This window comes from Oncorhynchus keta, chromosome 9 (genome assembly GCF_023373465.1).
Source record: "Oncorhynchus keta strain PuntledgeMale-10-30-2019 chromosome 9, Oket_V2, whole genome shotgun sequence".
Lineage (NCBI taxonomy): Eukaryota > Metazoa > Chordata > Actinopteri > Salmoniformes > Salmonidae > Oncorhynchus > Oncorhynchus keta.
The window spans coordinates 39,191,220-39,263,308 of NC_068429.1; the positions used below are offsets into that span (position 1 = coordinate 39,191,220).

At 43.6% G+C, this 72,089-nt stretch overlaps 1 protein-coding gene across 1 annotated transcript; it reads left to right on the plus strand.

The window, feature by feature from the left end:
- Positions 1 to 26,871: 26,871 nt before the first annotated feature.
- fgf10a (fibroblast growth factor 10a) lies at positions 26,872 to 46,868 on the plus strand. The gene is made up of 3 exons (XM_035776427.2): positions 26,872 to 28,259; positions 44,568 to 44,671; positions 45,883 to 46,868. The coding sequence occupies exons 1-3, from the start codon at positions 27,935 to 27,937 to the stop codon at positions 46,072 to 46,074; spliced, it is 621 nt and encodes a 206-aa protein (XP_035632320.1). The 5' UTR covers positions 26,872 to 27,934; the 3' UTR covers positions 46,075 to 46,868.
- Positions 46,869 to 72,089: the final 25,221 nt, after the last annotated feature.

The window sequence follows — 72,089 nt, forward strand, 5'->3', positions numbered from 1 at the left end:
CAATATGCTGAATAACTTGCTTTATTCCACAGTAATATTGAAGACTTGTTTGTGAATGTGTCATCTGTATCTGTAATGAAGTTTTAGTTAGTGTGTGTTAAAGGTTAAAGTGCAAGACATTATGTTCATTTATACTCATTGTGAGGACAGACGCTGGGAGACGAGAAGCAAGTACAGAGAGTGAATATTCAATAAATAACGGACATGAAACAAAACAAGGACAGCGTCTCGACAGGGGGAACAGAACAACATTAATGCTGACACGGGGAAGAAACTGAGGAAGTGACAGATATAGGGAAGGCAATCAATAAAGTAATAGAGTCCAGGTGAGTCCGATGAAGCGCTGCTGCGCGTAACGAGGGTGACAGGTGTGCGTAAAGATGGGCCGCCTGGCGCCCTCGAGCGCCAGAGAGGGGGAGTGGAAGCTGGCGTGACACTCGTACGTCTCCAGACTTGGTTGGTCAGATCCTGTGTCTCATACAGGATATGGCCTGGTCACAGGAGGCCTGGGGGAACGTACATGAGTATTGTATGAGTGTAAAGGGCAGCTGAAACCCAACACCTCATTTCTAATATAATAGTTGTTTAATCTCTTTTATACACATAGTCATGGCTTTTCTCAGTCTCTCCAAGGCTTTTTTTGTTCATGTGAATTGAGTTGAACCTGTGGCAGTTTGACAGACACAGCCCAGCTGCTGTTTTTGTTCATGTGAATTGAGTTGAACCTGTGGCAGTTTGACAGACACAGCCCAGCTGCTGTTTTTGTTCATGTGAATTGAGTTGAACCTGTGGCAGTTTGACAGACACAGACACAGCCCAGCTGCTGTTTTTGTTCATGTGAATTGAGTTGAACCTGTGGCAGTTTGACAGACACAGCCCAGCTGCTGTTTTTGTTCATGTGAATTGAGTTGAACCTGTGGCAGTTTGACAGACACAGCCCAGCTGCTGTTTTTGTTCATGTGAATTGAGTTGAACCTGTGGCAGTTTGACAGACACAGCCCAGCTGCTGTTTTTGTTCATGTGAATTGAGTTGAACCTGTGGCAGTTTGACAGACAAAGCCCAGCTGCTGTTTTTGTTCATGTGAATTGAGTTGAACCTGTGGCAGTTTGACAGACAAAGCCCAGCTGCTGTTTTTGTTCATGTGAATTGAGTTGAACCTGTGGCAGTTTGACAGACACAGCCCAGCTGCTTTTTTTGATATCGTTTAACCGTCGTTTCTGACACCTGAACCAGAAATAGTATCAAAAGCAACTTTCAAAAGCATTGATAATTATCACGGTCAGAAATCCCTCTCGACTGATATAAAAGCTTGCATTTTGTCTGGGGAAATAATCCCTCAATACTTACAGCTACATAATTACAAGTCTACTACAATGGAGATAAAACTGCAGGTGCATGGAAGGTGCCAGCATGGAAGGTGCCAGCATGGAAGGTGCCAGCATGGAAGGTGCCAGCATGGAAGGGGCCAGCATGGAAGGGGCCAGCATGCAAAAAGCTGAGCAAATCTCCCAATGTTCATGTTGCCAAGAAATGCTGGTGTTAGTCCAGACTAACAGATTACCAGCAGCCTGTAAATAAGCCTGTTTTTCAAAGTACTCTCCCTCCTCTGTCTTCTCTCAGCAGAAAAGTCGTAAACCCTGTTTCTCTGTGTACTCGCTTCCCTCTTTGTGTACCTCTCAGCAGCAGAGCTGGGCTGGGCTACTCCATTAACCTCGAATAGGATTACACGCAGAAAGAAGGAGTGACAACAGAAACTTTAGTAGGTCTACCATGTTAGATTTACTGTTTTTTTTTGGTTCAGTGGGGAGAATAAGTAAAGAACTAAGTGACTCCATGATACTGTGTTATATTCACAATATATCTAATTTCTCTAATGATTTGAATTCATGAGTTAAAAGTAAACAGTTTATGAAATTGTAAAAAAAAAATGTGTAGGTCTTTCTCATCTGAGAAAATCATTCTTCCATACACTTAGCTCTGTGGTGTGAGTGGAGGCCAAGGAGTGAAATATTCTCCCCATGTCCTTAATAATCTCTGTACATAATAAAACCATGAGATACTTTTAGAGCTGGCCACACACTCCTGGCAAATGCCTGTGTGTCCATTCCAATACAAATGCACGATTATCGCTTTGTCACATCTGAACACTATTACTCTGCTGGCTGTTTCCTTGCGACCCACTCACAGCCCGTTTTATGTATGCTTTTATTGTCACTCTAATTCCTCAGCTGAGTGTCTTTCTCCTTTAATGTTATTAATGTTTGGCCTTTGAGCCTTTTGAAATGGCTTCTTCAAAACAATCTGAAATGAGTTAAAGAGTGATTCATTTAGTTTTGTGGGAAGTGACTATTTTCCTCTTTCTGTCTGCTTCTGGAGACCGAGGCTTTACTTGAGATCTTAATTACAAACAAAAACAAATACATTAAGTACATGTGTTGTGTTTGTACAGCAATGACAGCAAGCAATCAACATGGGGAAATTCTTTCATCATAACAAAGAGAAATACTGAGAACAAACAAAGACATATTTCTTCTCTCTTGCCATATTGATGTCATGTTCTGGACTGTTATAGTAATCATCATTAAGCTGCAGGTAATGTCATTCTATACAAGTTACATGCTTTGATTCATTTTGGCTGCAGAGGCAATGCATCAACATGGTAGTTACTGAGAAGGACGGTTCTGGGCTCTTTTGGTCAACAGTGCAACTGTCTCCAAATTCATCATGCCATCTGCCATTCGCACCACATGTTTTTAATGACTTGGAAAGAGTTATAGTCTATCTGGCCAACATGCATTTCTCTCACAAAACACCTGCAACTTGCTATTCCGCAACTTTGTGTGCAGTGCTGTGTTACTGTATCCCAATACTGAATCTTTATTTTATCTCAGAACACCAGCATGAATGTGTTTGATTATAAACCAAACTTGGTTGTGAGAGAGAAGTAAATCTAATATAGAATTGTAACATCATAGGACCATTACATAATTCAGCTGTTAGTTGGGGTTTTCCACAGAGTTCTGCATAATTATTGTACTGCTATGCCAGTAAAGCAAAGGTAAGAGAATACATGCTGAAGAATGGGGAACACATGGTAAGAAATACTCATTCTGTTCTGGAAAACCATATATTTGCGTATTGGACACTTTTGGACACAAATGAAACCTTCTAGTGGGGCGCGACCCGGATTAAAGTAGTTCCACAGAAACACAAGGAGAGGGGTAAACAGGTGAATGTAACCTCAAAGAGACCTTTGGAGGTGTGTTGAAGATAAACAACACATGAAAGACGTGGATGGCTATCCTGACAACAGGATATTTCCCTTACGACATGCAGAAAGGCAAATCTCCCCATGTATCCTCATGCATCCGCATCCTCATGATCCTCAAGTTGGGCCTGAGAGTGCACCATACTCAACTTCATTTTCCCACTAACCTTCTTGCGGACTATCTTCCAATTCCTTACAACCCTCCCAAACCATGCTAAAGAACCTTTCAATACTAACAAAAATATAAACGCAACATGTAAAGCGTTGGTCCCATACTTCATGAGCTGAAATAAAAGATCCCAGAAATGTCCCATATGCACAAAAAGCTTATTTCTCAAAAATTTGGTGCACACATTTGTTTACATCCATGTTAGTGAACATTTCTCCTTTGCCAAGATAATCAGTCCACCTGACAGGTGTGGCATATCAAGAAGCTGATTAAACAGAATGATCATTACACAGCTGCACCTTCTGCTGGGTACAATGAAAGGCCACTCTAAAATGTGCAGTTTTGTCACACAACACAATGCCACAGACGTCTCATGTTTTGAAGGAGCGTGCGATTGGCATGCTGACTGCAGGAATGTCCATTGAATGTTCATTCCTCTACCATAAGCTGCCTCCAACATTGCTTTAGAGAATATGACAGTACGTCCAACCGGCCTCACAACTGTAGACCATGTATTACCACCCGAGCCCAGGACCTCCACATCCAGCTTCTTCATCTGCAGGACCGACTGAAACCAGCCACCCAGACAGCTGATGAAACTGAGGAGTACTTCGGTCTGTAATAAAGCCCGTTTCTGGTGATAAACTCATTCTGACTGGTTTTGCCTGGCTCCACAGTGGGTGAACCTGACTCCAAAGTGAGTGGGCCTATGCCCTCCCGGGCCCACCCATGTCTGAGCCCCTGCCCAGTCATGTGGAATCCATAAATTAAGGCCTAATTTATTTATTTTGATTGACTGATTTCCTTATGTGAACTGTAACTCAGTAAAATGGTTGAAAGTGTTGCCTGTTGATAAAGTAATAACTCTCTTCAGAACGACATGTCACTTTCTGAAGTAATTATGCCTTAAAAACATTGTATTAGGTACTTGCCAAGCAAAAGCTAAAGAATAAGCCAGTGGCAGACAAGGAGAATTCCTGGTGCCCTTTGAGGTGGTGGAATGAAGGTGTACTCCAGACATCATGAGAAAATATGCTACGCAGTCTTTGGATGCTTCCTTAAACCGAGACCAATTTGCTTAAGAAAAGTCAGACCAAGTTAGTCAATGATAAATCAGCTTAGCATTTGGCTAAAACCATCTGCAGTGAATTCCTGGAAACTCTGCTCCATTTACAAAGCTGGATGTTTACATGGTCCATACTGGGGTAACACTGCATTTCTACATACAACTGTGATTCATCGCAATACCCATACAATCAAAAAAATGTCATACTCCTTAGACCTGACATTCTAATATATTCCTATTACACAATGGCATCTTCTCAACTCAGCAAAAAAAGAAACGTCCTCTCACTGTCAACATTTATTTTCAACAAAGTTTACATGTGTAAATATTTGTATGAACATAACATGATTCAACAACTGAGAGTGAATAATAGGTTCCACAGACATTTGACTAACAGAAATGGAATAATGTGTCCCTGAACAAAGGGGTGTCAAAATCAAAAGTAACAGTCAGTATCTGGTGTGGCCACCAGCTGCATTAAGTACTGCAGTGCTCATGGACTGCACCAGATTTGCCAGGTCTTGCTGTGAGATGTTACCCCAATCTTCCACCAAGGCACCTGCAAGTTCACAGATATTTCTGGGGGGAATGGCTCTAGCCCTCACTTTCCGATCCATCAGGTCCCAGGCGTGCTCAATGGGATTGACATGCGGGCTCTTCGCTGGCCATGGCAGAACACTGACATTCTTGTCTTGCAGGAAATAATGAACAGAACGAGCAGGATGGCTGGTGGCATTGTCATGCTGGAGGGTCATGTCAGGATGAGCCTGCAGGAAGGATACCACATGAGGGAGGAGGATGTCTTCCCTGTGACACACAGCATTGAGATTACCTGCAATGACAACAAGCTCAGTCCGATGATGCTGTGACCCACCGCGCCAGACCATGACGGACCCTCCACCTCCAAATCGATCCCTCTCCAGAGTACAGGCCTCGGTGTAACGCTCATTCCTTCAACGAAAAATGTGAATCTGACCATCACCCCTGGTAAGACTAAACTGCGACTCATCAGTGAAGAGTATCTTTTGCCAATCCTGTCTGGTCCAGCGACGGTGGGTTTGTGCACATAGGCGAAGTTGTTGCCGGTGATGTCTGGCCTACAAGCCTTCAGTCTAGCCTCTCTCAGCCTCTTGCGGACAGTCTGAGCACTGAAGGAGGGATTGTGCGTTCCTGGTGTAACTTAGGCAGTTGTTGTTGCCATCCTGTACCTGTCCTGCAGGTGTGATGTTCGGATGTAACGATCCTGTGCAGGTGTTGTTACATGTGGTCTGCCACTGTGAGGACGATCAGCTGTCCATCCTGTCTCCCTGTAGTGCTGTCTTAGGCATCTCACAGTATAGTCATGGCAATTTATTGCCCTGGCCACATCTGCAGTCCTCATGCCTCGTTGCAGCATGCCTAAGGCATGAACAGGGACCCTGGTCATCTTTCTTTTGGAATCAGTAGAAAGGCCTTTTTAGTGTCCTGTGTTTTCATAACTGTGACCTTAATTGCCTACAGTCTGTAAGCTGTTAGTGTCTTAACGACCGTTCCACAGGTGCATGTTCACTAATTGTTTATGGTTCATTGAACAAGCATGGGGAAAAGTGTTCTAACGCTTTACAATAAAGATATGTGAAGTTATTTGGATTTTTACTAATTATTTTTGAAAGACAGGACTCTAAAAAACGGGACGTTTCTTTTGCTGAGCTGAGTTGTTCTCCATCTCAACGCACTAAGAATAAAATATTATATTTCTTTATTGTCATTATGGACTAGCTAATATGCTTAGTTTAATGTGACATTGTTCTTTTTCATTGGCAAAAAAATGGAAGCGTTGAAAACAAGAGTGCCCTTTATATATTCACTCACTTGACTCTTCTCCTCTAAGTAAGGATTTACCTGGCTGGACACATGCTGCACTCCCCTGCTCTCTACTCTCTACTCCATCACCCAAAGAACTGATCTCCATGAACATGTCTCACACCCTCTTCTACCACTCAACATCCCAAAGGCTCCTTGTGATTTCATGGTTGTGACTGAACACATGGACGTATATAATTCCATGACATATTGACTGTTTTATTGCTTAAGGAGTTATTGACATGGGCCTAGGAGTCAGGGTCATGTGATGTTCAAACACTCAAATAAGCCAACACGCTGTGTCCCGGTCCATAAAGTGTGGGCACGCTAAGATCCGGGCTTAAATAAGTATCTTTCTTTGGCCATGTGAATTGGGCTAATCTGGCAGAAGACTGACCTGAGAGCTTCAAAGCTGACTTTAGACCACTCTCTCCATACGGACATGGCCAATATATGTTATGACTATAAGTTGTTGCGGTGGAGAACAGAGATAATGCCATGAGAAGAGAAAGGTGGACAGATAAAGAGACACTATCTCACCAGTGTCCACTAAATGTCTTCTTCAGAGGTCCGGACACAGTGTGACACTAAAATATTCAGCTACAGCCTCATGACAAAGGAAGGAAATGTAGCAAAATAACTTCAAAGTGCACATAGACTGAACAATACAAAACAATATGCCATTATCTTGACTTGGTCCAACGTTGCCTCAATAATCAGAGAGAAATTGCATTGCGTAATAAATAATTGAATTTTGGCCATAGTTGAGGAGCTATTAGTCGACTACTAATAAGAACGATCAGTTACGAATCAGCTACTGTAGCTTATATGAGCAAGAAGTTAAGTCAAACAGATGTAGCAATTTATTGCTCCCTTTTTGACCTTTCTGTTAATCCAATGCATTTCTCTGGAATGATTCTGTTCCTGATTGCAGTTCTGTGATGACTGTGCAAAAAAATCACCCGTTTCTGAACTGTCACTGTAGCTCATTTGCAGGCTTGAGACCTGGTCATTGGTTCTGACATGTTTGGAGTTAACATAGTTTTGTCCTCGCTGACAATACTTTCGGCACTGAGAGAAACTCAAACTGCGTGGCTGTGAAATACCAAACGCTCCAGCTGGATGTCTTTCCAACCTGAGAGTTTGCCACATGGCCTGTTCATGTTGTTTCTCGAGCCCGGAGCAGGTCAGCCGGAGAAGTTATGAGACGGAATGACTACAATCTTATCCCTGTCTATGGGCCTGTACACAGTGACCACCATCCCTGAGCCTCCAACATTACCTAGTTATTCACCTACGTCGTTCTCCGTGGGATCGGAAATCTACTCAATCCCATTATACTGTGGGGTCTTCAGGTAGGGATTAAAATCCTAATGAGACTTGATATGATAAGGCTTTTAATTGATAGCCCACAGAGATATGACCATAATCCAGCTCTGTTGGTTTCAGTCAAAGGTTGAAGGGGTCATCGGAACGGCATTGCTTGTTTTAGCCACAGCGGGTGAGAGATGATTGGGGGCTACAGTCTCGCGTGCAAACGCTGATTTCATTAAATCAGCTGTTATGCCAAACATACTTCTGATGTATTACTATATTTCACCATGAAACTGTTTTCATTTGTCTTCCATCAGGAGGAGAAATTCTAGTCTTTACTATAGCTCAGTGTAACTACAGAGGAGACTCCTTTGTACATATGTCACAAACAAAACATAAAAAATGTTAGCCGGCATAGTTTAGGTATAAACCTTATGCCCATTAAGTGACATGATCTTAGACAATGAATTCTCCATCATGTCTTGGTTAAGAAGCCAAATGTGTGTGATGTGTTAGTGTGTGGTCTCTTCTGACGGACGTGTGTGATTTATTTGTAAGACGGGCTCGGGTCATGGGCCCCATAAACCGTGAACATTGTAAAGTGGCAGAGCAAACTGGGGCAGGGGAAGGCAATGAAGAGTACAGACAGAGACATGTGCAGTCGGGGCTGGGGGGCTGCTGAGTGGGAGTTGAGAGAGGGTCTTTGTGGTTGTGGGGAGCTGGATGGATGAGACAGGGAGAAAAAGGGATGGATGTGGAGGAGTTGGCAAGGAGATATGGTCAGGGCCTCTCTGACAGTACCAGGCAGAGGGTGTCAGCACGGGGCAGCCGTGGAGCTGAAGGAGGGAGGGTCCCTGGAGTAATGTGCTCTGTGGTAGAGGAGGCTAGTGCCTGTCAGGATGAGCAACAGTCCTGTCATTATGAAACTAGCCAGCTCCCCCATTATCACCAGACGGGGTTCTCTTTCCCTAATCAACCTAGAGCACAGCGCTAGAGCCGATGGATCGCTCAGACAACAAAAAGGGGTCCCATGGGAGGCTCTGAGGATCAGGTTATGTTGACATCATGAGAAGTGGGGGGGGAGGGGGGGGGGCGGACGATGGTGATGGCTTGACTTGAGCTCTTCATTCTGCATGAAGGGTTATTTCTCTGGGGAGAAGACCTAGTTGTCTCAATGCAAACTGGCTGCTAAATCATTATGTTAGTAATCTGTGACTGATCATGTCAGGGTGGTATGCCAACAAACAAGTCGAATGGATATCTCCTTTGACTTACGGCGGGGGCCCCATTCTCTCTGGGATGATAGGTCTGCATATGGCTCATAGAGAATGTGTGAGCCATTTTACAAGCCTTTCAGTGGTGTCGAGATAGGCCCGGTAGAGTATGTTGGAGGATCTAGACTTGTTTATAAGTGCAGCTTGTGTAGCCCACCCGGAAGCCATGTGTTGGGTTAACTATATGACCCTCACTGACGGGACACTTTCCACTAGTATTGGCCCTAATGGATCTTTCAAATGGTGTCTATAATGCAGAAATCTTTGATTTTACATAGCAAAATGAATATAAACTCTAAATCTGCATAAAATATCTGCAAATTAATAATAAACAGTCCATAAGCTACGTATGAATCCTTCATAAAGGCTAATTTAAAGTGGTAATGACAGTACTGTGACTTAAGATCTGATTCATGATCAGTGCTGCGTCCTCCTCTGATGCCTTTAGCTTTGAAAGCAACCAGGCTTTGGCTTGTGACTCATAAAGGTTTACAACAGTTTTTATGTTTTGTGCTTCACAGTCATTTACAGTTCAAATTCTATTAGGAACATGATACAACTAATTAACCAAAGAGTTACACAATCATTGGATGAGGCAGCACTGCTGTGAAATCCACTCACAACATTAGCCCTGAGTCATTACGGAGGGAACAGCCGTTAGTACTGCAGCACCAGTCACGTTGGGGAAGGTGGAGAACATCGAAACACACAGAACTGAAACTGAGACCAGGATGAGAAGGGTCAGTGTCTCTGTTGTGTAGAGTCTTTGATTGATCACCAGATGAAACTCACAGACTCATAGTCTTTCCCTCTCCTCTTCCATTGCTAGTCATTAAGGTATAAAGGTTGATAGCTGTGCTCTTCTGCTTGCTTTCAAAGAGTCCGATTCTCTTGATGAGGGTTTTCGTCTTTGTCTTGTTCCATTGGGTTTGATCTTCAAGTCACTGAAGCTTACATCACTGCTAGGTGCTGATGCAAGGATCAATGTCAGAGCGAGCGAGAATTCAATTATAGGTCATGGAGCACGGCTTCCGTACACACGCATAACCCAAGTCTCTTTCAATTGGTTGGTGAGAAAACCTTTTCCATTGGCTACTACTGCTGAGTGCCTAGTTTGACCCAATACACTTGCTCTCTAGCTAGTGGCTTCTGTTTAGCCTGAGCCAGCGCCCACATCACAGACAAACAGACAAACAACAAAACACTTTTGCTTGTACAAACGTGCATGTAACATATGTTTGAAGTCACGCCTGTATTATGAAGTCCCATATTTATTTATTGCAGTTATTTGCTATCCATCATTTCTGCCATGCGGTCTGCGTACTGTATGAACATCAAAGCGAAATGTGTTTGCCTCCATATGGGGAATTTGGCCACTGTCGATACATTCTTGATAAAGGACATCAGAGTTGCATACAAAACGTCCCCACATGACCCGTCTTTGAAATTCACACAAATATGCGAGTGGAGGATTTCCCCCCTTTAATTAATACATGGTGTTTCATCAGTACCATTTCAATTAAATATCAAAAGTCTGTCTGCCTGTCTTGGGGTGTGGGTGTGAGGAGATGAAGCTAGGGTGAGAGTAAGTGTTCGGGTTATGGCTAGGGTTGAGCCATGGCGTGGACATGAAGCTAGGTTAAGGGTTAGGGTCGGGTTAGGGTTCTGTCTCCCTGTCTCTCTAGCCCCGTTTATACATGGTTGTAACATGCGTCCGTTGCCCTGATATTGCCCACATTTTTAGGGGTTGTCTTTAGAGGTTTTAATTGAGTTGATGTTGACGATTTGATGGTGGTGGGATGGGATGAGGAGGCAGTCTAACAGACAGTGGCACCAAAGGCTCTACATACAATACAAGAGGGAAAGTGCAGTGAGTGAGAATGCATTTTATCACATAGCTACGGGCATAATAAAGACATAAACCATCCAACCACAGGCACATGTGCTAGGAGTAACAACATTGCATGGCCTGGCACCACACCATCATCAGCAAACTTTTTTGTTGGTGAACTAATTCTTTCATCTGAGCGTATCCGAATCTGGTGATTTATACTGTAGCTATGACTAAATAGACAATGTGTCCAAATGCTTTGTTTTGGGTTTGTTGTGGTCTTGGTTGCTTCCATGCGGAATGTTTGTGATCTGATAGTAGTGAAAACATTTGTTGTTAAATGGAGCAGGCAGAATTACTTTCTTGTACAGAGTGATATTACACAAACATGTTCTGTTCCTCTTGATCGTCTTCCTTGTTTGAATTCTTTCTGGACTTGTTCAGACAGACTAGACTACCGGGCTAGACTACAGCTGGGCTTTGAGTCCATGGGCCATTGTCTGTAGAGATGTTACAAACCACCCTCACAGGCCTCAGGCTCTTCTGTTCTTTTCAGTCATTCTAATTTCCAGACATACCTTTCAACTTCCCTGTCTCTTTTTTTATTTATTTTTTACCTGTATGATAAAGATAGTTATAAGAGAAAAGAGTGTAAGCAGGTTGGAGGTTAGCCCGATGAAAAGAGCCTCTGAGTTGTTTTCACATAGTTGTTTCTTAGTATCCAACCCCACCTGCGCAGGAAGAGACTGTGTCTGTGTGATTCCAGCTTACCACCAACATCAAAAGAGAGATGTACTGTACTGAATGATGTGCTTAAGAGGAGCACCGATCTGAAACTGAGTCGTATAGTGGAGAGTCTCAGAGCCTAGGATAACAAAGGCTTATTTCTAGCCCCTGCCCTGTGTTCTAGAGGATTTGACATTGGTGAATGAATGGAAACAGGACACGTCCCCTGCTACCGGCTCGCGTCGGTATGCAGCACAGCATCGGGGCAGAAGTTGCAATCTATAGTGTGTGTAATGGGATCCTCTCTAGACCTGGGGGTTTGAGGGTTTGTCATGAAGTCCCACACTAACTCAAATGGCTCCTCTTCAATGGCCCTTCCCTATTCACAAGGCTGCTGGTAGCTGAGAGAACAAAAAGGAAGATTGTAGACAAAGTGCAGTGCTGACGTAAGTGAAAAGGTCAGCTTATGCGTTGTTTTTTTGGTTCCAGGTAGAACCTTTTTTAAAGAGTGTGCATGTTAATGTTTGTGATGGACTTGTGGTCCTTCTGTAGCTCAGTTGGTAGAGCATGGCGCTTGTAACGCCAGGGTAGTGGGTTCGATTCCCGGGACCACCCATATGTAGAATGTATGCACACATGACTGTAAGTCGCTTTGGATAAAAGCGTCTGCTAAATGGCATATATATATATAATTCCATAGGGCATGTTTTCGAGGACTTCTGGCAAAAATGTCAGGGACAGCTGATTTTATGTTGGTAATCACACATTGTAACATAGAGAGTAGATACAACCCAGCAATGGGGAATAATTCTTCAGAAGAATATGGGAATAAATCCTCCCAGCGGGCATCATGAATAATCCCTTATTAGGCTACATCATCCCCTTTATATTTAACCCATGTGCCAAAGTTTCCCTCAAAGAGATTGTAGGAACATGGTCCCTTGTAAAGTCGCAAGTGTGATACTTGATACTGCTGTACATCAATTTTATACCAACGTTGTACTGATTTGTACACATTTCTGTTCATAATTCTGTTTCCCCCCCCCCCGTTTTTTAAATTCACTTTTACTTTGGGGTCCTGCCTGATTTCTTTTGTTCCGTTTTTTTACACAATATGTCTTCTTTTATAACAGGTTGTTGTCTTCTTTTATAACAGGTGACATCATAGTGTTTAGCTGCAACATTTTAGACACTGCTGTTTACAAGGGAGATGTTCTATTCTAATTTGATTCAATTGCCGCTTTCTTACAATAAAAGGTCTGTATACAGTATTTCATTTGTTCTATCAATAGTGTGTTCACTTCACACTGCAATATTGATTTCAATGAAAACAGGTGAGGATTAACTTCATGCATGTATTCAACTTTTCTGAGAATCAGAATCAGACTATTCATAAAAGTACTGTAGTAGTTGGTCTTTAAAGCGGCAATCAGCAGTTGAAACACCGCCCCTGTTTCATTAAAGACAGAGCTATGGATGTAAGTACTGACCATCCATGATATCATATAAAATTATGTCTAAATTTACTTTGTTTACAAACATTGGAGTTAAAGAATCTTATATTTTGTGTTCAACAACAGTTGAACTAAGCCCAAGAGAAATGTAGAAGTAACATTCTTCAAGAATGAATGTGTACATGTCATTAATTCATTAAGTCCGAAAATGGATGTAGCAATGTATGTTGTCAGTACAACCCCAGTGAACCCACAAATGTATTCAAGAAAAACAAATGTATTCAGTCGTTGGTATTAAATCTAAATGAACATGAACATTCAGGTAACTACCAAAATAAAGGAAACACCAACACAAAGTGTCTTGGAACTCTACTGGAGGGATGCGACACCATTCTTCCACAAGAATTTCCATCACTTGGTATTTTGTTGATGGTGGTGGAAAACGCTGTCTCAGGCGCCGCTCCAGAATCTCCTTCAGTGACCACTCGTACCCTGTGGATGGGGGCATTGTCATCCTATGGGGGCATAGCCATGGTAGCCAAAATAATGGCCTGCCCAGCGTTTTTATACATGACCCTAAGCATGATGGGATGTTCATTGCTTAATTAACTCAGGAACAACACTTGTGTGAAAGCACCTGCTTTCAATATACTTTGTATCCCTCATTTCCTCAAGTGTTTCTGGTATTATGTCAGATACATGCACAGTGCATTCGGAAAGTATTCAGACCCCTTGACTTTTTCCACATTTTGTTATGTTACAGCCTAATTCTAAATTATTATTTTTTTAAAATCCTCATCAATCTACACACAATACATAATGACGAATAAAAAACCTTAATAACGTATTTACATAAGTATTCAGACCCTTTGCTATGATACTCGAAATTGAGCTGCAGGAGGGACTGGTGCACTTCACAAAATAGATGGCATCATGAGGGAAGAAAATTATGTGGACATATTAAAGCAACATCTCAAGACATCAGTCAGGAAGATAAAGCTTGGTCGCAAATGGGTCTTCCAAATGGACAATAACCCCAAGCAAGCTTCCAAAGTTGTGGCAAAATGGCTTAAGGACAACAAAGTCAAGGTATTGGAGTGGCCATCACAAAGCCCTGACCTCAATCCCATAGACAATTTGTGGGTAGAACTGAAAAGCGTGTGCAAGCAAGGAGGCCTACAAACCTGACTCTGTTACACTAGCTCTGTCAGGAGGAGTGGGCCAGAATTCACCCAACTTAATCCAAAACTAAAGATTCACGTAATTGGTCAGCTGCTCAATTAAGTTCTGGGTCCATACCTAAGAGAAGAGATCAAGAAATTCTAGAACGGTGAGTGGAATCGTAATGAGGAGCTCCACCTTCACTCTTTGCAAGTTTCGAGCCGAATGTCCCCTTACACTCAGAATCTTTCCACAGGAGATTAGAGCAGTATCAACAACTACAAATGAATGAGCAGATAAAATAGTTACATTTAGCTGTTTTGATATTAACTCAAGACTGCTATCAAAATATTTTAGCAACTTGCAATACATAACAATAATATTGTGATAGTTAAAGAGTCTACATGTTTGAAATGGGACCCAGAGAGGTTAAGAGTTGATTGTACTGCAGTTGAACCCTTCAACCTTTGATGGAATGAATAATTGGAGTGTGGACACAGCAGCCATGTGCGTCAGTAACCCTAGGCGTGCACTGATAGAGCTTCCTGTGTGTCCCCCTCCCGCCCCCTCCTCCTCCCTGGCCCGCGGCCCTCAGCAGGGCCACCAACAACAGGGTGACACAGAGCCAAGACCTCCAGCCCAGGGAGGGCTCAAGGAGAACAAGGGTCGCCCCCTCCACCGAGACAGTGATTCCATTACCACAGAAGGTCTCAGCTTTCCATTGACTCAGGTGGCTTTGTTCTGACTGAGATAACCCACAGTTCATTGTGTAATGTTCTCCAAAAGGATCGGCTGCTGGAGGGAATGTAAGTTTATTAGCATGTTGAATAGTAGATATCTGGGCCTGATATATCATCTCGTGTTGAGTCTGACCTACAGGAGGTCCCCTTATTCCGGAGGGTCTGGGAGTGTTTTGGCCTAATTGCCCCAAGCCTCTTCCCACCTACATACACCTGGCACTCATTTCAGAGCTTCCGTTCCTAACAGTCTATATCTGCCATAGAACAGCTGGACATCAGATAAAACCAGGCTTCACACATGACAGCTGACGCAACGATTAATCACAGAACCTAGAGTTCGATGGGAGTGCCATTGTGTGTCTCCCTCAGTTTAAGCACTCCACCACCTCACACAATTGAAGTAAATTATCTTGACCTTTACACAACCTCTGGACCAAGGTTGAAGGGATAGAGTCCTCAGAATACACTTACCTTTACTGTCATTTTGGGGGATACTATTTTACCGCACTAAATAGTCATTTTTATTGAGTCAGCATTGCTGTAGAGTCCTGATCATTCTGAAAATATGTCTAAAACACCTTACAAACACGTCAATTAAACTGTTTTCATAGGTATGTAGACTTTAAAGGTAAACTTCAGACAGGAAGCAGAATTTCAAACAGAAAGTCACTTCTCTGTGGCAACTGCCTTTTAGGGGATGAGGGGATGCAAGTGTGCAATGACATCTCTAAAGGTGTACGTACAGTTCTTTATCATCCTATCAGCATCACTTCAGACATTCCCCTTCACTCTGACGGCAACCACCATTCAGGCTTTTATGACTCACGTGAAATTGCCTGCTTATTTTAAACCTCTCAGACAACAAGACGGTTTGGCACTCTGTTCACGTTTTAATGATAGGACCGTTGATTGGTTACAGACCTTCGCTTTTAACTTTCCGCTTAGTGAAATAAATAATAGGACTATAAGAAACATTTAAAAAAAAGAAAAAAAAAGAATTTACAACTCCTTGCCTTTGTGACTGTAGTTCTGCCAGTGTCAATTCAAATGTAGTTTATTATGGTCCTGAAAATTGTATCTGCTGGTTGGTTAAATGTGACAGCCACAAAGTCTGTCCATCGCCTCTGTCCATCACCTTTCCCCATCCCCTCGAGTCGAGGAATGGCTCTGTACGATGATTAATTCATTTGCTCACTCGATTTCCCTGAAAACAGAACTAATCTTGCCAATACATGATTCACCAATAACCAACCCTTTGACCGTGAATATTTCACCACTATGCTGGCCAGTGGTGAGATGGAGATAGCAGTGCAACGTTGAATGTTCAGATGGTCTGTAGCGTAATATTAGTCAAAGGAAGTAAAAAAGTGCCCAATCATCCTTATATCCATTTCAGGGCAGTTTACATGCATGTAATTTGATTTCAAACATAGGTGGCTGGTGGAAAGAGCTTCATGAGGACAGGTTCATTGTGATGGCTGGAATGGAATACATGGAACGGTCTCAAACACATCAAACATATGGAAACCACATGTTTGACTCCGTTCCACTAATTCCATTCTAGCCATTACAATGAGCCCGCCCTCCTAGAGCTCCTCCCATTAGCCTCCACTGATTTCAGATCAACAGCGGTGTCTTAGAGTTTGATTTATACCTGATGTATTTACTTCCTCTTTCTCTCATGTGTTTATGTTTTTAAGCTTACTATTGTTTGACTGTATGCATTAGTGTAATTAGTATATGGGTGGTTGTAAGACGGATGTCAGTAATCATGTCTGTGTAACAGATGCCTTTGCATCTAAAACGTAGTAAGGCAACATTTTCCTTTCACATGTATAATTAGAAGCATTATGTCCTCATTAGAAGCATTATGTCTTCAGAAAATACAGTAACTTCTATGATTTACTCACTTCTCAGGAACATATCTTTCTGTCATCAATAAACCCCCCCGAAGCACTAAGTAGCCTTGTTGATAATGGAATAAGGTACAGTAGGAGACTTCTTCTGCCATTCTTGTGGTTGAGTTACACCAGTCTAGGTCTCCTGGACCGGTCATAACTAACAGTTATCTGTTTTGAGCTGGTGCAGGACAACAGTACATGCTTTGTCTGTCCATGAAGGGAAATCAATTAACCCAGATGAATTGTCAGCAGATAAGACCACATAGTTACGTGAACACATACTGTAGTTGGTTGACTTCAGTTTACTGCTCACTGGCCCCAGCACATAAGGAGACGATCAGAAAACATTTAGCAGCATTAAGCGTTTCACGATCAGATGATGGGAGAGTCTCTGAAGACCGAAAGCAGTAAGTCACCATTCACAGATCCCCAGGAGAGGAGAGAGAGAGCGGGAGGGAGGGAACATAGGCGGGAGAGAGAGAGAGAGAGATGGAGAGACAGACTAATGATAGAAGACCGAGGGGCATGGAGGAGAACTGTTGTTTGCAATTAAACCCCTCCATCTGCAGTGCGATCAGTGAAAATGACCAAAACAGCCAATGTTATGTAGTCTACCTCAAAGGAAAGCAACTCAAGTGATTGTGTTTTATTTTGTTTGATTTGTGTTTTAATATCTTTGTTTATCTCATTCGGAGCGCATTGTTATTGTGAAGACCACATCCTGGAACACCTTCTGTGTTTACTATGTTTCCAATTCAGGCACAGAAATCAAATTAATTTTGTGGAATGTGGGTAGATGTTTGATGGATTTCCAAGTGGGGTGCCTGGTTTGTCTGAATTTTTGAGGAACCTGAATCTCAGGTTCTGCTCCAAGTTCTTGATTTCTAGAAAAATATGCAATATAGGTATATTGCTAGAATAAGGTTGGGGTTGACAAGGAAAACAAATGAAATCAACCAGATAAACTATGAGAGATATTTGCTCAGACGGACTTGAAAGGGAATTATAAACTGGGTGGTTCGAGGCCTGAATGCTGATTGGCTGTTATATGTACCCTGTATATATTACTGCTCTAATTATGTTGGTTATCAGTTTATAATATCAATAAGGCACCATGGGTGTTTGTGGTATATTGCCAACATCCCACGACTAAGGGCTGTCCTTCATAATGTCCCCTTGGTCAGGGACCCTTTCACAGAAACTTAACCTAAATCCCCATCATTGCCCCTTGTTACTGTAAAAAAAACTACAAACGCAACATTTACACTGTTGGTCCCATTTTTCATGAGCTAAAATAGAAGATCCCAGACATGTTAAATACGCACAAAAAGCTTATTTCTTTAAAATGTTGTGCACAAATTTGTTTACATCCCTGTTGGTGAGCATTTCTGTTTTGCCAAGATAATCCATCCACCTGACAGGTGTGGCATATCAAGAAGCAGATTAAACAGCATGTCGAGCTGCACCTCGTGCTGGGGACAGTAAAAGGCCACTCTAAAATGTGCAGTTTTGTCACACAACACAATGCCACAGATGTTTCAAGGTTTGAGGGAGTGTGCATTTGGCATGCTGACTGCAGGAATGTCCAACAGAGCTGTTGCCAGATAATTTAATTAGTTAGTTAGTTAGTTAATTAGTTAGTTAGTTAGTTTCTCTACCATAAGCCACCTCCATTGTCATTTTAGAGAATTTGGCAGTACATCCAACCGACCTCAGAACCACAGACCACCTATAACCACACCATCCCAGGACCTCCACAGGACTGACAGCTTCATTAAATAGTACCCGCAAAACACCAGTCTCAACGTCAACAGTGAAAAGGCAACTCCGGGATCCTGGCCTTCTGGTGTAACTCGGGCAGTTGTTGTTGCCATCCTGTACCTGTCCCACAGGTGTGATGTTCGGCTGTACCGATCCTGTGCAGGTGTTGTTTACACGTGGTCTGCCACTGCGAGGACGATCAGCTGTGTGTCCTGTCTCCCTGTAGCGCTGTCTTAGCCGTGTCACAGTACGTACATTGCAATTTATTGCCCTGGCCACATCTACAGTCCTCGTGCCTCTTTGCAGCATGCCTAAGGCATGTTCACGCAGATGAGCAGGGACCCTGGGCATCTTTCTTTTGGTGTTTGGTGTCAGTAGAAAGTCCTCTTTAGTGTCCTAAGTTTTCATAACTGTGACCGTAATTGCCTACTGTATGTAAGCTGTTAGTGTCTTAGGGACCATTCCACAGGAGCATGTTTATTAATTGTTTGTTTCATTGAACAAGCATGGGAAACAGTGTTTAAACCCTTTACAACGAAGATCTGTGAAGTTATTTGGATTTTTATGAATTATCTTTGAAAGTCAGGGCCCTGAAAATGGGACGTTATATATTTTTAATTGAATTTTTTAATTAAAAAAAATAATACATTCTCGCCTGAGTTGCCTTGTCCCGCAAGGGACAAACCATCTAGTGTTCAACGAAATAACAACACAATGCCAAATACAGGTAGCCTAGTCAAATAATTAACATCCAATAACATTAACAGTTACTCTCTTGTGTGAATTCCACTAACTGTCTGTAAGTAGCCAAATGTAGCTGCTGCTCATGTTGGTATCTGTACTGATGGCGCAAAAGCCATGACAGAGAGACATAGTGGAGTAGTAACGTGCATGCAAGCAGTTGCTCCCGACGCCACTTGGGTACACTGCAGCATCCACCGAGAGGCTCTTGCTGCCAAGGGAAATGCCTGACATTTTGAAAGACATTTTGGACACTACAGTGAAAATGGTTAACTTTGTTATGGCAAGGCCCCTGAACTTTTGTGTATTTTCTGCACTATGCAATGATATGGGCAGTGACCATGGAATGCTTTTACAACATACAGAAGTGCGCTGGTTATCAAGGGGCAAAGTATTGACATGTTTTTAAAAAATTACATCATCACTGCCGATTCACCTGGGTTACATCATCACTGCAGGGAGCGTACAGATGGATCCCGGGAAGGTGAGAGTAGTGGTGGATTGGCCCCAGCCTACGTCCAGAGTACAGCTGCAGCGGTTCCTGGGTTTCGGCAACTTCTTTCTCCACCTTATCCGGGGCTACAGCACCCTGGCTCTCCCAAGGTTCCATTCACGTGGTCCCCAGCTGCTGACCAGCCGTTCCCGGGATCTCAAACACAGCTCCCATCTTGGTTCATCCTGACCAGTCCCACCAGATCGTGGTAGAGGCCGAGGCTTCGGATGTCGTAGTGGGGGCTGTCCTGTTCCAGCGGTCTGACCTGGACCTCAAGTTGCATCCCTGCGCCTTAATCTCCCACCGCCTCAATGCCACGAAGAGGAACTACAAATCGTGAGCTTCTCGCAGTGAAGATGCCGTTGGAGGAGTGGAGGCACTATGTGGACCGACCACAAGAACCTGGAATACTCCACACTGCCAAGGTCCTCAATTCCCGGTGGGCCCTACTGTTCACCTGGTTCAACTTCTCCTTCTCCTACCGGCCGGGATCCAACAATGTCAAGCCGGATGCGCTGTCACGCCGCTATAACCCCACGACTACTACACCGGAACCTGAGACCATCCTTTCCACCTTGTGCCTGGCGACGGTACTCAGCTGGCAAATAGGGAAGCAGGTTCAGGACGCACTGTGATCCCAGCCAAAAGCCGGGGGGGGGGTCCAGATAACCGGATGTTCGTGCCTGACGCGGGCCGCTCCTCGGTCCTGGAGTGGGCACACTCCTTTTGGTGGCCTACCATGGTTCCTGACGTCTCCGCATTTGTTGCCGCTTGCAAGGTCTGTGCACAGAACAAGACTCCTCGGCAAGTTCCGGCTGGTCTCCTTCAACCTCTGTCTTTTCCTCACTGTCCCTGGTTTCACATCTCCCGGGACTTTATCATGGGTCTCCCCCCATCTGATGGCAACATTGCCATCCTGACCATTGTGGATCAGTTTTCTAAAGCTGCCCACTTCGTTCCTCTCCCCAAGCTACCCTCTGCCAAGGAGACGGCCCAGGTCATTGTGCAGCGCGTCTTCCGGATCCCATGGACTGTCAGTTGACATGGCATCCGACCGGGGTCCTCAGTTCTTGTCCCGGTTCTGGAAGGCGTTCTGCACCCTCATTGGGTCATTGGCCAGCCTGTCCTCTGGGTTCCACACCCAGTCCAATGGCCAGTCGGAACAAGCCAACCAGGACCTTGAGACTACTCTCAATTTCACTACTCTCCACCAACCCCACCACCTGGAACCAGCAGCTTGTGTGGGTCGAATACGCCCGCAACACCCTCCCCTGCTCTGCCACGGGCCTATCACTTTTTGAGTGTTCCCTGGTGTATCAGAAGAGGTCAGCATACCTTCTGCCCAGATGTTTGTCTTCCGCAGTCGTCGTACCTGGAGGAGAGCCTGGTCGGCCCTCCTCAAGACCACCTCCAGGTATCGACGACAAGTGGATTGCCACCAGACCCCGGCTCCTCGGTATCGTCTTGGGAAGAAGGTATGGCTGTCCACCTGGGATCTGCCCCTCCGGGTGGAATCCTGCAAACTCTCCCCCCGGTTTGTCAACCTTTTTCCCATCTCCAAAGTCATTAGCCCCTCTGCTGTTCGTCATCTGTTGCCCCGTACCCTTCGTATACATCCCACCTTTCATGTTTCCAGTGTCAAACCCATGTCTCACAGCCCTTTGTCTCCTTTTTCCAGGCCCACTCCTCTCCCCGTCTCATCGACGGCCAACCGGCGTACACGGTGAGGCGTCTCCTGAAGTTTTGACCTTGGGGTAGGGGTTCCAGTACCTGGTTGACTGGGAGGGTTATGGCCCAGAGGAGAGGTGCTGGGTCCCCGCCAGTGACATCATGGACCCAGGCCTCATCGAGAATTTCCAATGCCAACACCCCGGTCAACCAGGTATGCGCCCAGGTAGGACGCCAGGTGGCACCCCTAGAGGTGGGGGCACTGTCACACCCTGATCTGTTTCACCTGTCTTTGTGCTTGTCTCCACCCCCCTCCAGGTGTTGCCCATTTTCCCCATTATCCCCGGTGTATTTATACCTGTGTTTTCTGTTTGTCTGTTGCCAGTTCGTTTTGTTCGTGAAACCTACCAGCGTTTGTTCCCCTGCTCCTGCCTGTTTCTTGCTCCTGTTTTCTAGTCCTTCCCGGTTTTGACCGTTCTGCCTGCCCTGACCCTGAGCCTGCCTGCCGTTCTATACCTTGCTCCACATCACTGGATTATTGACCCCTGCCTGCCCTGACCCTGAGACTGCCTGCCATTCTGGACCCTTTGCACCCTCTCTGGATTATTGACCCCTTTCTGCCTTTGACCTGCCTGCCCCTGTATTAGAAATACACTTTTGCTTCTTTGACACTGTCTGCATCTGGCTCATACCTGAAACGTCATAATTAATGCCCATGATTTTTGGAATGACATGTTCAACGTGTCCACATAGTGTATTTTTATCAGCTCTTTTAATAAGGTTTTAAACAGGGACAAAAATACATGACAAGAAGTAGTGGTCAGGTTTTATGAAGAGGCACTGCCTGAAACAGATTCTCTCTCTATAGCCAGAGTGGAACACCTGACAGAGGACCCACAGGAAGACCTGATCCAGGCTAGAAACCAGGTAGAATTTCACCCCCTCCTCTTTGAAGTAACAGAGACGGATTCAGACCCCTTATTATCCTGATACCATCTACACTCATACATGTAAGTTAGCGATTCAAATCTATGCGGACAGATTGGATTGCGTTTAGTAGTGCCGTTGTATAGTTCTCAGGCTCTCCTATCTCAAATCGGGGCAGCTAACCACAAAGAACAGTGCTGACATTTTTTCAAATCTAACCCCTTTTTGAGAGACGCAACCATGGGTAGAGTTCTTGTTGGGTTGATGCTGCCACAATTCCCTATGAAGTAGTGGGTCTCTACAATCAACTTAGCTGACATGATATGGACACCGGGTTCAAATTACACTCACATGGTGAGAGTATTTACATAGGTTTTGTTTTGAATGATGTGCTTCACACAAAACACTGGCCAAAGTCATAGAGGTAGACTAATATCAGAGGAGACCAATAATAGTGTTTTAACAGTGCTACCCCTTTATCTACCCCTGTGATTGTTTCCACGGTTTCCCTAAAGCAGCTTGGGGGGGGGGGGGACCGGATATCCAGTGCATCAAAACATCCAACAAATTGTTTTCTTGTGTGACAAAGTGTGTTTTTTTCTCATAGAGAACTCCTTCCCAACATCTGAGTTTAATTAGGATTGCTGCACAACAGAAGAGCATCAGAGAAGCAATGCAGATAAAATCCATGACATTCAAAGAACCTGAGCATCTGAGTTACTGATCTTCAAACCTGCAACACAATGCTTTCGATAAAAACCAAGGTTAGCTGTTGAATGCATGACAGGGTGTTTCATGCATCAGATGAGTTGACTTATACAGTAGGGAAAGGGGGGTACCTAGTCAGTTGTCCAACTGAAATGTGTCTTCCGCATTTAACCCAAATCCTCTGATTCAGAGAGGTGCAGAGGACTGCCTTAATCAACATCCACAGGGAACAGTGGGTTGACTGCCTTGCTCAGGAGCAGAACAACATCGTTTTACCTTGTCAGCTCGGGGATTTGATCCAGCAACCTTCCGGTTACTGGCCAAACACTCTAACCACTTGGCTACCTGCTGCACCTTGTTAAAAGAAGTGTTTTGTGGAAAAACAATATTCTGTTCTCCAGTAGGTCCGCCTTACTAGCTCTGACCTTGCCGATAGATACTTTATTGAGGACAAATGTACTTACTATTACTGAGATGAATGCACCAACTGTAAGTCGCTCTGAATGAGAGTTTCTGCTAAATGTCTAAAATGTAAAATGTCTCCCCTGATTCTGTTTGTCCCTCCCTGCATCAGGTTTACAGGAAGCAGAGTATAGTACAGGGGAAGTGAATGATAACATTAGGCTGTTTGTACAACACCAGATTAAGTGCTGAGCTATCATACTGGAAACTGGAAGGCATGGCCAGAAGGGATCAGACAGCAGACTACCAGAGAAGTAGTTGGAGCTCTAACAACCAGTGGGGAAAGAGGGGGAGGGACATCTTCTCTAGTGAGATGACAATCCGATTAGACAAACAACCGTGTAAGAAATGGGATTCAGAGTAGTTTTTGTTGAATAATGTTGTTTTGCTGTTCTTTAAACTTTTATCTCACTTGATGGACTCAGTGAAGTTCTGTGTTTGTTTTTAGCACGTTTTCCCTACATGTAGCTCAGTAATAATCCACAACATCTGAGAGGTTCTGGAAAGGCAGCCATAAAATATGATCGGAATTGAGCATATTATCTATCTTGTTATTAGCATATGTATATCTAGCTCAATGACTTCCAGAACCTATCCATGTGTGTATGACCAGAAGTGTTACTTCTATACCAAACAAGTGTGTAAATGTGCTTGTGAAAGTGACGTGTGTTACCATTGTATACCAATGAATTCAGCACAGTGTTGTACAGACCAGATGTACTCTCTCTCTCTGGAATCCCCACTCCAGTGCCCCTCGCTCCGTGCCCCTCGCTCCGTGCCCCTCGCTCCGTGCCCCTCGCTCTGTGCCCCTCGCTCCATCCCCCTCCCTAGAGTGCCTGCTTGTATCCCATGGTTTGTTTGGCCTCTCTCACTGCCTCGGATGGGTGGTAGGGATTCCAGTCGTCTCTGGGACGCTAGAGACAGTCTGAATGGTCTGTGATGCAGGTACTGAAGTCACGCAAGACCTGAGCCAGATTCCCCGTGGATGAATAAAGTCAAAAGGATGAAGTCCAAAACCACCACAAATAAAGTGTCACATTTATTGATGACAAAAGTTGGAGTCTTACAATAGAACTGTATCTTTAAAGTAAAGGTTTCACTCCTTACTGAGCAGTGTCGTGATCTTGAGAGGCATGCATGACACTTCTCTGGCTGTGGTGGAAATGGCTTTAGCATGACCACCATAACACAAGATGTTTGATAGGTCGGTAAAGAGGAGGGAGAGGACCGGAGATATGGCTTTTGTCTGACAATGTGAAAAGGAAATTAAACAATGAACAAACCAGACATGAGACCTAGATTCTTTGAAGGGTGAAATTGACTGACACACGGAAGGTCTACTTTGGGTTTTAAAAGCCTAGTAAATCACTTGCGTTGCAACTGAATGTATAGCGTGTTGTCTGTTTGTCCACATCTTTGCCTGACTTGGTTAGACCTTAGTTTTGTGGTAATTTGTCAGGATGGTCCATTAATTCTAGTCATGGTCAATTTCGAAATATTGTAGCAATACTGCATCAAATGTTGTTTCTTTGATCTGCAATATGGTCAGGTCCATAATTATTGGCACCCTTGATAAAGATGAGCAAAAAAGACTGAATAAAATAAATAATACAAATACTGTATTGTATGCCCCAAACAAAAATGATATTATTTATACTAAAACAATTGCTCAGAGAATTTTTTTTTGTTTTAATTAAGTAACACAAAAATATATATAAAAAGACAGTGGTCAAAATGATTGGCACCCCTGTTTTCAACACTCTAGCACCCTCCTCTTGCAAGGATAACGACACGGAGCCTTTTCTAAAATGGTTTATGACATTTGAGAACACGTTGGGAGGGTTCTTAGACCTTTCCTTCATAGATTAAGATGAAGATTACTTTATTGGTCAATTTCACCCAAGGTCCAACCTGTATACATACAGCACATATACAGTTTTTTTGGGGGGGGGGGCATTGGGAACCCAGGGGGCTGTTATTGTGGGGGGTTAAGTTCCTTGCTTGAGGGCACAACAGCAGGCAATGGCATCTGGTGCTTGATACCAGCAACCCTCCGGTTGCCAGCTCACTTCCTGATAGATTCCTTTGTTGGACCTGGGATTTCAACTGGCAGCACTCCGGTTGCTGGCTTGCCTCTCTAACTAACCTCTAGGCCACCTGCCGCCAAAGAGCTCTATTGTCATGTCATCTGATAATAGCACGGGTTCCAATCTAAGTGTGAATGCTGTTTATCAAACTCCAAGTGGTGCTATGGTCAGATGACATGAAAATAGAGCTCTTTGGCCTCAAGTGGTGGGTTTGGTCTCATAAAACAGAAGAACCCCATACCTAATTTAAAATATGGTGGTGCATCTTTGATGTTATGGGGCTATTTTGTTTTCACTGGTCCTGTAGCCCTTGTTAAGGTCAACGGCATCACACACTTTACCAAGTACCAGGACATTTTAGCCAAAAACCACGTTGAATTTGCCAGGAGGCTGTAATTTGGCCACAAGTGGATCTCCAGCAGGACGATAACCCCAAGCACACATAAAAATCCACAAATGAATCATTAATTGACCACAAAATCAACATTTTGCAATGCTCATCTCTGTCTCCAGACTTAAACCCCATTGAATTGAAGAGAGCAGTTCATCAGTGCAGACAAAGGAAATTAAGGACCTGGAAAGATTATGTATGGAGAAATAGTCTAAAATTCCCTCCATTGTGTTCTCCTCATAAATCTCATAAAACATTTTAGAAAAAGGCTCACTGTCGCTATCCTCGCAAGGAATGGGTGCTGGAGTATTGAACACACGGGTGCCAATCACTTTTACCATAATCTTTTAAAGATTTTTTAAATTACTTGTTTAACAAAATCTCTCCCTGAGCTATTATATCAGCATAAAATAATATAATTTCCCCTTTCTTTTTTTGTACATGCAATACAGCTCAGTATTTGTGTTATTTATTTTATAGTATTATATAACCTTTATCAACGGTGCCAATAATTATGGACCTGACTGTATTTTAAAGGTACATCTCTGTCGTGTTGATTACCACAGCAAACTCCTCAGCAAATATTTATTTCGAAAAAGAAGAGGAGGCCCTAAGGAAACAGATGAAGACAACACTCAGAGTCTCACCTTTTAAGGAGGATACCAGCAATGGTCAGAAGCACCCAGGTGGCATTGATAAGACTGAAGTCAATAGAGACCTAACCTGTCTGGCAACACTTCCACCGTGAAAGACAGGAAAATAGACAAAGATAAAAGATACAGAAGATAGGGGGAGAGGGGGATATGGGAATAGGAAACGAGAGGAGAGAAATTGAGGAGAGAGAATTTCCACAATTCACTCCAAACCTGTTCTGAGCAACTGGTAGGACTTGGACTCAGAAGGGGAGGGAACAGGGTGAGAGGGAGGGGTAGAGGAGAGAAAGAGAGAGAGAGAGGGATAGGAGGGGAGAAAAACAACCTCTCCCTTACTCTATCTGACACACACGCACACTCACCCTCACACACACAGACACACACTAGCAACTAAGCAACATAATAAAAAAAAAACTCGCACACATAGATCTTCAAAGCCAACTGGCTTTCATAGACCGCCAATTATCCTAAGAGATTACATCTGGGGGGATTGCGTCAGATAAATAAGGTGAGAAGAGTGACAAGACCCAGTCACCTCAGCGCAGCGAGACAGACAGGGAGAGGAACTCCTCAACAGGGATCCCAACAGGAGAGAGAGAGAGAGAGGGGCACTCAGAGAAGAGAAGCAGCACGCAGCCACTCCACTCACAGGGACTCAGCTCAGAGAGACGGAGAAAAGAGAAGGAGAGCTCCAGCTCACACTCTACTCTAGCTCAGAGGGACCAGGGCACAGAGACCCAGCGCTTCCATTCTCACTTCCCCCACATAGAGGAGCACAGCACACCAAGAAAGAGACACTCCAGCAAAGAGGCTCTATTAAACAGACAAGTAACTTCAGAGGAACATCCAGAGACCAGAGGAAAAGCAAGGATTACATGATTCCTTTTTTTCCCCCATCCTTTGATTCTTCATTTTGATGAGAAACAGCTGTAGTGTTTATCTTGAGATTTGTTTTATTTATTCATTTTTTTGAACATTTTTGTTGTCTCCCCGTCCCCTCTTCTAACCCTCCCCTGATCTCATCCTCTCCAGAGGTGGTAGAGATAGCTTCTCATTAGTATTGTACGAGGAGAGTGAGCGGCAGAGGGCGAGAGGTGCTGGTTTCCCAGTTTTGAGTTATGTATGTTGACACATTCCTTTGGAACACGGGAGGAATAAGCAGCAGAAAGAGCAGCAGCAGTGTTGTCGTCGTCATCCGCCGGGGGTTCCATCTCCCGCTCTCAGCCCTTCTCCCTCTCCCCCATCCAGCATGGTCCTTTCTGTGAGCTTTTCTCCAGTCCTCCCAGCTCCAGTACAATGTGCATATGGACAGTGACTAAGGGTGCCGCCGCCTGGTCCTGCATTCGTCTGTCCATCCTCTCAGTGCTGCTCGTCCTGCTGCTCTGTCCACTGCCCTCCACGTGTCATCCGATTGCACCTGGGGTCGCCACTCGCTCCGTGGCGCGCTTGTCCAGGGCTGCCAACGCCTCTTCAGACACTGTTGTGGGGCGGCATGTGCGCAGCTATAACCATCTCCAAGGAGACGTGCGCAAGAGGAAACTCTACTCCTATCAGAAGTTCTTTCTCAGGATTGATAAAAATGGGAAAGTCAATGGCACCAAAAACAAAGACGATCTCTACAGTAAGTAACCCCCCGGAAAATATGCACTCACTCAGCTTCTGTTTTGTGAGTTTTGCTTCTTTTCTCATCCCTCTCACATGTGAGTCCCGTAGAGTTTGGTCCCCCCATTATTATGGCACTGCTCTCTGGTTCCCTGCCTTTGATTTGACTCCACTGCCTCCACACATAACACGAACCTTACCTGGTATTGTGGCGGGCATCAGTGGGCATAGATGTGTAGCCTGTGTCTCTGCCTGGGCAGCAGATGGTTCTTGGATAGTGGAAGCAGCATGGTTGTTGCCTCTGATTCAGTGGACTTTCCTTTAGAGCACGTCTACTGGAACCAATTAGAAATAGACCGAATAACCCTTTTCTCTCTGAGCAAATATCTTCGGGATCACATCCCTATATGCTTTCTTTGGTGACTTATTATATTTTATTATTACAATTGTATATGTAATACAACTAGTGCTACTAGTGGCATATATAGTGTTATCATCATTTGAGGTTTTCATCATCATCATCACTTCCCAGTTGCATAGATATGTCCGTCATGGGCTGACATTAATATCTGTATCGAAGTGCTTGTATCCATCCACACCCCTGCTTAGAATGATATCTCTCAGCTCATCGTTATGCTGCTCTAATCACTACACTTGCCTGCCTGGGTACAGTAAATATTACTACGCAGCGAGCGAGCGATACCCCAGACCCCTGCCAATGCTCGCAGCACCTGGCCGCCACACGCTCTCTCCATGCTGGTTGTACACTTTCCCGTCAGTGCGCTGTGCGCACATTGGCCCCAATAAAAGAAGGCTTTGCCATGTGGAGCCCATGTGTGCGAGGCTTCTCTTCTCAGACAGTGCCACTCAGACGCTGAGGCTCTGCAAGACATGGCTGAAGGAATTTCAATTAGCAGAGCGTCCTCTCGCCTTCAGCACACTCAGAGTTTAACCATCAGAAGCGGATGTGTCAATAACCACCAAAAGTTCAAGGTTTGAGATCAGGTGGCGACTATAACACCTAGGCTTGATCTACCCTAAAATGACCCTTAATGCTTCAAAACATTTAGGCAGAAATGTCATACATAGATTTTTTGAAATCCACTTTACAATATGCTTGCTTGTTTATGGAAAGATGGCAGTTAGAAAGAGAGAGAGAGAGAAAAAAGAGAAGTGCGTAGTGTTTTATGGTGAGTGTCCAATGCATGCTGCATGTGAGTGGTTCCCGCCAATAGCCCACCACATGTGAATATAATGCGGTTGTCATTAGCTCCCACAATGACCTTAGGCACAAGCCTGCCTGGTAATAATTCTGAAACCAGATGGACAGAGCACTTCTTGGGGAATTCAGATCCCATGCTGCTCAAATACTGTCCCATTTGAAGTGTAGCTAGACAGGGCTAGGAACGAATGTCTGGGGGGAGGCAGAGGACCTGGGCCTGTTGGAGGCAAAGTGAGAGAACTACCAAGGGGTGATACATCTGAATCGATCAAAACAGCTTGGACACGTGCCACAATTAAACACAAAACATTTTCTATAAATCCAAAAGGAAAATGCCCACCAGGTTGCAGTAATGTTCTCTATTTCTCTGACTTGAAACCTTGTGGTGAAAAGTCCAAATGTGGCATAAGATAAGATGATAAACATCTCTTGGTTTATGTATTTGGAAACTGCAGAAACTACAGGTGAGACTTCAGACTGGTATTTCAGGTCTCCTGGTTTGGTCCTAGAAAGGGAGACTTGTTGCCTAGTTGAAATGTCTCAGAGCAGCAGGAAGACAGAGAGCTGCTGGGTAATGTTACTACTATTAGTTGGTGGTGGAGGGGGAGATGCTGGGGGAGCGATTGTTTTTGTTCTTGCTCAGCAGTTTGTCCAGTCACAAACCCTGGGACAGCTGAAAAATTAGCAATAAAATGGTGCTGAGTACATGTTCATCTAGCCTGTCAACTCCTCTTAGTCTGGTAGTGTCCTGCAACATCATGGAATTCATTTTTGGGTTCAAATGAACCAAATATTAGAAGACCTTCCTCATCAGGACAGAGACTGTAGTGTGTGGGAACACCTTCACTTCGTTAGCTCCAGTTTTCGTGCTGTTCTGAAACATGTTCACTTGGATTGTCTCCAGCATGCGTGAAAATGTGTCCTACTTTGTGAGGTAAGGCAGACATTGAGGAAGGTGTGTCTGTCTGTAAACTCAGATGTCACTGTAGACTGATGCGTGGCAGAAGATGGTGAATTTGTCTCTAATTACATAGTGTATGACCAGTAGGCATTGCCTGGCCAGACCTCCACTGCCCACAGAATTGCAGCCTGTTAGGGTCTTTATCCTCTGCAGCTTTGATATGCCCATGTACAGAGGCTCGATGTTTACGTACGGTGGAGTCAGAAGGCGAATGAATGAAAGATCTTCTAATTAAATAAAATGAAGTCTGATAACATAGCTTTTTGAAGAATGACATGATAACCATTGTAGAAATACGTAGGTAGGTAGGCTACACTGTCGGAGCACAAACCTGTGTTCTTAGAGCCTCTTTGTTTGTGTGCTGTGTTGGTCAGGTTGGTCAGGTCTGCCGGTCTGTTACCCGGTCCCTTTCTCTCTCTCAGCCCTCTACAAAAGACCTATCTATGTGCGGTTTGAAACCCAATCCAGCCCATATTGTGTGATTCCCTTTCAGAATCCATCTGCTCAGTATTACAGTGTCACACTGCTTTCCTGCACGTTACTCTCCAGCATTAGAATATTAAGGCGCTGCATGTGTGAACCAAGCAAACAAACGGCTTATTTTCATACTGAATTATTCAACAAGTCCAATTTATTTACTGTTCTAATCTAGAATGACACTGACCAATAACAAACAGTTTATAATATATGGGTGGGGTTTTTTCTCTCTTACTGATTTTCTCTCATTTGGCATCTGGGTCCCACTCTCCCTTTCCTCTCCCTTCACTTTGCTTATCAATGAAAGAAACTGGAATCGAAAAAAGCACTCTCTAATAGACGACTGAATTCATCCACAGCGGACTGTGGTCTGAAGTTATATACCTGGGGATACTGGGGAGAAGGGGGTCCAGCTAATGAGCATCATGAGACCCTGACAGTTTTGATTGAGGGGACTTAGGGCAGTTTAGGGTTCAACTGCAGGTTGGATCGTGAGCTCCACAGAGTCCGACTCTTTCCAATCACGTTGCCAGCTTTGCGGGCTGTCCATCGCGGAGGGGTGAGGCCAGCAGCCATCTATCCTCCTCTCACCCTATTTAGCCCTCGCTCTAATCTGATGCTGCGGAATTAGCACTGCAGGCAATCCCTCACAAAATGGGCTGTTCTAAAGCCAAACTCATTTGTTTTTGTCAAGTTCTAGTGCATTAGGAGATCGTTGATGTGTTGAGCCCTGGAGGAGATGCTGGTGTACAGCAAGCACAGTGAATAAGTAGTATCAGCACTTCTTCTGTCATGTCATGGTCCACTCCTTTCCTTGATGTAGACAAGGACCCTGGACAAGGTGCTGTTTCATTTTATATTCCAACATTTGATACACATACCTCTAGATCCATATCCAATGAAGTCAAACTTGGCTGAATCCTGAGCTCCTCTGACTGAATCAAAGTGGCCCTATAACTATCCAACCTAATAGTGTTTGTTATCCTCAGCTCTCCTGGCTGGTTCTGTAGCAGGATTCATCATTTCTTGGAAGATTTATGAAAGGAATGGTTCTGACAACAGGAATCCTCTTAAGTGCTGCAAACAAAGTCTTAGCAGCATAGAGGATGGGAGGGCTAGGTAAATCTAGTACTTTTATGGTTCCACCAGACCATAAATGGGGGATGGGGGCTCTGGTGTTCCATGTTTCAGCAGTAGAACCACGTCTTTGCAAAAGAGTGGTACCTATGGCAATGGACTAATATGACTGGTTGGTGACGAACAATCGAAAAGGGGCTAGTGAAAGCTTTTTCTCGGCCCATTATTATAGTTTTTGGCTCTGACATGCTTCATCGTGAGTTGGAACGCAAGGCCGCGTGTTTTCTCACTGATTTGTGTTTCTCTTAGCAAGAGTGTGGTTGTGTGTGTGTGTGTGTGTGTGTGTGTGTGTGTGTGTGTGTGTGTGTGTGTGTGTGTGTGTGTGTGTGTGTGTGTGTGTGTGTGTGTGTGTGTGTGTGTGTGTGTGTGTGTGTGTGTGTGTGTGTGTGTGTGTGTGTGTGTCTTTATAATGTGTTTATGAGAGGATAGCAAGAAACCATGTTGTGAAATGTGTAAATGTATGTTGTAACTGCACCCGTCTGCACCACATGGATGGCACTCTCTCTTGAGTGTTCTCCTCCTCTCTGTGGTTATAGTGCCCATGTGTGGCTCCCGTGGGAAATCTCAACCACACGGGCAATACAAGTGAGTTATGAGGATTGTGTAGATGTACAAAAGGTTCGTGTCAGTGCTTTAAAAAAAAAAATCAATTTGACCCTAACATCTTCATAGGCTTTCTCTTTTCTGATTCATAAATAATTGTTTGGCCAGGGGTCTAGAGAATGTGCGGGATGTGTCCAATTGGCTGCTACGTCCTGTCCTTTTACACTTATAATTAGAAGCAACATGTTTAGGGATTATTTGAATCTAGGCCTGTTACGTAGCATAACAGTATAACAGCAGTTGGTAGAGTCCGGCGGAGTGTGGGTTTAATTCCCACTGGACCACCCAGATGGAAATGAGGGCATGCATGACTGGAAATGGATTTGGATAAAAGCATTTGCTAAATGGCATGTATTATTATTATTATTATTATCCCCATAATACCTTCATTAGTGGAAGAGCCTCAGCCAAAAGGGAGTAATTAAAAGCAGACACCACTGGCACAGGACCCCCCCCCCCCTACAACCCCTGCACCCTCCTACACCCCCGGGTCGTTAGACTTGTGTCGACACTTTCTGCCTTTAGACCTTTCCAGCAGTATCTCCCTTATCACAGGGGAAGTTGGAGCTGTTTAAACAGGTTGTGCAGTAGATTTGTGAAGGCCTACTGTACAAATCGGTTTTGTTTAAAGTGTGAAAGTTATGATTCATATTGAAATTGAACCTCAATGAATGAAGGCAAGCCAGTTCTTTACAAACTTAAGACTTTATCATTCGCTCATCTTCAACTAACCCCTCTTGAACAAGAAGGTTGGCAAGGGAAGCCTAGATTTGTCTCTCAAGCATCTTATTGTTTCTGCCCCTTCGTTTGCTCTATTTAGAGTTCAAATGGAGGTATGGATGTCCAGATGTATGACTAACCTTTGACCCCATTACTTAAAGAGAGGGTCATTTGTGCCAGGGTTGGTTTAAAGGAGAACACCACTGTCTCCCCACTATCATTTTGTCCTGTCTGTCTCTAACAAGCTGCAGTCAGAGAGTGTGTGTGTGTGTGTGTGTGTGTGTGTGTGTGTGTGTGTGTGTGTGTGTGTGTGTGTGTGTGTGTGTGTGTGTGTGTGTGTGTGTGTGTGTGTGTGTGTGTGTGTGTGTGTGTGTTTGTGTGCATGTGTATGTTCAAATAAGGAAAGCAAGCAGTTTTCATATTTTTCTATGCGGTGACTCTGACCAAAGTCGCAGGGGACAAGGGGGAACTGAGGCATCGCTCTCTGTACTCACAATTTCCCCCTATTCTTTAAAAATAATTATTTACGCATATTCTTTCAGTGTTTCCTGATATTCACCCATCAATTTACTGTTGTGTCAATCATTGACTCATCTGAACATTTTTGTAATAAAACACAGACTTTGTGAACCGCATGCTGTCCTGCCACTATACCATCCAGCCACCTCTTTATTCTGTCAGTCAGCAACCTCTCTGGAAACGTCAAAACTTCACTGGGCAGTTCTCTTCTCTGAAGAATGGATTATAATTCCCTGGAATTTTAAATTGGCCATCTTTGTTTTGATTAACTGGTTTTGAGTTTTCAATGTTTACCTTATGTGCGGATTTAATACCCTCACAGACGTGCAGGATTTGACTTATATTCCTTAAACCAAACCAGAAAGTCAAAGGCTCACAATTCGGAACAATGATTCAACAGAAGAGCAACTTTTGAACATACCTTCAGCTCTGCAATAGTATGTTGCTGCTCAGAGCGCAGGATTGGCTAAGATACATGGCATTTCCTCTACTTTGGAAGATGCACTGCTAAATCTAACCTGGTAAGGCGTCCATGGTATAGGCCAATGTAGTTGAATGGTAGGCTGTCCAGGTGAAAGAAATGGGAGCATGTTTCATGTGTTTGGGTGCTGCAATGTTACAAACATTCGCTAGATTAGGTCAAAGTCGCCAACATTGAGAACCACAGACATCACAACACATTCAAGATGTATGTACACACACATACACACACACACACACACACACACACACCGAGTGTGGTGGGACAGATGGAAGTCTGGGAGAGAGAGAGAGGAGAGAGAGTCTTAATGGAATCATCAAAGGTAGCGCAGGGAGACCAGTGCTCGGACCAGAGACGCATCTGGACAGCCCGTCCCATTTTAAAGGAGCAGGCAGGAATGCCAGCTAATTACCCATTGCGTGCGCAAGAGGCAGGGATGTGGGGGGCACTATGGGGGCTGTCCTGAGGCAACTGGTGGCTGAGCAGGAGCCCTGGATCGTATCCGTCACAGATCCTATATCCAGACCCCCACTGCTTTACTGGCCACTAATGCAACACGTTCCCACACTGGACCAACGCTGGCCCAACACTGTCCCCATCCACATGGGTGCTGCTTTGACATTTATGAGAGGGAACAGAAACCTATGTGCCGCCACGTGTGTGTTTGTGTGTGTGTTTGAGCGTGTGTGTGTGTGTGTTTGTGTGTGTGTGTGTGTGTGTGTGTGTGTGTGTGTGTGTGTGTGTGTGTGTGTGTGTGTGTGTGTGTGTGTGTGTGTGTGTGTGTGTGTGTGTGTGTTTGTGTGTGTGTTTGTGTGTGTGTTTGAGCGTGTGTGTGTGTGTGTTTGTGTGTGTGTTTGTGTGTGTGTGTGTTTGATGGTGACAGAGTAAAGTGTGAAAAAGTATGCGTTACATGCTCGAATCCTGCCCGAAATCTGGAGGGACCTAAGACAACAGATCCAACACAACAACCAGAGGAAAAGCTGTTGATGCACTTTCAGCAGGACATGTTGAAGGTTGTGGTGATAGGCTCTGGAGAGGATTAGTTTGTTAGGGCTAGTGCTTGAGTGCTGCAGTGCATTGTACTTTCCTCAGCAGTAAAAAGGCATCTGGATTTCAAAAACATGGGACCTTAAATCCCAATGACCCCGGGTTCATGACATAACTTGACTTAAAGAGTCTATAGAATGTCTAGAACAATTGGAATCACAACATTATGTTTTTGTATAGTATGCAAAATGCAAGAAGGGTTATAAATGACCTTGCCAGATCAAACCCGTAAACACACATTCATATGGTAAGCACTCAGTGCCCGATGGCACGTTTTGACATTTACTGGCACAGGTACTATGCTGCAGAACCAATAGCATTGGGTAAATCACATTATCTGAGAAGACTGCATTTTTTCTGAAACCACCGTGAACATCAACATGCACTTCACTTGGTTTTGCAAAACGTCCTTAAAACCACCATGACATAATACACAGTGGTGCTATTACCCGGCATGGTAAGCTGATCTCAAACCATGCGAATGTGAATGTTCTATCTCAGAGGAATCTAATGCTATCTGTTGGCTGGAAAACAGAGCTCAGGTATTTGAAACAACACATTTATACTCATTACAGGTGATTATTTTCTTCTGAGTGTCTGGATTTGCTTTTAATCATGCTTTGCTGCCAGGTTTAAAATCACACACAGCTTGACAGTGTTTCTCCCGTGTAAGACTGCTGTGGATCCACGTTTCAGGCAAAGAAAACAATATTGACAGTAGGATGGATAAGAAGTATTAGATGTACAACTTCTGTGTGGAGATGGATCTAAAACACAACTTAACAGCCTCATGAAACCCCCCAAAAATATGACTTAACTGTCGCGAGGTGAAGATGATGACAGTGAACAGGCGATGTTTTCATTGGATGTTGCTCACCTTCCGCAAATTAGCGCCAATAGGCTACATTTACACCGCATCCATCACAAGCTCGCGTCCCATTACACCATGAAGGAGTTGAAAGCACCCTCATACAGATTTAGCCAGTCACCGATGAGTTACTAGCAATTTACATGAGTAACCCCTATCGTGGTGTAAAATATCTGTGAAAAGTAACTAATAAACAAAAAGTTATCGAGTAGTTATAAATTATAATGACAGTGGATTGCAAAAACATCCTCAAGTTTTCTTTTGCACAAACCTTTTGATGGCTTGTCGAGCTGGAGTGGGATATTGTCCGACTTTATCTACCCCAATACTTAAATGACTCACAAAGAATACAATTCCCACAACGCCACACTGGCGTTTGTGTTTCTCAATGGATCTAGTGTTCCTCGTGCCCTTAACGCTGAAGTCGTTCCACGGATATGAACCCCTGTGTCATAGTGAATTTGACAGATCGTCAATCAGGCTGTCGCCAGTTGTCGGAGGGAGGATCTCTCGCCTTAGATGTTAGTCACTCTAACCTCAAGTAATGCAAATCAAACTTGGGATTGTTGAAAAGTGGAAACAAAAGTTGAAGGACAGTTTTTGTACAGACATCTATATATATATATATACATCTAACACTCTTAGAAGTGACACATTTTGTATATTTCCTCAAAGAGCATTTGAATTAATTGTTTTAATATAATATATAATTGTCAGTATATATCTCTAAAATCTCAACATCCTCCCTCGTGTGAAAATAAATCATAATTTTCTTTGAAAGTTGTACCTCAAGTGGTACCTCAAGTGGTAAAACCGGTTTTATAATTGAAAATGCAGACATTTACACGTACCTAACCATCTCATATCCAGTCGTGGGCCATACAATGGGAGCAGAGCAGCAATATAATCTTCAAACGGGCCTAAGATAAACTGGGGAAACACTTTTACAGCCCTCCCTAACCTTAAGTTCATCTGGAGTCACCACTGACCATGTTTAGGAGGCAGTGGGGAGTTTGTAGGGGAGATGAGGGGTGTAGAGTGGGGTTGGTGGGGGGAGAGCTGTGTTGTTCTGCAGCCTAATGAAGCCGGCCCCTAAAGAGAGCCCAGACCCTGCTGCACTGATCTCTCAGGAGCCTGGGAGCCAGAGGCCTGTGGAGGCCAGATCAAAGGTGCGAGGCACTGCTGTCAGGAGCCAGCCCAGGGTCAAACCCAGTTCCTCAGCCCCCCCTGCCCTGCCCTGCCACTACTTCAGCCCCTGCTCTGCCCTTCCACTACCCCCCTGCCACTACCCCAGCCCCCCTTTCCTACCTCTACTCCAGTCCCCCAGGCCCCTCTACAGCCATTAACCCAGCCCCCACCCTTGCCCTGCCACTACCCCAGCTCAGGCCCAGCCCCTTCTGCCACTACCCCAAACCTTCCTGCCACTACCCCAACCCCTCCTGCCACCCCCCACATCTCCTGTCAAAACCCCAACCCCTCTGGCCAAAACCCCACCCCTCCTGACACTACCCCAACCCCTTCTGCCACCCCCCACATCTCATGTCAAAACCCCAACCCCTCTGGCCAAAACCCCACCCCCTCCTGACACTACCCCAACCTCTCTGGCCCCTACCCCCACCTCCAACCACTCCTGCCACCACCCCAACCTCTGCTGCCACTACCCCACCTCCTCCTGCCACTACCCCAACCCATCCGGCCCCTACCCCTACCCCTACCCCCAGCCCCAAACCCTCCTGTCACTACCCCAAACCCTCCTGCCACAGCACCAACCCTTCCGGCCCCTATCCCCAGCCCCAACCCCTCCTGCCATTACCCCCACCCCCTCCTGCCACTACCCCAACCCCTCCGGCCACAACCCCAACCCATCTGGCCCCTATCCCCAGCCCCAAAGCCTCCTGCCACTACCCCACCCCCTCATGCCACTAACCCAGCCCCCCTTTAATAGGACATGAGCTGCCTCTACACCCCTGAATCTGGAAGGTTAATAGGAAAGACTTGCCTGTCATAGGGGCAGCAAGTTAGGTTTCCCAGGATAATTATGCACACACTCTGGGTTAACGACAATGGTGGTCTAAGCTGCTTCAAATTTAGTATCGAATTGATGCCTGTTGATGATGAGAAAAGGTATTTCTCTCAGAATAGGGCGTACATTGTATGTTCTATAGTAGTGTGTAGTCTTCTATACAGTACACAGCGATAGAAGTGGGGGAGGCTCAGTGGTAAAGCTGGCTGGATGAAGCTACAAATGGGAAAGCATTGAGGTCAATTTGACAAGATGCGATAAAGGGAGTCCTGTCACCCTGCCAAGAAACCACGGCCTTATGTGGAGATAGGGGGTCTGTGGGAGGAGGGGTGGAGAGAGGCCACCTACAGAGCCTAGGGTAGAAGCCAAGGCTGCTGCCGATGGGAGTCACACCAGGCGGTTGACTTGACCACCCAATGGACAGTCCGCCAGCAGAACTGAACTGAGCCACCAGACGACTGTCTGCTCTCCAGTAACGCTGTAATTAGCAGCCATAGCCTCTGCCAATGGTACTGTAGGAGAAACCCAAGAAACACAAATTACTCAAATACTGTGAAACCACATCGACCAATTGAGGTTGAAAAGAGAAAGAAGTCAGATGACTCCCCTTATCTAAAGAAAGATATTTCAGAAATGTTTTACCTGCACTCATACGGTATCTCATTACACCATAAACACACGGCCTCTTCTTGTGTGCAGCAGTAAATTCCTTTAGTGAGGCAAGCAAACATTGGACCTCAAATCTAGGTAGCACAAATACAGCTTCATAGAGTGAAATGAGGCGGAAAACTGATTTTGGACTCTTATATAGTCTTGTCCATACTGTATCTGGAACTAACCCTTCATTAGCACTGAAGACTGCAGTCGACTGTTACAGGACCTTGGGGCCTGGTTTTTATTAATCTGCCATATAAAACTAACACAGTCCTGTTATATACACAGGTGTTTGTCTTCGTAGTTTCTGAAAAATGTTGATTGCAGAATGTCAGCACCTTTTTTGCTTGTTTGTTAAGAAAACTCTGGTTATTACACTTTCAATATTGGTCATAAAACTGTTTCGCTGCACTTAAAAGTTCACCCTCACAAAATATAAATAAAAGTTTTGGGCAATGTGTCAACCAGAGGTAGAAAAAAACCAACTCCCCCAAGCATAAAAATAAACCAGAGTGAGGAGACAGGACCGGGGGCAGAATGGGGAGAAAGATAGAGGGAAACAGATGCGCAGAGATAAGCGACGGATAAGAGAGAGAGGAACGAAGCAAAGAGAGAGAGAGTAAGGATACTCGTTTTACTGTTGTGAACGGAGGGGCTGAAGAGAAATGGGTCTGGCCCTGTGCTGTGCTGCCCTGTGCTGTGCTGTCCTGTGCTGTGCTGTCCTGTGCTGTGTTGTGCTGTCCTGTGCTGTGCTGTGCTGTCCTGTGCTGTCCTGTGCTGTCCTGTGCTGTGCTGTGCTGTCCTGTGCTGTGCTGTCCTGCGCTGTCCTGTGCTGTGCTGTGCTGTGCTGTCCTGTCCTGTCCTGTGCTGTGCTGTGCTGTGCTGTGCTGTCCTGTCCTGTCCTGTGCTGTGCTGTCCTGTGCTGTCCTGTCCTGTGCTGTGCTGTGCTGTGCTGTCCTGTGCTGTGCTGTCCTGTGATGTCCTGTGCTGTGCTGTGCTGTGCTGTGCTGTGCTGTCCTGTGCTGTCCTGTCCTGTGCTGTGATGTGCTGTCCTGTCCTGTGATGTCCTGTGCTGTGCTGTCCTGTGCCGTGCTGTCCTGTGCTGTCCTGTGCTGTCCTGTCCTGTGCTGTCCTGTCCTGTGCTGTCCTGTGCTGTCCTGTGCTGTCCTGTCCTGTCCTGTCCTGTGCTATCCTGTGCTGTCCTGTGCTGTCCTGTCCTGTCCTGTCCTGTGCTGTCCTGTGCTGTCCTGTGCTGTCCTGTCCTGTGCTGTCCTATGCTGTCCTGTGCTGTCCTGTCCTGTGCTGTCCTGTGCTGTGCTGTGCTGCCCTGTGCTGTGCTGTGCTGTGCTGTCCTGTCCTGTGCTGTCCTGTGCTGTCCTGTCCTGTGCTGCCCTGTGCTGTCCTGTGCTGTGCTGTCCTGTCCTGTGCTGTCCTGTGCTGTGCTGTCCTGTGCTGTCCTGTCCTGTCCTGTGCTGCCCTGTGCTGTCCTGTGCTGTGCTGTCCTGTCCTATGCTGTCCTGTGCTGTCCTGTCCTGTCCTGTGCTGTCCTGTGCTGTGCTGTGCTGCACTGTGCTGTCATGTGCTGTGCTGTCCTGTGCTGTCCTGTGCTGTCATGTCCTGTTCTGTCCTGTGCTGTCCTGTGCTGTCATGTCCTGTGCTGTCCTGTCCTGTGCTGTCCTGTCCTGTGCTGTGCTGTGCTGCACTGTGCTGTCCTGTGCTGTGCTGTCCTGTGCTGTCCTGTGCTGTCATGTCCTGTGCTGTCCTGTCCTGTGCTGTGCTGTTCTGTCCTGTGCTGTCCTGTCCTGTGCTGTTCTGTCCTGTGCTGTCCTGTCCTGTGCTGTTCTGTCCTGTGCTGTCCTGTCCTGTGCTGTCCTGTCCTGTGCTGTTCTGTCCTGTGCTGTCCTGTGCTGTCATGTCCTGTGCTGTCCTGTCCTGTGCTGTTCTGTCCTGTGCAGTCCTGTGCTGTCATGTCCTGTGCTGTCCTGTCCTGTGCTGTCCTGTCCTGTGCTGTCCTGTCCTGTCCTGTCCTGTGCTGTGCTGTCCTGTCCTGTCCTGTCCTGTGCTGTCCTGTCCTGTCCTGTCCTGTCCTGTGCTGTCCTGTCCTGTGCTGTCCTGTCCTGTCCTGTCCTGTGCTGTCCTGTCCTGTGCTGTCCTGTCCTGTCCTGTCCTGTCCTGTCCTGTCCTGTGCTGTCCTGTCCTGTCCTGTCCTGTCCTGTCCTGTCCTGTGCTGTCCTGTCCCTGTCCTGTCCTGTCCTGTGCTGTCCTGTCCTGTCCTGTCCTGTCCTGTCCTGTCCTGTGCTGTCCTGTCCTGTCCTGTCCTGTCCTGTCCTGTCCTGTCCTGTCCTGTCCTGTCCTGTGCTGTCCTGTCCTGTCCTGTCCTGTCCTGTCCTGTCCTGTGCTGTCCTGTCCTGTGCTGTCCTGTCCTGTCCTGTCCTGTCCTGTCCTGTCCTGTCCTGTCCTGTCCTGTCCTGTCCTGTCCTGTGCTGAGCTGCCAGGAACAACATGTTTCAGTCTCTGGTCTGTTCAGTGCCGCCGTATTGTTGCAATTTAAGCCTTTTGTTACAGCCCTGCCTTTCAACTCCAGAGTACAGGTGATGGTTCTGGTGACTTGGCAAGGGGGTCATAAAAAAAGTGTTTCGCTTTAACGCGCCACATCAAACGGCCCAAAGCAAACGGCTAAAACAGGTGCCTGACTTTCAACACGGCAGAGATAGATCTTATTTTGACATTGCAAGCTTACCTAAAATACTGCAGTGTCACTTATATTACAGGGGAGCTCAGACTTGAAACTGGTTTTGAACCATTCACTCTTGTGCAGATGGGGAAGGTGTTTGTGACTGTGTCTGAGATCTGGCATGCCTACTACTTACTGAAACGACATACTGTGTACTAATAGTACGACATACTACAGCATTTAGAACGTACTGTTTAGTAAAGCTAATGCAGTAAGCAGCAAATAACAGAATACTAGGCTCATCCTACTGAGAATTTGTAACCTAAAGCAAAATTGCGTTGTTTCTTGCCTTTTGTTAGTTTTGGTCAGGTGCAGCACTTCCCCTCAGCTGATTTCGCAGCTGTTATCAAACACACGTGTCTGGAAAGACAAATCTCTTCCTTAACAGTGTGCAGTGAATTCTACTAGATGAAACGCCGAAATTAGTCTGACATCCCGGCATGTAAAGTATACAACATTTTAGGAAATTCCACGTACTATAAAATGTAATTTTTTTCACATACCCTAACATGCCTATTTAGAACGCAAAGACGGATATTCCGGAATGGCCTGTGTGTTTGTGTGTTTAACTGTGAGTCAGTGTGAGTTTGTAGGTGCATGTCTTTACAGTGTATTGTATTTCCGTACAATTGAGTTACTCAAAGTGGTCTCCATACACCTGTATCAATTGGCATTGCCTCTCTCTCTCCTTCCTTCTCTCTCTCCCTCCCTCTCTCTCTCCCTCCCCCTCTCTCTCTCTCTCTCCCTCCCTCTCTCTCTCTCTCTCTCTCTCTCTCTCTCTCTCTCTCCCTCCCTCCCTCCCTCCCTTTGATCAGGGATTATTCCCCTCTAATCCCACTGACTGTCATCCAATTTCTCTTCTCCTCCTTTCATCCCTCCCTTCCCCTCCCCTGTTCATGAACCTGAGGGAAGGCAGAAGAGCAGAGACCAGGCCGGATAACCTTACCACCACACTCAATAGCCGTGTGCAACCAGAGCCCATACGGAAGGGGCTCTCTCACGCCCGCTGTGTATAAAGAAACCTGTCTAATCCGCCTGTTGAGTGGCGGCCACACTGCTTGTTTTGCCGGTTCACAGGTGCAGATAAAACCTCACCGCCAATTCATGCTAAATGGTTTAGCTTAGGCATTGACAATGTACTAGGAGTTCGTTTTCACAGTACGGGGACTGGAATGTCTTTATTTTGTACACTGCATCAATGGAATTATTCATAGTTGTATGGTGTCATGAGTTTTATACAAGCACTTTTAGAAGTATGCTTATATGTTTTCACACTCCTCCTGTGTTACACATCCAAGGTACAATTTCAGTCTTTGACTGTGGAAGTAAAATTAGGGGGTGGGGAGTCTGAAAATAGGTCATGACCTTTGAGTAGAATCCACAGCTGCAGACTGTATTGGTTCAAAGTTGAAATTGGTTTACATGGGAAAGTCCATGGCAGGGGTAGACTAGAGTCCCCAAGTGAAATACTCTTACGCAAAACTGTTAACCATAACATGTAACCCAGTACAGGGACAGGACACAGCCCAAATAGGAAGAAATGGAGAGGAACGATATGTCCAGTTGAACAAGTACTTAAGGATAAATGAGCAACTTACCCCTGATCAAAGAATCCTGCAACAGCTCTCCTAAAACGGGGTCCCCCCTTGTCTCAGGCGGTGCATAAAATCACTCCAGGACAGCAGGATGTTACAAATGTGTGTCCCAGGAGTAAGAAAGGGGGGTCAGTGTCAGTGTCAGTGTAGACAGGTGCCATTAACTACTCTGACTCTCACCTTGTGAGGAGGCGATATCTACTGTCCTCTGACCCAGGCTAGGAGGCTCCACACTGGGTCAGACCAGCCACCTCCCTGCCTCCCTGCTTTCTACAAAGACCAACTTCTACCAGAATTGGTCCTGAGCTAATCCCCCCTAACCCATGATAGCTTTATGGGTTTATATAATTGACTTTAGGATGAAGGAGACTGGTTACCACATCTTAAGTCCCTAATTGGTTCAAGAAACATTCAGACTGCAAACTGATATGGACATTTTTGCTTTCGCCAGCGTGCCGCTCCACTCCGAAAACAAACAAAAGCAAAGAAATGGTTTTTCCAAAGCTTAGCCCCAGCCAACGCCTCTCACTCAGGGCTTATGGCCCGTTAGCATGGGAATGAAATGGCGGCTCAGCCTGTCTGTTCTCAATGACTGGCACAGAGACACACAGCCAGGCAGCCAGGCAGTGGTGTACTGGGGGATCAAGCAAAGATGATTGTGATTATTCAAAACATGGTCAGGGATAACAGGCAGGGATAACAGTGTGACTCTACCCCCCGGTGTGACTCAGTAGACAAGGCCTGCAGTTATTATACCTTTTTATGTAGATATGTTCAGTAAACATCCTGGAAAAGACGGTAGTAACTGACAACATCATGGACTACAACATACTGTATCCACTTACATTCACTGTAATACTTAATCAACTGGCCTGCCGGCTATAACAGCAATTATAAACTGGGTAGTTCGAGTCCTGAATGCTGATTGGCTGACAGCCGTGGTATATCAGACCGTATACCACTGATATGACAGAACATTTATTGTTGCTGTCCTAATTACGTTGGTAACCAGTTTATGATAGCAATAAGGCACCTCAGGGTTTGTGGTATATGGCCAATATACCACGGCTAAGGGCCGCGTTGAGTCGTGCTTAGGACAGCCCTTAGCCATGGTATATTGCCCATATACCACACCCCCTCATGCCTTATTACTTAAATAAACAGTGGAGCCTATGCAGTCAAAAACACAAGCATTCTTTCTCAATGCAGTTCAATTATTCATTGACTATCACTTCAGTGTATTGGCCTGGTATAACTAACCTATAATGTGTCTGTGTGTCTTCCAGGTGTGCTGGAGATCAAGTCAGTGGATGTTGGGATCGTGGCCATCAAGGGGCTCAGCAGTAACTTTTACCTGGCAATCAGCAAGAAAGGAGAGCTGTATGGCGCGGTAAGTTTAGCCTGTGCTGAAATTCACACACAGAATAACAATATCCCTACAGAAAAATGGAGCTAATTATTTGGCTGAGTATACAAACTCCCCATTAGACTGACTCAGTGTTCAGAACACACACTAGTTAGTTGCCAGGTAGTGTTTTTACACTGCCACCTTACTGTTGAAAATAACTCTCTTCCATACTATACTCTCCTAAGGAGCTGGCCCCTTTGATGTTGTGTGAGAGCTCTTCTCTCCTCTGTCCCCGGGCCCTTAGAGAAGCCTGGGGTTGTTTTAAAGGACAGTTCCCCTCCACTGCCCGTAAATAATCCCCTAGTACAAGTCGGCCCGGCCAAAAGAGTCGTCGTCTTGGAGAAAGTAAGCCGAGACGCCCCTGCCGTCCCTCTCTCCCAAACACACAGATCCTCCCATATACCACACCATCCTTGTGCTCCACTCTATTCAGACCAGAGAAACACAATACAACAGCCCCCATTCTACTAAAAGCCCTCAAGGGCTACCGGTACTGTTTCATGTGCTCTCACACATCATCTGAAACATAACAGTGAAAGGCTGTTACTACGGCTCTCTTAGTAGTGAAATCAGATGAAATGAGACACAAAAAGCATTCTAGCTCGGGAACACAATTCCCATGACGTATTTTAAAGTGTCACACCAAGGTACTGTCATTCACTCAGTAAAGCATTGGTGGCATATCTGTCCCTCATTACACAAGTATTATATTATAGTTAGCTGGTTCTATATTCATATATTCCATTTTGTGGGAGATTATTTTCACACAAGTTTCCATGAGAAAGAGGTAGCCGAACGTGAGTTGAACCCAGGGCAGCGTTTCCAAAATATTCTCATATGATTTGGGAACATTCAGTTTACTTCTGGATTCAATTTGAACAGCTGTGGCTAAAGAGCATTTGGGAAAGGAACATTCTTTACAGGGTCACAACTGTATCCCTTTTTTTGTCTAGTTAGTCAGGACACTAAATGACAAGAACAGTCTGTTAGAAGCCTGATGAACCCCACTGCCATTGTGCAAGAATGTATTTATATTGTTGTTAACTTGCCTTATTGGAGCCAACTAACCTGGATATCTGGATGAGAACTTCTGCTTACTGAATAAATAATGCAAATGTAGACCCCAGTTTCATTGCCTGTGCTGCCAAAGTTGTCGAATCACTCACAATTTGTTTTTCTTGTTTGTTCACCAGAGGGACTTTGGTGTTGACTGTCGGTTGACCGAACGGATTGAGGAGAACAGGTACAACACCTATGCCTCAGCAGAGTGGCGGAACAAGAAGAAGCCCATGTTCGTGGGGCTGAGCGCCAACGGCAAGCCCATGAGGGGCAAGAAAACACGAAGGAAAAACACTGCCACCCACTTCCTGCCCATAGTGGTGTAGCCACCGCATTGGACAGTTCCTTCCCCTGGGAATGTTTCACTGCACTGAGGAAAGACTGGGAACCATTAAAGACATAATGGAGTCATATGCAGTCAAAGTTTTTGATTTGCAAAGACTATACGTATTTTCTGAAAGGAAGGCACTATGTAAAGGAACTGTTTGAACTCATTGTCGCGGAGTCTGACTGATGATGGTACAGATTTGTTTTTAAGTTATGATTCGGCACAGGAGAAAATATGAAAAAAAATTCTGTGCCAAATCATTTTCAATGGGCGAACTGTTGGAGACAAAACTGAATACTGAATAAGAGGACAAAAAAAGGACACTGATTCAGCGTCACTGAAGACAGGGTCAAAGGGCAGAGTGTACCATGTGTATTTGTCTGTGTGATGATCTGTGGATGCAGTTACATGTATTTATGCTGTACTAACTCATACGAGGAACTGAAATTGACACTCATGCTTTGTGACAGACACGTACAGTACTGGAAGCACTTGGGTGACTTAGGTGTGATGGAAGAGAAGCTGGGCCATGGAGTGAGTCATATGCAGAGAATTTAGTCAAGATAGCACCATAGCATAAACCTTATTAACATGCAAGTTCACTGTATTGGGTATTTCCATTCCTTTACCTGACTGCTTTAAAATAAATTATTTATTTTATGTAATATTTAAAGAAACCAAAAAGACCAAAAATATGGAATGGACAAATTCATTATTTTTATCATTTATGCTCTTCTTTTTAAATACTAATCTATCGTTTAAACATGAATAAAATAAATATATTTCTCTTTACTATGTATAATTGTCTATTTGTAGATTTACACCTATTTATTTCACAATACCACAGCACCACACAGCACAGATGATGAATTGTCGGTCTAAACTCAGCTTTTGTTGTTCATTTACTACAGCTACAAAAGCAGTTGCAAATCACATGCCTGTATCAACAGCAGTATTACATGGTCAGAGTAACAAATGAATGGAGACTGCGGTATGCTTTTTGACATATCAACTAACAACTACCAACCCTTTCATGAATGACTTGGGTACTGTAGGTAGGCTACAGGTATGAAAAAAGTCTGATTTCCTAGCAGTTGGAGCAGAAGAAAGGTGCTGTTTAGAAGCTCGTCAAGACGCCAGAAAATCCAATAAGTCAATTTGACAGCTTGTTCCTAAATTCATTCATAACTCGGGGATTGACTTTGTGGTTTCACAGTGGAAAATGTAGACAAACAAACAAACCTCAAACTGGGGTACATTCTGTGCAAGATTCATATGCCAGCCAGTGTTTTTAGAGAAAACAAGGAGCGGACCCTTAGGAGTTCGCAAATTCTTAAATCCTTAATAACGGAAATACAGATACGGTAAGGCTCTATGGACATCGGACATCTACAGCCCACAAAAATACACAAATCGATAACCAGCCAAAGAAGACAACATACAGGAAATACAATGTCACAGTTTCAGTCTGCTTTACAGATCTTGCAGTTGACAAAATTGCAGAGATTTTACCAAAAACAACTGTAACATTTCAAAACAGAAGAGGATTACTGCAACCTAAAAACATTCTAGAAGCACTTTTTCCCCCCACATTTAAAGTATCAGATATCTCATTGACATCCGAAAAAATATTGTTTTTTGAGCTAAATTGTGAGTAGTTGTCTTCACAGATTTCAGCACTGTTAAGCAGACCGCATAAAGTGGAGATTTGGAGTTCTTCACTGAGTCGTAAAGGATACATCTGCTCTTTTATCTCTTCCCAACAAAGGGTACATTTCATTTGGAGCTACGACCATGAACATGGCCTCTCTCTACGTAGGGCAAACAATTTCGTCTTTAGGGTTAAAAGCTTTCTCGAGGTGGCATAGCAGCAGAGCACGTTTCACCTTGACCTTCCCCCTCTGCCTTCCTAGGGAGGCGAGGGCATATGGTATAACATAAATATTAGAACGTTGTTTGTGAGCTGATTCTAATTAAGCATGACGTAACGTTTCATTTCTTCTCCCCGTAACCTTCAGATCAGTTCCAGCAAATAGCAGGATCAGACAGGCATCAGGACACACGAGCACAAAACACACACATACAGTACACCCACCACCACCACCATCCCCGCCCAAGGGTGTGTTCAGGATTGAATCCATCACTATCAATAGTCCAACATCTGTTGCTTTCTGAGGTTATTTCTGAGTAAGATGGAATCTAAAATCTCTCTGTTGATCATGTGGTGTTTGTATTAAGGGACTATGTATGTTGTTGGACTCAATAATCCAAAATGTGCAATTGTTATGTCAAAGCGTGATTAAGTATGATGCATTTGAGCACACTTCAAAATGGCATTTCCTCTTAACAGGACGTTCAAGCTCTGTTTATATGATTACTTGGGTGTTCTGTAAACTACATATCATGTACAATTAGACTGAAATGTATTCAAGACACGAGCAACATATTTTTTTCCTTTATGAAATTCAAGGGCTAACATTCCTCAGAAAAAAAGTGTTTATTTTGTTGTTATTCTAGATTGTAGGCCTAGATATCTGAATACCAGGTTCAAGCTATACTTTTTTTTATAGTACATCTATTACATAACTTGTCTTAAACATCTAAATACACTTTTGACACAACACTCCAAAAGCAAGTCCTGCAGGCTCTAGTTTTGTTTTTATCTTGATTATTGTCTAGTCATGTGGTCAAGTACAGCAAAGAAAGCCCTAGTTAAGCTGCATCTGGCCCAGAACAGTGGCGCCTTTTCATTGTAATCAGAGGGCTAATATAAATCCTATGCATGCCAGTCTCTTTTAGCTAAGAGTTGAGGAGAGAGCATCACTTCTTCTTTTTGTAATAAACATGAATTTGTGAATTGTTTGCAGAGTCAATTTACACACAGCTCTGACATACACACTTGCCAGACATGCCACCAGGGGTCTTTTCACAGTCCCCAAATCCAGAACCAATTCAAGAAAGAGTACAGTATTATATAGAGCCATGGTTTCAAAAAACAGATAAAGTTACACCTCAAGGCGCAACGCCTCTCCCCTATTTGATCTGGATATTTTGTGTGTATGTATTGATATGTAGGCTATGTGTGCCCTTTTCAAATGTATGTAGTTCTGTCCTTGAGCTGTTCTTGTCTATTAATGTTCCGTATTATGTCGTGTTTCATGTTTTTTGTGGACCAAGGAAGAGTAGATGTTGCTTTTGCAACAGCTAACAGGAATCCTTATAAAATACCAAATACCACAAATGTGTTTTCTGATTGCTGCAGGAAAAGGTACATATCAGTGTGTTGTTGTTTTAAGGGCATTCAGTATAAAGTTGCTGTTCCCTTTCAGTCGGTCACTCGGTATGACATACTATGAGGAGTCAATGATCAATCATATTCACCTGAAGAAAACTGAAATCACGCCTAACGGGCCAATAGATGGCGGATTCATTTCCTCAATTCTTTGTTCTTCAGCCTGTCTGAAGGAACAACGTGTCACGCATTATAAAAACTTCTTAAGAAGACTTCAAGATTCGGCTCCGACATAGGTGTCTGTTAGTGGGGGAAAAGTACTCGTCCTCCTAGATGTTGCGAGTTTTGGGTCTTGTGTTTGCTAAAAGCTAACTACTTTCTTCTTTGCTTGTGTAGTCAGTGTTTCCTTGCTCGATTAAGATGGCCAGTGTTAAGAGTAAATTCAAAAAGGCTAGCCGGCCGAGTTTAAACCTCCGACCGTGCCCTAGGATATATGGTTTCGCAATGAAAATTGAAGATACTCAGGAGTGCTGTCCTGTTTGCCTGGGGTGGAAACACGCTCAGGAGGCTTTGGCTCGGACCAGTTTGTGTGACCATTGTCTCCGGCTGAGATCAACATGCATTGGGCGTCAGGCTCACTTTGTGAGACAATTGGGGCTGCTCGTAAAGGGCTTTCCGGTGAAGCGACCTCGGGAATGGTGTTGTCTGAAGCCGGGAGAGAGCAGCAGTGGCGGTTGGAATTGATAGGGTTGTCATCCCAGCCAAGTGAGGCTCATTTCGGTTTCTCTGGCAGTGTTCAGAGTCCGGGTTACGGGGATGATATACTATTCCTGGTTGGCTCTGGAGGGTTGTCAGAGTGTGAATCTGATGACATCAGTCCGGGGCAGCCTAAAGCCCCGGCTTTGGATTTGGCGGGGGAGAGTGAACCATTGGTGGTTAATGTACCTTTTTGATGGAGCTGTGTCACTGGGCGGTATATCATGTGGGGGTGGATTGGCATTCTTCACCCCCACAGCAGAGTTCCTCCAGGTTTGGGGGAAGGTATTTTCCTTCTGTCCCTGCAGCGGTGAAGCATTGCTTACCCCTGTTTAAAGATTTTGCAGATGAGCTAAAGGATACCCTCATTCAGCCAGGCTGATGCTACAAGGTTATGGCGAGTTCATAAATGTAAAGGGTATGGAGGAGGCTTGGTTCATTTGCACACCTCCTATGGATATGAAGCTGGCAAGTTACTTAGGTCCAGAGGCTAGTTGAATGTGCTCACATTGCTGCAGATGTATCATGTTGATTTGCTGCAAGAGCTGAATAAGACTGTGGAGGCGCGGAAGCCGGTTTCAGAGCTTCTCTGCTACTGCTGATTTTGTGTTACGTCTGTCCCGCTGTACTAATCTGGCTGAAAAGTATGGGGGCGATGGTGGTGACTCAGCACCACTTCTGGTTGATGTTGTTGCAGATTCCTGAGAAGGACAGGCAGATTTATTTAGATGAGCCAGTTTTGTCAACAAGGTTGTTTGGCTCGGCTATGGAGCCCTTGCAGGCCTGTTTCGAGGAAAAACTAAAGCAGGATGCAGCTCTAAGGGTCCTTATCACACTAAAATCCTTCGCCGGGCATTTGAGGCATAAAGTTTCTGAGGCTTAAAGGGTCCAGGCCAGAATAGGGTTGCAGCTTCGAGGATGGTTTTTGACCGTATTGGTGCTTCAGGGCAGTGGTGGACATCTTGGCATGCCATGCTGGGTCGAAGGAGAGCAGAGTGAACGCAGATTCTTCCACTGCGTGGGGTGAGGAGCAGATCTCGCGACACTAGCTGAAGGCTGGGGGAGGGGGCAGATTCTCGGGGTCCTCCTCCTCGAGCATTTACTGTGGTAACAGTGCTCCCAAGTGGCTCTGTCAATGGGGGCAACGAACTGGTTGCCAAAGTACCCGAACCCGGTGTGGGCCTGGGTATCAAAATGGCGGCACCATGAAAGCACATTGTTTCGAACCAAGGTTCCTCTGTGTTCAGGGGTGTGGAGAGTGCGGTAACGTCCAGGCGTGGGCATAATGAACACAGATCTCTCCCCAAATTCAGACACATGATTGTCAAGAGTGGTGGTGGATATGAAAACAAGCATGACAAAAAATATGAATTATCCCAGTCCTCAGCGTGGCGATCTGATCCTTCAGGAGATAATGTATGGGAGACTGGTGATGAGGATGGTGACAAGAGAGTACGGTTTGCTGTGCGTACTCCTCCTTTTCTTGACGTTATTAGATCAGTGATCCCAGAGGTCCTTAGTGCCTTAGTGTTGAGAGAGGATATATATTTTTTTAGATCTGAGATGTGGCTATAAAGTTTCTGAGGTTTAATTTCGAGGGTGTGGCTTAAACGTTTCTGGTCCTGCCTTTCAGGCTCTCCCTATTGCCCCACACCTTTTCTATTTGACGAAGGCGACTTTGGCACTGGTGCGGTCTCAATCCTCAAATAGTGACTATGATTATACAGTCGGCGAGTGAAGCCTCTACAAGAGGGTTGTATACATATAAGTGGCACGAGTTTGAGGGTTGGTGTCAGGTTAAAGGAATTTCTACTTTTCAGTAAACAGACATTTTGATGTGCTTGCAAGAGCTTTTTAAGCGGGGCATTTATTTTTTCACATTGAAGGTTTATATGGCAGCCATCTCAGCATGGCATGTAGGGATTGACGGCTCTACCCCGGGGTCTCATCCTCTGGTGAGGCGGTTCCTGAAAGGCGTGCATCGTCTCAGACCAGTGTCTAAGACTATGGCAACAACCTGGGACCTGGCTTTCGTCCTGGATGCTCTGTTTGAGCCTCCATTTGAACCATTGGGAGTCTCTAGACCTGAAGGTCCTTTCCTACAAGACTGCCCTGCTGGTGGCCTTGGCATCGGCCAAGCGCATTGGGGATCTCCATGCACTATCAGTACCTCCTTCCTGTTTGGACTCCAAAGTGAGGTTACGTCTTAATGCAGCTTTTGCTTGCAAGGTTATGCCTATGTCTTACAGATCCCTGGCTGTTCCCTTTTTCACGTCCTCCATTTGCTTCCAGAGAACAACGGAGGTTGCATGGTCTGAGTCTGGTGCGCACTTTACGTATGGATAGGACCAAGGATATCCACGTTTGTGAACAGCTTTTTGTCTGTTTCGCTAATCCGGCTAGAGTAGGGTGCTTTCGAAGCAGCGTCTTTCTCATTGAATTGTGGAGGCTATCTCCCTGGCATATGACAGCAAAGTATACATGTTGCTTAGTGGTGTGCGTGCTTACTCCACTAGGGGTGTGGCGGCTTCTTGGGCATTGTTCAGGGCATGACGATTGGTGATATCTGTGCTGCAGCGAGTTGGGTTTCCCCACAAACCTTTGTGAGGTTTTATGGCTTGGTTGCAACTGCTCCCAGTGTGGCTCATGGCGTTTTTATGGCCTGGTCCGTGAGTAGGTGTTAGGCAGAGTGAAGGTTGCGCATTTATCCGGGCTACCACAGTTCCCTGTGGGTTGGAGCCTTGGGCTGCCGCGGCAGCATGTGAGTACACAGTTTCCAGGTCACTGCGGGCTTCATGTGGGTTTGAGCCTCAGCCTGCGGTGGTTCTTTGACTCTTGACAATGCTATGTTCCGCGTGTGTGCGCTTTATTAAGTCACGACAGGTGTTCTGTGGTTTTGGACTTGCGGTTCCTTGTATGAGTTCTGACATTTCAGGCTCGCAGGGTAAGTATTGTTCTTGGAACCGTGGGGGTCTATGGACTTGGGCTGCAGTGGCATCATGTCAGTGCGCATAGCCAAGTTGCAGCAGGTTCTGGTTCCCTATATGAGGATCTGACACTTCAGGCCTCATAAGGCTCTGATGGTTCAGGCTTCTCGCGTAAGTATTAGGGTAGAAGTTGGCTTCGGTAACCGCTTTTTGGAGCCGGTGGAACCTATGTGTGCTTGGACTGCCGTGAGTCTCCTCGTTTGGTACCCTCTGAGCCTGCTTGGGGCGTGATTGTATGTCCCATACCATAGTATGTTATACAGAGTGACCGACTGAAAGGGAACGTACAATTATGAATATAATAACTGTTCCCTGAAGGAGTGAACAAGCTATTGGCCCTGCGCCATCAGTGGGTTTGGTCTCGCCGAGACCAAGAGTGGTACTTAATTGAGGAAATGAACGCAAGCCTCGGTATTATAGCCAGGAAGGTGGGGCTTCCGAGGGCGGGCTCGGTGCTGCTGGGTGTGATTTCAGTTTTATTCAGGTGAATATGATTGGTCTTCACTTCCCATAGTATGTTAGACCTGGTTCCCTCCTTCAGGGAACAGTAGTTATATTCATAACCGTACATTTTGACTTCATAAAAACCTGTGTGGACCTCCAATAAAATCCACACCGATGGCTTCACACATTCACAGCTTCTCTGTTTGCTCAGAGGAATTTGCGGCTTCATGACCAAACCACAGGACCAGCTGTGAATATTTTATCCTGGACAGCTCACTTTCCAATGCTCTGGTGGACTAGGCAGTAGATTTGAATAACTCTGACAGCCACGGTTTTGGTGTATTTTTGGAGGTCGGACACAGGGGCGTTGGCCCGAACCCAGGGAGTTCCAGGAACAGAGGTGAGTCTGGAACATCCTTGATGAGCATGGGGTCTGTGGGTCTCTGAAGAGCCTCTTGCATTGCTTGATCAAATGAATCAAATGGCTAGATGGCTATAAATAGAGGACATTTTACTGCATTTAACTACATATATTAAAGCCTGGGCCAGCTCAGACTGAGTCTTGGACCTCTTCAGGATCTCCTGAGGACTCCAATTTTGGTTCAGCAGGTGTGTCAAACATTTGCCTTGGCCCTAACTAAGATGAAGGATGTGTTTATCAATTTAGAGAGAGAGAGAGAGAGAGAGAGAGAGAGAGAGAGAGAGAGAGAGAGAGAGAGAGAGAGAGAGAGAGAGAGAGAGAGAGAGAGCATGTGTCACTTCAGGCTCATTTGCTTTTTCTTCACACCTTTGATCCAAGCCGTGACTGAGGTGTGCAGATGTTTGTCTATGAAGAGCTATAAATCATTGTTCTAAAATTCCACATTGTATTTTTCTCCATGCTTACGAAGTTATCCAAATACAGACGTTTAATATTGATGTATTGCTTTGACTCTCCCAAGTGTTGGAGGTTCAGATAATATATGATCCATGTCAAGCCTTTCTGAAAACATGCCATATTTGGCTCATCCAACCAAGGCTCTGAAGCTTTTAATAAGTAACAATTACTGTTGTGACCAGCGGAGCAGAGGCCTTAGCTAAGCTTTGGCTCCCTCTGGCCTTCCTGATCCGCTATCCCACAGGCAGGAGAAATGTGCTTGAAGTCTAAATTATAATATATTTGTTATTCTTGGACCCGTGACACTGGCGTGATTTTGTTGCCTCTGGAAGCACAAGCACAAGCGACTATTAGCCTTGATCACAGGCAATTACTGCGGAGTGAACATGGCAAACATTAGTAACGACATTGGATCAAATGTACACCAGTATATTTGGTACTTGTGTCAGTAAACCCTTATAATAGCATTTCTCTACTAACAATGTTTTTGAAAAACTGTAAATTAGGCTGATTAAAGAGCCCAAGTAGCCCACTAACTGTTGCAGCCCTTTAGGAAAGACTGCTTTGGCTTCGGCTGTAATAATGTATTAGAACTCTGTGCAGTGTTCATTAGAAGTCAGTACTGATCCGCCTCCAAGTCATTTGACTTTGAGTCTCAGCAGTGTCTCGGAGGTGTGAGTTTCTACATGGCTTGTGACACGGCCGAATAACTTGGCTGATGGAACAACCAGACTCTTCACACAGTGATAAATCTCCCCTCTACTGATAGTTTTTCTCTCAGTTTAGTCCTGCAACTCTAGATAAATAGAGACCATGCAGGGAATCAAAACACATGGACCATGTTTAAATTCTTAAAAACTGTTGATTGCAAGAGACTTACAAATTACAAAACGTTCTACATAATTTCCCAAAAAGGAGAATTTGCAAAGAGAAAGCATGTTTATGCAGCAGTTGTTGCCAAAAGCAGTGACACAATGCATAACCTCTAAAAAGCTTTAAATTGTTGCCTTGGAGAATACACTCAGTGGCCAGTTTATTAAGTAAACCACCCCGTTCACAAAACTGGTTTGCTCCAACAGACAGTGAGTCTGGTGGCTGTGGCTTTCTATATAAAGCAGGCAGACAGGCATCGAAGCATTCAGTTACTGTTTGACTGCAAGTTAGAATTGTCAAAACAAGTGACCTAAGGGACTTTGAGCATGGTATGATAGTCGGTGCCAGGCACACCGGTTCCAGCATCTCAGAAACGGCAGGCGCAGTACAACAGTGGTGTGCAGAATGGCATCTCGGAATGCACAACTCATCAGTCCTTGTCACAGATGGGCTATTGTAGCAGACGACCACACCAGGATCCACTTCTATCAGCTAAAAACAAGAAGAAGCGGCTCCAGTGGGCACGCGATCACCAACACTGGACAATTGAGGAGTTGAAAAACATTGCCTGGTCCGACGAACCTTGGTTCCTGTTGTGTCACGATTTGCCATAAGCAGCATGAGTCTATGGCCCCATCTTGCCTGGTATCAACGGTGCAGGTTAGTGGCGGTGGTGTAATGGTGTGGGGAATGTTTTCCTGGCACACGTTAGGTCCCTTGAAACCAATTGAACAACATTTCCATGCCTTAAAGAATTCAGGCTGTTCCGGAGGCAAAGGGGGGTCTGACCCAGTACTAGATGGGTGTACCTAATAGACTGGCCATTGAGTGTATGTAGTCCCCATGAAACATTCTGTTTAGTTTGAAATAGAGCTGGTGTGTATCTGTACAAGGTCTGATTATCTCATTAAAGTATTTGTCAAATTTGGTCAACTTTTTTGTGTCTCAGTGGTGATGATGAACCGTAGCTTCAGAACCACGGACAGCTCAGGCTATAGTCTTGCCTTTAATAGAACTATGAAAGTGTGAGACTTTCAAAATGTCACTCTTCTGTGAAAACGTTCTAACACTGTAATGTGATCAATAGTTTGAAGTCTTTTCACTAGTTCCCCACTAAACTGTGATGGTTTTAAGAAACTCCCGTGTAGTTGCAGGCTACACTAATATCTAATCCTAATATCTAAACCTAAACATGCCCTTTTTGTTTCAGTAGTTATGATTTATTCCTCCTTGTGCTACTGCAAACAGTACATTTAGTAGATTCTGTCCCTGAATCTGTGTTCTTTTTTTGTTGTTGCTGTTTTCTCCCAGGAATTGATCCACAAGCACAGTTCTGTAGTCCCTCACTAGAAAAAAATGGAATCTGAATCACATTTATAGAACTCAACAGCGAAACAAAAAAATATCAGTATCTGCACTCCAACATTGTGCTTCAATATTATTCATGCTACTTATGTAATAGAGTAATAGCTTAGCACATAGCACAAACAAACTGTGCTGTTTAGTTCTCTAAATGATTGTTTTTGCTACACTCTTCTAAGCTTGGGTAAAGATCATATTGATTTGATTTGAAAGCTGATGGATTCTGACCAGTTTTTTATTTAGCTAAAATGCATTTACTGATGAAAACAATTAAATTAAATATATCACATTGCACAACATTTGGGGATTTTGGTCACATTTCATGTTTATGGTTTATATTATGATATTCTGAAACTGTTATGCTTGAGATCATATTCCATCTGTCAGTGGTTAAGACAGACGGAGGCCTATGTGGAACTTCAAACATATTAGAATATGAACATTATCATACACTTTACAGTAACATTGACTAACAGCACCTGATCAGCCATTGATGTGGTCAGTCCTGTGCGCATGTGTGTGTGTGTGTGTGCATGTCAATGTGTGTGCGAGTATATACAATGGGTCAGCAGAACCTAATGCATGTGTAGGTTAACGTGGTGTAAAGTAAAAATACTTTAAATTACTACTTAAGTTGTCTTTTTTGGGATATCTGTACTTCACAACTACACTACATTCCTTAAGAAAATAATTGTATTTTTACTCCATGCATTTTCCTTGACATCCAAGCCATTTCTTTATGGACCAGCATTGTCGTGCTGGAACAGGAAAGGCCCTTCTTCAAACTGTTGCCACAAAGTCGGAAGCACAGAATCGTCTAGAATGTCATTGTATGCTGTAGAGTTAAGATTTCCCTTCACTGTAACTAAGTGGCCTAGCACCAACCATGAAAAACAGGCCCCAGACTATTATTCATTATCCACCAAACTTTACAGTTGGCATTGTGCATTCGGGAAGGTAGCATCTCCTGGCATCCGCCAAGCCCAAATTCGTAAATCGGACTGCCAGATGGTGAAGTGTGATTCATCACTCCAGACAAAGCATTTCCACTGCTCTAGAGTTCAAAAGTGGCGAGCTTTACACCACTCCAGCTAACGCAATAGCCGAATTCACTAATTTCAAGGGGTATCCACATACTTTTGTATATTGGAAGTTTACATACACTTAGGTTGGAGTCATTAATCATTAAAACTCATTTTCAACCACTCCATACATTTCTTGTTAACTATCTACAGTTTGGCAAGTCGGTTAGGATCTACTTTGTGCATGACACAAGTAATTTTTCCAACAATTGTTTAAAGACAGATTATTTCACTTACAATTCACTGTATCACAATTCCAGTGGCTCAGAAGTTTACATACACTAAGTTGACTGTGCCTTTAAACAGCTTGTAAAATTCTGATGTCATGGCTATAGAAGCTTCTGATAGGCTAATTGACATTGTTTGAGTCAATTGGAGGTGTACCTGTGGATGTATTTCAAGGCCTACCTTCAAACTCAGTGCCTCTTTGCTTGACATCATGGGAAAATCAAAAGAAATCAGCCAAGACCTCAGAAAATAAATTATAGAGCTCCACAAGTCCGGTTCATCCTTGGGAGCAATTTCCAAACGCCTGAAGGTACCACGTTCATCTGTACAAACAATAGTATGCAAGTACAAAAATCATGGGACCATGCAGCCGTCATACCGCTCAGGAAGGTTCGTGTTATGTTTGGGGGTTGAAAGGAGGAGGCTTGCAAGCCAAAGAACACCAAAGAACACCAAAGAACACCATCCCAACTGTGAAGCACGGGGGGCAGCATCATGTTGTGGGGGTTCTTTGCTACAGGAGGGACTGGTGCACGTCATAAAATAGATGGCATCATGAGGAGGAAAATGATGTGGATACAGTGCTCTGCAAAGGTACCCCCTTGACATTTTCCTATTTTGTAGCATTACAACTTGTAATTTAATTAGATTTTTATTTAAATTTCATGTAATGGACATACACATAATAGTCAAAATTGGTGAAGTGAAATGAAAAAAATTGCTTATTTCAAAAAATTCAAAAAAAAAAAATCTGAAAAGTGGTGCGCACAAATGAATTCACCACCTTTGCTATGAAGCCCCTAAATAAGATCTGGTGAAACCAATTACCTTCAGAAGTCACCAAAAGTCACAGACCAGGCAAGGAGGGAATTAATCAGAGGCAAAAAAATAGACCAAAGATAAGCCTGAAGGAGCTGCAAAGCTCCACAGCGTAGATTGGAGTATCTGTCCATAGGACCACTTCAAACCGTACACACCACACAGCTGGGCTTTACGGAAGAGTGGCCTGAAAAAAATAAGCAAACATGTTTGGTGTTCGCCAAAAGGCATGTGGGAGACTCCCCAAACATATGGAAGAAAGTACTCTGGTCAGATGAGACTAAAATTGAGCTTTTTGGCCATCAAGGAAAACACTATGTCTGGCGCAAACTCAACACCTGTCATCACACCGAGAACACCATCCCCACAGTGAAGTATCGTGGTGATAGCATCAAGCTGTGGGAAAAATTTCACCGGCCAGAACTGGGAAACCGGTCAGAATTGAAGGAATGATGGATGGCGCTAAATACAGGGAAATTCTTGAGGGAAACCTGTTTCAGTCCTCCAGAGATTTAAGACTGGGACAGAGGTTCACCTTCCAGCAGGACAATGACCCTAAGCTTACTAATAAAGCAACACTCGAGTGGTTTAAGAGGAAACATTTAAATGTCTTGAAATGGCCTAGTAAAAGCCCAGACCTCAAACCAATTGAGAATCTGTTGTATAACTTAAAGATTGCAGTACACCAGTGGAACCCATCCAACTTGAAGGAGCTGAAGCAGTTTTGCCTTGAAGAATGGGCAGAAATCCCAGTGGCTAGATGTCCCAAGCTTATAGAGACATACCCCCAACAGACATGCAGCTGTAATTGCTGCAAAAGGTGGCTCTACAAAGTATTGACTTTGGGTTGGGGGGGTGAATAGTTATGCACGCTTAACTTTTCAGCTTGGTCGCAAATGGGTCTTCCAAATGGACAATGACCCCAAGCATACTTCCAAAGTTGTGGCAAAATGGCTTAAGGGCAACAAGGTCAAGGCATTGGAACTGCCATCACAAAGCCCTGACCTCAATCCTACAGAAAATGTGTAGCAGAACTGAAAAAAGTGTGTGCGAGCAAGGAGGCCTACAAACCTGACTCAGTTATACCAGCTCTGTCAGGAGGAATGGGCCAAAATTCACCCAACTTACTGTGGGAAGCTTGTGGAAGGCTACCCAAAACGTTTGACCCAAGTGAATCAATTTAAAGGCAATGCTACCCATAACTAATTGAGTATATGTAAACTTCTGACCCACTGGGAATGTGATGAAATAAATAAAAGCTGCAATAAATCATTCACTCTACTATTATAATGACATTTCACATTCTTAAAATAAACTGGTGATCCTAACTGACCTAAGACAGGGAATTTTTACTAGGATTTTTACTAGGATTAAATCAGGAATTGTGAAAAACTGAGTTTAAATGTATTTGGCTAAGGTGTACGTAAACTTCAGACTTCAACTGGGTATTGCATTTTAATCAATCAAATGATGATCAATTACTTTAATTTGAAAACTACATTTCAATACTCCCATAAGGTGCTTGTTCATCTTCTGCCTGGTAACAGCAATTCCTCCTATTGGTTTCCCCTAGTCAGCCCACAGGATAGCTCTCCTGACAACTGGATAGCTCTCCTGAATGGTTTCATAACAAAACAAGTTTAACACATTTTAACCAAACACATGATTATCAAAAACTGTAATACTACATGTCAACACTCCCACTCTCTGCCCACTCTCTGCCACCCTCCACTATAGAGCAGCCTTCTAATTCCTACAAAAGTATGTTCTCTCTCTCTCTCTCTCTCTCTCTCTCTCTGTGCATGTCCTCATTAAAACACACATACACATACTTCACACATTAACATAAACACAATACAAACATACAGTACTATATATAGTAGGGCTGCAGATAATACCACCCACCCTCCACTAACACGGAACAGCACTCATATTGAATGTTACTAACAAAGCAGAAATCCTTCAACAGACTACACATCATCTCACTTCTATGGCTATAAAAAACTGCACTGCTTTCTTTCAGAAGGGGAGAGGCACATAATTGTAGCTTTGCTATCACAATGGATGAGAACAGAGTGAATTCCTAGCGCTCATGAAGCATTAAACCAACAGAAGGGCCATGCAATAATCTACCACAAAGGTCCGACATGTGAAAAAGAAGTGTGCATGTCAACCAGTGTGAGATCACGCTAACAAAGAACGGAAGAAGTGGTAGTGTGTGCTGCAGCTGCAGAAGGAATGAGCAAGAGTTGCCTATGGATGTCATCATCATTCATGAATCAGAAACTTGCCAATGATGGATCCCATTTTACAATAAGTGTCTCAAATAGCTGTGCATTTACAGTGTGGTAGTAAAATGCACAGACTTCAGAAAGTATTCACAACTCTTCACTTTTTCAAAATTGTGTTGTGTTACAACCTGATTTTAAAATGAATTCATTTGACATGTTGTGCCTCTAATCTACACAAAGATCTACACCCCATAATGTCAAAGTGGAATTTTGTTAGTAGAGTTTTTTTTTATTAATCCAAAATGAAAAGCTGAAATGTCTTGAGTCAATAAGTATTCAACCCTTTTGTCATGGCCTCAATAAGTGCAGGAGTAAAGATATGCTTCACAAATCACATGGACTCATTCTGTGTTAACATGACTTTGAATGACTACCTAATTTCTGTACCCCACACATACAATGAATTATCTCTAAGATCCCTCAATCGAGTAGTGAATTTCAAGTACAGATTAAACCACAAACACCAGGGAGGTTTTTCAATGCTTCGCAAAGAAGGGCACCGATTGGTAGCATGGTGAAGTTATTAATTAGGCTTTAGATGGCGTATCAATATACCCAGTCACTATAAAGATACAGGCATCCTTCCTAACTCAGTTGCTGGAGAGGAAGGAAACTGCTCAGGGATTTCACCATGAGGCCAATGGTGATTTTAAAACAGTTACATAGTTTAATGGTTGTGATTTGAGAAAAATGAGGTTGGATCAACAATATTGTAGTTACTAACATAAATTACAGAATTAAAAGAAGGAAGCCTGTACAGAAAATATTTTATTCCTAAACATCAAGTAATACTACAAAAAAATGTGTCAAAGAAATTAACTTTTTGTCCTGAATACAAAGCGTTACGTTTGGGGCAAATCCAACACAATACATCACTGAGGACCACTCTTCATATTTTAAAGCATGGTGGTGTGCAAAGCTCTTAGAGACCTACCCAAAAAGACTCAGAGGTGTAATGCCAAGGATGTTTGTAACATGCATTGTCTCAGATACTTACGTATCTAATCAAGATATAATTACGTATCTAATCAAGATATATTAGTGTTTATTTTTCATACATTTTTTTTATAAATGTTAGAATTTTTCATCTTGTGTACATCGTTGACCAAAAATGACAATTTTTCGACAAAAGATCAAGGGGTGTAAATTCTTTCTGAAGTGCAATTATAGTGTAAGTAAATATTTTTAAATAGTATTTGCTAAGAACAGTTATATTTGTTTGGGCATGTGCACTTTCAAGAATTTGTGAACACACAGTTGAGATAACTAACTAAACAATAATTATTGGGTGAGAAGAGGCTTAGCCACACTATGGCAAACACACAGTGGCAAATAAGTCCTCTTTTACGTGGCATAAACAGTACTATATCTGAATAACATTTCATAAGTTTATTCTAGCCTTCGTGATATGAATTACGTCAGTCTTTTCCTTCCTAAACGTGGAGTGGAACAGTCTCATAGTACACTGTTACTTTAAATGATTTATAGTAATTGTATTGACTTCCTGATCCGATGACCATAATGTAGGTAGAATAAGGCTCAATCAAACTTTCCATTGTTCCTCAAAAAATAAACTGTACTCTATAAACCTCAAGTGTTTAAACTCTGCATCTGAATTGCAACTGATTATATACAGTTCTCACTTCAATCAGTCTAGGGATCATTTAGTGGACTGACAAACATTGTATAACCTATACCTTTAGTTTACATGCAACATAAAATAGGCTTACTGTGTGCATCTGACACATTGAGTTGTTATAGAAGTCATTGAAAATCAGCGGCATCAATTGGGTATGGCAGAGTATACCAAGTGAAAATAACTAAATTGTCATACTTGAGTAAAAGTAAAGAAACCTTAATAGAAAATGCTTCAAGTAAAAGTGAAAGTCACCTTGTAAAATACTACTTGAGTAAAAGACTAAAAGTATTTGATGTTATATATAGTGCATTGGTATTCAGAGCCCATTACTTTTTCCACATTTTGTTACATTACAGCCTTATTCTAAAATTGATTAAATTGTTTTTACCCCTCATTAATCTACACATAATACCCCATAATATCCCATAATATAATATAACACATATAATATAATAATAATATATGATAATATAATAATAATATTAGAATAATAATAATATAATAATATATAATATAACATAATATAATACCCCATAATGACAAAGCAAAAACAGTTTATTTATTTTTTTGCAAATGTATAAAATATATATATATTTTTAAATATCACATTTACGTTTGGCATAAGTATTCAGACCCTTTACTCAGTACTTTGTTGAAGCACCTTTGGCAGCGATTACAGCATCACGTCTTCTTAGGTATGACACTACAAGCTTGGCACACCTGTATTTGGGGAGTTTCTCCCATTCTTCTGTCATGACTTTAGGGCTACCGAGTGGGGCAGCGGTCTAAGGCACTGCATCTCAAAGCTGTCACTACAGACCCTGGTTTGATTCCAGGCTGTATCACAAACGGCTGTGATTGTTAGTAGGGCACAGCACAATTGGCCCAGCATGGTCCGGGTTTGGTGGAGGTAGGCCGTCATTGTAAATAAGAATTTGTCTTAACTGACCTGCCTAGTTTTTTTTAAATGACTGTCTTGTGAGGATCCGAATGGGTCAGTTCAGCTTGGCAATGGATGACAGTAACCAGACCCTCTCTCACCCACAGAGGGGGGAATGTGATTTTAGGAGCCATAAGAGATCATTTGTCTCCTATAAACTTTGCACAGTAAGTAGCCACGCCCTGAGTGAGGTCAGAGAGTGTGTCAGCCTGACGGAACCGCCCCTTTCAAACAGAGTGCATAAAGGATTGATAAAGAAATTAACATTCAGACTAGTGAACCACGTGGTTCAAACTCTGAAATCTCAACACGAGGTAGAGACAATAACGTCACTTCCCGGACAATCACTGGTAGGGCTGATTAGCTGTCCTAAGTAAAGTATCTAGAAAAGTTCATTAAGTGGGACCATTCTACTACTCTTCAAACCAACGTATTCTACTACTCTCATCACTCACTACTGAGAACCATCTACACGGCTGGCTACACGGCTGGCTAGCCTATCTTCAAAATATGCAGCTACAGGAGTGAATGGAAAGTAGAATAAACTCTGTAGTTCTGTTCAGGACTAAACAACAAGTCAACGGGCAGAGGAGAGCAATGATAGAAAAGACGGGTGGGGACCCTTTTGGACAATGAGAGCCTTACAAGCGTGCCACGGAAAGGCCCAACACATTATTAAGAAGGCCTGGTTCCGACAGAGATGAACTGCAAACGAAGGCATTCACACGTAAATACATTAATGATTTCTTACTCCAAATGTGCAGCGGTTCATGTGCAAAGTATATGATTACTGTGAGAGTAGTTCCTAAAATGTATCAACGAAAAGTGTCTCTTTCTCTCTCTCTCTTTCTCCTTCCTGCCATATGTTGTGTCAGTCCGCTAGGGAGCTTTTTTCTAATGTATTAAGCGTGTATCTTTATCCTGTTTTATCATTTAGTTAACTAGTAAATAAATAATTAAACACATTTCTGCAGTACTGAATCATAAGTAAGGCTGGGGCTTTTGCAGATGCAGGAGGTTACGACTATTCAGAATGATGATATAATAAGAGTTTAGGATTAATACGTTGACTGTTTTATGGATGTGATAGGTAAAGACATTTAGAGTTTAATTTCGGAGATAGTAACGCTTTAAACAACCGCTCTCGTGGTGCCCCAAAATCCAAATGAGTTAATTGTTACATTATTAAATTAATTGGGTAATAATTAAACATAGTTATTTGATTAGATAAATAACAGTCATCAGATTAATGAAAGTAATTCTCTGCAGATCCTCTCAAGCTCTGTAAAATTGGATGGGGAGCAATGCTGCTGTCACGCCTTGGTCATTGTATTTTGTGTTTTCGTTATATATTTGGTCAGGCCAGGGTGTGACATGGGTTTATGTTGTTGTATTTCATATTGGGGTTTTTGTATTATTGGGATTGCGGCTGAGTAGGGGTGTTGTATGGGCTTGGCTGCCTGAGGCGGTACTCAACCAGAGTCAGGTGATTCTCGTTGTCTCTGATTGGGAACCATATTTAGGTAGCCTGGTATCACTTTGTATTTTGTGGGTGATTGTTCCTGTCTCTGTGTAGTTTCACCAGATAGGCTGTAATAGGTTTCACGTTCCGTTTGTTGTTTTCGTATTTGCATAGTTATTTAATGTATCGCTTTTTTCCTTTCATTAAAGACATGAGTAACCACTACGCTGCATTTCGGTCCGACTCTCATTCTACAAACGAAGAACGCCGTTACAGCTGCACAGTTATTTTCAGGTCTCTCCAGAGATGTTCGTTCGCGTTCAAGTTCAGGCTCTGACTGGGCCACTCAAGGACATTCAGAGACTTGTCCCGAAGCCACTCCTGCGTTGTCTTGGTTGTGTGCTTAGGGTTGTTGTTGGAAGGTGAACCTTAGACCCCAGCCTGAGGTCCTGAGCGCTCTGGAGGATCTCTTTCTATTTTACTCAGTTCATCTTTCCCTCAATCCTGACTAGTCTCCCAGTCCCTGCTGCTGAAAAACATCCCCACAGCATGATGCTGCCACCAACATGCTTCATCGTAGGCATGGTACCAGGTTTACTCCAGACATGACACTTGGCATTCAAGCCAAAGAGTTCAATATTGGTTTCATCATACCAGATACTCTTGTTTCTAATGGTCTGATAGTCTTTTAGGTGTTTTTTGGCAAACACAAAGTGGGCTGTCATGTACCTTTTACTGAGGAGTGGCTTCTGTCTGGCGACTCTACCATAATGGCCTGATTGGTGGAGTTCTACAGAGATGGTTGTCCTTCTGGAAGGTTCTCCCATCTCCACAGAGGAACTCTGGAGCTCTGTTAGAGCAAACATTGAGTTCTTGGTCACCTCCCTGACCAAGGCCCTTCTCCACTGATTGCTCAGTTTAGCTGGGTGGCCAGCTTTAGCAAGGGACTTGGTGGTTCCAAACTTCTTCCATTTAAGAATGATGGAGGTCACTGTGTATTTGGGGACCTTCAATGCTGCAGACATCTTTTGGTACCCTTCCCCAGATCTGTGCCTCGACACAATCCTATCGGAGCTCTACGGACAATTGCTTCAACCTCATTGCTTGGTTTTTGCTCTGACATGCATTATTAACTTTGGGACCTTATATGTGTGCCTTTCCAAATGATGTCCAATCAATTGAATTTACCACAGGAGGACTCCAATCAAGTTGTAGCAACATATCAAGGATGATTAATGGAAACAGGATGCACCTGAGCTGAATTTTGAGTCTCATTGCAAAGGGTCTGAATACTTATGTAAATAAGGTATTTCTGGTTTTGCTTTGTCATTAAGGGTATTGTGTGTAGATTGATTAGGACATTTTTAATTTAATCCATTTTAGAATAAGACTGTAACATAACAAAATGTGGTCTGAATACTTTCGGAATATATTGAATTTAAGAATCAAAAGTAAATGTAATTACTAAAATATACTTAATTATTAAAAGTAAAAGTACAAGTATAAATTCCTTATATTAAGCAAACCAGGCAGCACAATCTTCTTGTTTTTTAAATTTATGGATTGCAAGGGGCAAACCAGTCAGTCCAACATGTTGCATACACTACAAACATAGAGGACATTAGTCCTACCACTGTCCCAACTGCACTGGATAGATAAGTACATATACTGATACAATTTACTTTACATTATTTAATAGTCAAACAGCACAAGGAACAAATTAATGTTTGAACCAGTTTTTCTTGGCCATGGGCATTCTGAAGCACTGGCCAGAGGGAAGCCTCTCGAACTGAAAGTGTTTGTGTTTAGTGAGTCCGCCAGATCAAAGGCAATAGGGATGACCAGGGATGTTCTCTTGATAAGAGTGTGAATTGGACCTTTTTCCTGTCCTGCTAAGCATTCAAAATATAACGAGTACCTTTGGGTGTCAGGGAAAATGTTTTGAGTAAAAACGTACATCATTTTCTTTATGAATGTAGTGAAGTAAAAGTTGTCAAAGATATCAATTGTAAAGTGAAGTACAGATACTCAAAACAACTACGTAAGAAGTACTTTAAAGTATTTTTTTTTACTTAACTCCATTATACAACTGAGTATACCCTAGTTCAACACCAACAATGAACTAAAATCATTCCAATCCTGATTAAAATACAACTGCAGTTTAACCATGCGGACAGCTCAGAGCTAACAGGCAGGCTGTTTTATAGATGGGTTGGTTGTTTATCAACAAAACTGACGCGTGCGCAACTATGGGGCAAAACAGATGGGGTTGGCTAAGATGGACGACAACATTGTTTCCAAATATTTATTGAAAACTGTAACGATGTATGCTGAGAGTCGGGAAGCAAGTTCAGGGAGTGAATGCATTTAAGAAATAAATGAACAAAACAAGAAACACAAACAGAAAACCGACATGAAACAGCAACAATGCGACTGGGGAAGAAACCAAAGGGAGTGACATATAAAGGGCAGGTAATCAAATCAAAACGAATCAAATTGTATTAGTCCCAAAAATACACCAGACCTTACAGACCTTAATGCTTACTTACGAGCCCCTAACAGACAGTGAGTGCAGTTAAAAAAAATATGGATAAGAATAATTGATAAAAGTAACAAGTAATTAAAGATGCCGGTACAGAGTCAATATGCGGGTGCACCGGTTAGTTGAGGTAGTATGTACATGTAGGTAGAGTTATTAAAGTGACTATGCATAGATGAGTCAATGAGTGGGGGCACCAGTTAGTTGAGGTAGTATGTACATGTAGGTAGAGTTATTAAAGTGACTATGCATAGATGAGTCAATGTTCGGGGCACCAGTTAGTTGAGGTAGTATGTACATGTAGGTAGAGTTATTAAAGTGACTATGCATAGATGAGTCAATGTTCGGGGGCACCAGTTAGTTGAGGTAGTATGTACATGTAGGTAGAGTTATTAAAGTGACTATGTATAGATGAGTCAATGTGCGGGGGCACCAGTTAGTTGAGCTAGTATGTACATGTAGGTAGAGTTATTAAAGTGACTATGCATAGATGAGTCAATGTGTGGGGGCACCAGTTAGTTGAGCTAGTATGTACATGTAGGTAGAGTTATTAAAGTGACTATGCATAGATGAGTCAATGTGTGGGGGCACCAGTTAGTTGAGCTAGTATGTACATGTAGGTAGAGTTATTAAAGTGACTATGCATAGATGAGTCAATGTGCGGGGGCACCAGTTAGTTGAGGTAGTATGTACATGTAGGTAGAGTTATTAAAGTGACTATGCATAGATGAGTCAATGTGCGGGGGCACCAGTTAGTTGAGCTAGTATGTACATGTAGGTAGAGTTATTAAAGTGACTATGCATAGATGAGTCAATGTGCGGGGGCACCAGTTAGTTGAGGTAGTATGTACATGTAGGTAGAGTTATTAAAGTGACTATGCATAGATGAGTCAATGTGCGGGGGCACCAGTTAGTTGAGCTAGTATGTACATGTAGGTAGAGTTATTAAAGTGACTATGCATAGATGAGTCAATGTGTGGGGGCACCAGTTAGTTGAGGTAGTATGTACATGTAGGTAGAGTTATTAAAGTGACTATGCATAGATGAGTCAATGTGTGGGGGCACCAGTTAGTTGAGGTAGTATGTACATGTAGGTAGAGTTATTAAAGTGACTATGTATAGATGAGTCAATGTGTGGGGGCACCAGTTAGTTGAGGTAGTATGTACATGTAGGTAGAGTTATTAAAGTGACTCTGCATAGATGAGTCAATGTGTGGGGGCACCAGTTAGTTGAGCTAGTATGTACATGTAGGTAGAGTTATTAAAGTGACTATGCATAGATGAGTCAATGTGTGGGGGCACCAGTTAGTTGAGCTAGTATGTACATGTAGGTAGAGTTATTAAAGTGACTATGCATAGATGAGTCAATGTGTGGGGGCACCAGTTAGTTGAGGTAGTATGTACATGTAGGTAGAGTTATTAAAGTGACTATGCATAGATGAGTCAATGTGTGGGGGGCACCAGTTAGTTGAGGTAGTATGTACATGTAGGTAGAGTTATTAAAGTGACTATGCATAGATGAGTCAATGAGTGGGGGCACCAGTTAGTTGAGGTAGTATGTACATGTAGGTAGAGTTATTAAAGTGACTATGCATAGATGAGTCAATGTGTGGGGGCACCAGTTAGTTGAGGTAGTATGTACATGTAGGTAGAGTTATTAAAGTGACTATGTATAGATGAGTCAATGTGCGGGGGCACCAGTTAGTTGAGGTAGTATGTACATGTAGGTAGAGTTATTAAAGTGACTATGCATAGATGAGTCAATGTGTGGGGGCACCAGTTAGTTGAGGTAGTATGTACATGTAGGTAGAGTTATTAAAGTGACTATGCATAGATGACAACAGAGAGTAGCAGTGGTGTGGAGAGGGGAGGGGAGGGGCAATGCAAATAGTCTGGGTAGCCATTTGACTAGATGTTCAGGAGTCTATGGCTTGTGAATAGAAGCTATTTGGGGGTAGAAACGAAAACTTAAATAGATTTGCACAAATGAGCACTTGTTGTCCCTCAAAATACATCGCTACAGTTGTTGGTTAGCTAGCTAGCGAATTGACATGAAATCGGTCAAAACATCGCAAAACAAGACCAGAGGTGTATCCTACAAAGCAGGTTTGAGGAGTTAGCGAGGTAACTTTGGTCAACTCTGAGTTCAACTCGGGTTAACTCACGGCTAACTCTACTAACCCTGAATGAAATGACTGAGCCACAAGTTGAAGACCAATGAAATCAGAATCCCTTCCTCTTGCAAAGATTGGGTCCTCATTCCTTTCATTTGAGGAAGCCGACTAATTATATATTTTATGAATCAACTATTTTTTGTGTGTTAAAAATGTGTAATGTTAAAATATATCACCTTACACGTCTAGTAATGACAGAATGTAACTTTTAATAGTCCATTTTAAACTTCACGCAGAGTAACACTTTCTATGATTTAATACAATTATTTTAACTATAGGAGTGGGAAAAAGGTGCTTGTGGTTGTGCATTGATAAGCACACCGAAGTCGGCATTAACGATAAGTAATAAAATAAATCTGGCACTTCTAAGAGCCTAATTTACAGCATAGCCTGCATCCTTTTTCAGCACAAATTAAAATGTGGCACTGACTCGTCCATGGATTGATGTTTCCGCATTGTCTCAATGAAGAGTTTGGCGTTTGACTAGCCATGTGCGACTAGCCAGCCTGCTAGAGTTATCAGCAGGCTGATGAGCAATGTCCACCGTCTTAGTACAGACGAAGCCTGGGCTGGAATGTGAAGCTAGATCTAGCTTGCTTCATAGGATTCCCTCCAGGTTCTCTCTCTATATACAGGTCTGTCAGGCAGGGCTCCCAGCAGAGTGGGGTTCTGGGAGCTCTCCTCTTCAGGGCCGCATTGCGTCATAGCCAAACACCAGCGTGGACATCTGGCCTTGACATGATAGTTCCCTTTTATCACCTGCTCTGTGCACACAAAAAACAAGTCTGGTTCCTCTCACACAGACGTAGGCTGCTCGGGCCTGTTCTGCTAATCACTGACTGACTGTGTGGAGGAAGATGAGCTCTTTAATGGGACCCAGCAGAGAGAGAGAGAGAGAGAGAGCCCTGGCTAAAGTTGAATGGAGCTGGAGCCCTCCCTCCCTCAGCAACACTGATGACCATTTCAATACTCGCCACTTTTCTTTTCATCAAATGCAATGAAACAAAAGATTCTAGCCATTATGGAAATAATGGAACCTTATTACCTCATGTGAATTTCGGTTGCATTTCAATAGGAATCGGTTTGACTCACATAACGTCATAATAATACTAAGTTCAAGATGTTAACAACAGGAGTATTTTGATTGTCCATCTTTCTGAACGTAAAAACAAGTAAGAATGCTTTGGCTCTTACTGTTCATCTTAAGGATTTGTTTTGTTTTTAAGCAAAAGGCAAAACATATATATAATATACAAGATCGTGTGTGAGTACAATTAAGGCACCTGTTGGTTGAAAAGATCATTTGAAATCATAGTTATTCTGCATGTAGTAAGTCTGGGGGTGGGAGAGTGTAAGATTAATATGGAGCTGTGAAATTACAAGACCTCTTACCGACCAATTTCTCATCTGAATAATGATATTAATCCTAAAAGTGCCAACGAGATACATTTTTTTTTTTTACCTCAAATTGTTAATACTTGTCTGTTAAGCAATAACACTTTTAATTGTATTAACCTTTTGTAGCACAGGTAAATGGTTTAAATTCCCCATTTATAGTCAGATTTTATCTTTTGAACAGATATTTTGATCAATTTCATCCATAGCTCGATATAAACTTTTGTCTGTTATTCATTCAAACTTTTAGGTTTCTGTGATACCCAGAGGCTGAGAAATTGGCGATTGAGCTAATCTGACATACTGGTAAAAAAACTAAAATGACAACAGATATGTGCCATCAGACTTTTAGCTATAACTTTGGAACGACTAACGAAGCGCTATTATACAGTACACAGACAGATGTTAATGTTCCGCTCTGAATGTCATATGGATCAACTGTTCAATTGTCTGATTTTTCCATTCATTTAATTGTTTGATGTTTCCATTCATTTAATTGTCTGATGTTTCCATTCATTTAATTGTCTGATGTTTCCATTCATTTAATTGTCTGATGTTTCCATTCATTTAATTGTTTGATTTTTCCATTCATTTAATTGTTTGATGTTTCCATTCATTTAATTGTCTGATGTTTCCATTCATTTAATTGTCTGATGTTTCCATTCATTTAATTGTCTGATGTTTCCATTCATTTAATTGTTTGATGTATCCATCACCTCAGTTCCAATTGCATCTGAAAGATGGGACTCTCGATTTGGTTTAGAGACATTGACTGGAAGTTAAATATGCATTGAAATGTTTGAGTTATAGTGGCTGCCACACCCCCCAGGGCCAAATCTGAGGTTGGTCCATATCTATATCTTTTCATGGTACATACAGTGTATTCTAAAAGTTGTTAGACCCCTTTACTTTA

Bases quoted from the DNA above. Each gene is read 5' to 3' on its own strand.
- fgf10a (XM_035776427.2), top strand. From the start codon at position 27,935: ATGTGCATATGGACAGTGACTAAGGGTGCCGCCGCCTGGTCCTGCATT. The intron at 28,260-44,567 runs GTAAGTAACCCC...TGTGTCTTCCAG, and splicing joins AAACAAAGACGATCTCTACA to GTGTGCTGGAGATCAAGTCA. The intron at 44,672-45,882 runs GTAAGTTTAGCC...TTTGTTCACCAG, and splicing joins AAGGAGAGCTGTATGGCGCG to AGGGACTTTGGTGTTGACTG.